The 69,639-nt window shown below is 37.8% G+C and overlaps 9 protein-coding genes and 2 pseudogenes across 22 annotated transcripts; 5 read left to right on the forward strand and 6 right to left on the reverse strand.

The window, feature by feature from the left end:
- Window positions 1-377: 377 nt before the first annotated feature.
- Window positions 378-4,061, reverse strand: LOC112180925 (digalactosyldiacylglycerol synthase 2, chloroplastic). Its single transcript, XM_024319502.2, has 5 exons — window positions 3,902-4,061; window positions 3,091-3,474; window positions 2,604-2,870; window positions 1,948-2,297; window positions 378-1,188 (listed from the first exon to the last, which is right to left on the reverse strand). Exons 2-5 carry the CDS (start codon window positions 3,370-3,372, stop codon window positions 678-680), a joined length of 1,410 nt encoding a protein of 469 aa, XP_024175270.1. The 5' UTR covers window positions 3,373-3,474; window positions 3,902-4,061; the 3' UTR covers window positions 378-677.
- Window positions 4,062-4,924: 863 nt separating this feature from the next.
- Window positions 4,925-8,429, forward strand: LOC112186296. 2 transcript variants are annotated; one of them, XM_024324658.2, is made up of 7 exons: window positions 4,925-5,107; window positions 6,212-6,548; window positions 6,682-6,775; window positions 7,369-7,490; window positions 7,613-7,759; window positions 7,903-8,001; window positions 8,092-8,429. In XM_024324658.2, the coding sequence occupies exons 2-7, from the start codon at window positions 6,228-6,230 to the stop codon at window positions 8,134-8,136; spliced, it is 828 nt and encodes a 275-aa protein (XP_024180426.1). In that variant the 5' UTR covers window positions 4,925-5,107; window positions 6,212-6,227; the 3' UTR covers window positions 8,137-8,429. The 2 variants fall into 2 exon arrangements, with proteins under 2 accessions (XP_024180426.1, XP_040368920.1); XM_040512986.1 differs by lacking the exon at window positions 4,925-5,107 and adding an exon at window positions 5,125-5,256.
- Window positions 8,430-8,805: 376 nt separating this feature from the next.
- Window positions 8,806-9,779, reverse strand: LOC112167894 (B3 domain-containing protein At2g31420-like). Its single transcript, XM_024304994.2, has one exon. The coding sequence runs from the start codon at window positions 9,777-9,779 to the stop codon at window positions 8,997-8,999; it is 783 nt and encodes a 260-aa protein (XP_024160762.2). The 3' UTR covers window positions 8,806-8,996.
- A 1,703-nt stretch (window positions 9,780-11,482) lies between these two features.
- On the forward strand, window positions 11,483-14,616 carry LOC112182816 (spore coat polysaccharide biosynthesis protein SpsK). The gene is made up of 6 exons (XM_024321362.2): window positions 11,483-11,888; window positions 12,511-12,670; window positions 13,034-13,221; window positions 13,363-13,486; window positions 13,643-13,773; window positions 14,219-14,616. The coding sequence occupies exons 1-6, from the start codon at window positions 11,661-11,663 to the stop codon at window positions 14,336-14,338; spliced, it is 951 nt and encodes a 316-aa protein (XP_024177130.1). The 5' UTR covers window positions 11,483-11,660; the 3' UTR covers window positions 14,339-14,616.
- A 6,256-nt stretch (window positions 14,617-20,872) lies between these two features.
- Window positions 20,873-24,097, reverse strand: LOC112167902 (receptor-like protein 35). The gene has a single exon (XM_024305005.2). The coding sequence runs from the start codon at window positions 24,095-24,097 to the stop codon at window positions 20,963-20,965; it is 3,135 nt and encodes a 1,044-aa protein (XP_024160773.1). The 3' UTR covers window positions 20,873-20,962.
- A 4,275-nt stretch (window positions 24,098-28,372) lies between these two features.
- Window positions 28,373-31,492, forward strand: LOC112182815 (annotated as a pseudogene).
- A 665-nt stretch (window positions 31,493-32,157) lies between these two features.
- LOC112167913 (receptor-like protein 33) lies at window positions 32,158-32,793 on the reverse strand. Its single transcript, XM_024305014.1, has one exon. It carries the CDS (start codon window positions 32,791-32,793, stop codon window positions 32,158-32,160), a length of 636 nt encoding a protein of 211 aa, XP_024160782.1.
- Window positions 32,794-32,881: 88 nt separating this feature from the next.
- On the reverse strand, window positions 32,882-35,185 carry LOC112167919 (receptor-like protein 7). Its single transcript, XM_024305026.1, has one exon. The coding sequence runs from the start codon at window positions 35,183-35,185 to the stop codon at window positions 32,882-32,884; it is 2,304 nt and encodes a 767-aa protein (XP_024160794.1).
- Window positions 35,186-49,354: 14,169 nt separating this feature from the next.
- LOC112181020 lies at window positions 49,355-52,573 on the forward strand. Of its 5 annotated transcripts, none has more exons than XM_040515925.1 (5): window positions 49,355-49,515; window positions 49,606-49,799; window positions 50,109-51,515; window positions 51,673-51,803; window positions 52,286-52,573. In XM_040515925.1, the coding sequence occupies exons 3-5, from the start codon at window positions 51,389-51,391 to the stop codon at window positions 52,403-52,405; spliced, it is 378 nt and encodes a 125-aa protein (XP_040371859.1). In that variant the 5' UTR covers window positions 49,355-49,515; window positions 49,606-49,799; window positions 50,109-51,388; the 3' UTR covers window positions 52,406-52,573. The 5 variants fall into 5 exon arrangements, with proteins under 5 accessions (XP_040371859.1, XP_040371856.1, XP_024175398.1 ...); XM_040515922.1 differs by having other exon boundaries at window positions 50,727-51,515; XM_024319630.2 differs by having other exon boundaries at window positions 51,345-51,515.
- Window positions 52,574-59,666: 7,093 nt separating this feature from the next.
- LOC112180991 lies at window positions 59,667-63,736 on the reverse strand. Of its 9 annotated transcripts, none has more exons than XM_024319624.2 (10): window positions 63,579-63,736; window positions 63,395-63,501; window positions 63,075-63,133; window positions 62,733-62,827; window positions 62,261-62,352; window positions 61,921-61,957; window positions 61,729-61,813; window positions 61,316-61,404; window positions 60,223-60,334; window positions 59,667-60,084 (listed from the first exon to the last, which is right to left on the reverse strand). In XM_024319624.2, the coding sequence occupies exons 3-10, from the start codon at window positions 63,082-63,084 to the stop codon at window positions 59,918-59,920; spliced, it is 687 nt and encodes a 228-aa protein (XP_024175392.1). In that variant the 5' UTR covers window positions 63,085-63,133; window positions 63,395-63,501; window positions 63,579-63,736; the 3' UTR covers window positions 59,667-59,917. The 9 variants fall into 9 exon arrangements, with proteins under 9 accessions (XP_024175392.1, XP_024175376.1, XP_024175389.1 ...); XM_024319608.2 differs by having other exon boundaries at window positions 63,075-63,312; XM_024319621.2 differs by having other exon boundaries at window positions 63,395-63,710.
- Window positions 63,737-67,978: 4,242 nt separating this feature from the next.
- LOC112180974 overlaps window positions 67,979-69,639 on the forward strand; it is a 3,151-nt pseudogene continuing 1,490 nt past the window's right edge.

A 69,639-nucleotide genomic window follows, 5' to 3' on the forward strand; every position in this document is an offset into this window, starting at 1 on the left:
TAGTTAACCCAGCCGTCACTCATTTGAATGAGGTCGGTGACTCCAACGACGTCGTTTGGTGGTGCCTTTAATTAATTAAATTTTTTTTTTTTTTGAGAAAATATATATCTTTGCATTTCAGTACCTAAAAATCTAAAATGAGTCTCTAATTTATTAAACCACATTTGGCATCAAGTAAGTGCCGAGCAAGAAGCTACTAGCTTTTTTTTCCTCTATCGTTCGCACCATCGTTGAGTTGAGTTTTATCCTCAAAGCTTAGAGCATGGCAGAAAAAGAGAGGCAGAGAGCTGAAGAAAAGCTTTCCAGTTCCGAGTCAGTTCCGAGTCAGAAATTTACAACATATCAGAACAAAGACACGATAATATATACATTAGGTGTTAATCCATAACAACAGTGTATATGACAATATGTACATTGCAATGATAATTACAAATTCCAATGACGTCCGTCGTTTAATTCTGTTCTACATCTGTGAGACAATATTAAATATTTGACTCGTCTCGATGGCATTAACAAATCATTCATTATATTTTTCCTATCCAATTGTCAATATCAGGAAATATATATCCTTTACAACATTTAATTGGAATACTCCAGTAGCCAAATAACGATGTCCTGCAATTGATGGTAAAGGACCACCCAAATATTTCACATTTTCACAAGAGAAGCTGACAACTTCATTTTCCGAAGCCTTGCTTGCCAGCAGGAACAGCCAGCCCAAGCTCCTTGCATTGCTCTTCATCTGGTTGCAAACTCCTTGGGATCGCACCAAAAATCCTCCGCGTTGCTTCAAAACCAGATGCCACATGGTGCACATATGCAGATGCAGTTTCCATCTTACCCCCCAAGTTCAATGACGTAGACATAAAGTTTTTTGAGGGAGATTCTGACAGTTTTGCTGTCGATGCCTTTTCTAGCTCAGCACACCTTAAAAACCGTTCGGTGGCAGCCGCCCATGAAAGCTCATACCTTTGTGCCTCAGTAAGCTGGGCAGGCTGTTCAGCCAGTGCTTGCTGTGTGAGCTTGACAAACCCATCTCCATTGTCATATGTTCGGCAATTTGGGAACTGCTTGAAGAAGTCATTCGAGGGGTGATTGGCGCACACAACAATTTTACCCATTGCCAATGCTTCTGCTGTGGTCGTGCAAACCACATCTGTGGTGCTTGGATTCAGGAACACTTTATAACTGAAAAAAATACAAGTAATATATGTAAACATTCCAACAAAGCTTAGTACGAAAAATGATAAATTCCAACAAAGCTGAACATCTATAAAGAAATCTCGATTTAATTGAGGTGTACTTGGAAGAAGACAGGTTTTACAATGATAACTAAACTGCCCTTGAACTAACTTGTAACCGTGAGATAAATTAGATTTCCATACCTATATTCACTTATATGGTAACAAACATGAGGGAGGATAAAAAGGAACAATAAGTACAAAGGTTAGCATCTGGTTTAATTGAGGGTTTTTTTTGTATGCTGTAAATTGTTGGTGGATGAGAGCAGTAGGGAATTAACAGAAACCTACTAGCATCAAACCAGTAGGTTTCTAGACATCACACCTAGGGTTAAGTTGCATCATAAGAACCTAGAGAAATGCATAAGCTGCCACTTTACAGAGTTACATTGATGTAAGTCATGTAAGCTTTTAGACACCTAGAAACCTTTAAGGTATAAAGGTCTTCTATCAAAATCTTTGAACTTAGTGATCTAATATGATTCCAAATCAAACAGTCAATTCCCATACGTGGCCCATCCTATAAAACTTCTATGCCCAACAAAAATGATAGTCAAGAGTCTCAAGACTAGCCTGCTTCTAGAAGAATCATTGCTGGTGCTAAGGCAATTCTTGGGAACTACATTTTTGTTATCTGAATGTTGTTAAATAATACAATATTAAAGTGATACCATGAGGAAGCAGAAGAGATAGGCAGAACGCTTACTCATGAAATTCAAGATCAGCATGATCACGCCCAGGATGGACTCTAACAGCCAGTTCCAATTTTTCAGCAGCTTCCCGAACTTGATCAGAGTCTTCCCCAGCTCCATATAAATCAACCTCAAGTCCAGCTAATTCCTTTTGATGGTCTTGAAGAAGTTTGAGCAGCTCCTTGTAGCCTTTACTCCACACCATTTTCCCAATGTAGTAGGCACCTTTGCTGAAGGCTTGGCTTCCATTTTGTTGCTGCTCTAGCTTTTTCTTGCCTATTTCCAGAAACTTGGGGTTGACACCATGAACATTGCAAATGATCGATTGAGGATACTCCTGGGTGGCAGCAGATAATCTGATTACCTACAGAAAACCATAGGCAGAATCTATTAGCAAATATATCAGGATAATGAAAACAATAGAAACCACTACCTATCTATCCAAATTTAGAAAAGCCATTGTAATAAATAATTGTAGCACATCAAATGGAAAAGCAGTACCCCACAATAGTACTGCTGTTATATAGTAACAACTCATACAGTAAGTACATCAAATCCTATAGCAAAATAAAGAAAAGGGTAGGTGACCTAGCAATTGAAGCAAAGCAAAAAGTAAATCACTGTCCGAAATAGTATATATCAGGAAAACATAACATTAATCAAGTTTTACCTTGTGACAGTATATACTGACAACCCAATTATTAACATATTTTAGAAGAAATGCTTGCATTCTTCCATTCTTCTCCCTCCTCACATATTCCAAATAATTGGTGTGGATAATTCCTATAACCAGCCCGAATTTAATTTTCCATCTCTTCCCATGATGATACCACGTGAGGTGCTCAGGCTCCTCAAGGATAGCAATATCTGCCTTTTCATCAGGAATTATCTCAGAAATATCTCCGACAGCAAGAATGCTCCTTTTGTCTAAGGAAAACTGCAACAGAAGTGAAGTCAAAGTTAGTCCTACTGCATATAAAAGGAATGTGAGGAAAACAGAAGCCATACTTCATGGTACCAAAGCAAGGAAAACGTGAATATTGCTTTGGGTACAGGGAAATATGGGACAACCTGGATGTCCATGACTCCAGTGCATTGATCATCTAGCAGTGAAGTTCATTTGTGCATCTACCATGGTAGTTCTAACATATATTTACCTTTCCAGGATAAAAAAGTATACTGAAATCAGATTGAAATCCAGTCCTCTCATGAAGCCAGTGACGGATATAAGCCTCTTGCCCTGCCGGTGAGCTAAATGTGATGTTGTTAGGATACACCAGTTTTTGATCTTTCAAAGATAACCAAGGAATGACCAAACTAACAATCCTCTCCCCATCTTTTGCAAGATACGCTGCACGGAACAAAGGGTTGACAGCAGTTCCGGTCATCCATGGAAGGCTTGCAGTGGTAAAAATCGCAATATGCCTCTTTTTATCCATCCAATCATCAGTTACGAACGCCACAACTAATCACCTTTATATCCTACTACAGTCTTAAACCCCGATCACACAGCTCAGGACCACAAAGAATCGTAATCTAAACTGCATTAAGAGATAAAAATGAACCATCACTCAACCTATGCATCAATGAACTATCCATGTTTGCAACCTATTGAGAAGCAGTCAAAGTAATCAAGCATGATAATTGTAGTAAATTAACACATCAATAGTATCAAAAAGAGGAAAATTAACTATGGAATAATAGTTCATGGTTCCTAATTGGATTACTAAATCATTTTCTACTATTATTCTTCTCTAACTTAACAAATTTCCCAAAAAAAAAAAAAAGCATGATCGCAATATAATGAGATCCAATAAGCGACATCAATACTCGGAATCCGGTTGCTTCATATATGAATTCATTGAAGAAATGTAATCGAAGCGACTTAAATTGATCGATAACACAGAAACTGGTATAATCAAAGGCTATATTACTACGCGAAAATCAAAGAGTTTGAGAAGAGTGTACCTTGTAAATTTGTGAGGTCCGTCGGAAGTGAAGCTCGGAATCGGAAGGAAATTCCGGCGAAGAGAGAGAGAGAGAGAGAGAGAGAGAGAAGAAGAAGTTGAAGATGGTTGGGTACTTGGGTTTGGCTTGCGTGAATGGAATACAGACTTACAGAAGGAATAAACGATACAGTCGTCTGTTTTGACACGGTAATTTGTTTGGGCGGACTGGTGTGATACGACGTCGTCGGGGGTTGTTTTACTGTAACTCTATTTACTGACCTCGTAGAACGTTTGGTGCCATTATTATATTTAAATCGCTACGAGCATGAAGGCCGTGTTTGTTTGCCCAAATGTGATTTCTTCTTGAATGAGTTGATTTTTTTTTTTCTTTCATCTTAAAATGAATTTCATTAAATAGAAGAAATTATTATAACAGTTTGAACAATATAGTTTGGAGCTATTGTCAGCTACTCATAACACAAATCCGACCAACATGTTTAAACACATCTTTCTATAAGAGCTAGACAATGTCTAATAAATTATGAGGCTGGAAAGATGGTTATGTGACATTGGAAACTCTAAATTCAACAAAAGGTCAGATTAATTGCGGAAGAGGACGTTGGCATACTAATTGGGTAAACGGCCTAGAAACCCTTAAATGAATTACATGTGCTCAATTGGACCCACTTCGCCTTCTGAGTATTGAATACACTTATATCCCCAATTTTTTCCATTGAAAACCGACATCAGCATTCAACAAACTGAATTTAACAAATCTTGTTTATCATGTCTTTTTTAAAGAAAAAAAAAATTGTTGCTGACGTCTTGGCTCTTCAAGGACAACAAATAGATGTTGGTAACTGGAGCTCCACTTTCCCACGTACAGTTTCTAAGGCTATTCAGTTTAATGATCTGTCTTTAAGTTGTTATTGGAGCTTTTCTTTGTGATGTTTTTTTTCCTGTCTATTAAAAAAAAAAAGAATAAAAAAAGGTTAAAAAAATAATAAGTCTAGTTACCACTCCAAAACACATTTCGAGCTCAAAAGGCAGGAAACAAACAGAGCGCAAGGACTGGTTGTTTCAGGTTGTTTTGATCCAATTTCACTGAACACACTCGGAACTCCGTCTCAAATTACCAAAACACCCCACACAGAATCCAGCACAACATTCGCTAATAAATCCCCAGATTTTCGTACCAGGCTCTGAAAACCGAAAGCTTTTCCAGGTATTAACCAACTCCCTTTTCCATTTCAATTCCAATCTCATCTTTCATTTCTCACTCTATGATTTCCAATCTGGGTTCTTCTTTGATTCGCTTAATGTTCATCTGGGTCATGCTTGTATGTTCAAATCCCTGTTTGCAATTGTTATTGAGTAAGCTTGATGGTTAATAAGTTCACAGTTTCAATTAAAGCTGATTACTTTGTAGTTAAAGCTAGAAACTTTGTTAGAAGAAGTGCATGTTTGATCTGGGTTTTTTTTTTTTTTTTGAAAATTTTAGTAGCTAGAGATTGCTTGGTTTTCTAATGTTGAAGAAATGAGAGAATGTTTATGCAATAGTAGAGTTCTGAATTTCTTTTTAGGAAAGTTGTTTCTGGAATTTGAAGTCATTAGTGAGCTGCTGAAAATGTAATTGATCTTTAAACTGTTCTACTTGGGTCCATCTCTACTTCTTTAATTAGAAGAAAGTTTTGAAATTTGTGATCAGAATTTATTTCGGGGCCATAGTTTAACTGTGTTAAGGGTGAAATGGTTGGATAGACATATGTTGTGGAGACTTATGTTCAATATTGGGTGGAAAATCAAGTTTTGGCATCAAAAATTTCTACTCTACTGCTTGTGCATTTGCCCAGATATGATGAAATGTTGGCACTTTGTAAGGCTTGTAGATTTCACTAGCACTGCATGGCTCTTGGGCACTTGGTATTTATAACAAGAAAAGAGCAAAGTTTGCACGAAATGCTGTTTCTTTTGGATGAAATGAACATACTATACTATGCAAGTCAACTAGGAAGCATTATTTGAAGGAAAAAATAGCAGTTAAGTTATTGAAATGACCATTTGAGGGTGCTTCAGGGTGGATAATTGTTCTGTCACTCTTTGTGCTTTGAGGGGTTATATATTTTTGAGGGTGTGTATGCTATATATTAAGTGTGCACTATTGCATTGCACATCATTTGCATCTAAATTCATAATCATGTCTCTACTCAGATTCACGTGAAATTTGTTGGGCCAATGCAATGGGTGTAAAGAAACAATGCATCAAAATAAAAAAGTTAGCATCTTGGACTTGAATCTAATGACTATTCTTTATATTTCCTATTGCTAGTTTTGAGCTTGGAGAGATGTTGATGGGTCATACAGATGGTCTTTCTGAATCTCGGTCATCGAGGGATCAGCTACTTCCTTATGCTGAATCTGACTTAGGGGATGATGACACTGCAGACTGTTCTGAGCCAATACTGTACTCAGCCTCCTTTGAAGAGCTTGCCAAAAATATCGTTAAGTATGACACCGTTATATGGTTCTCAATATCATTGATGCTGGTTTTAGCTTGGGGAGTTGGCATCATCATGCTGTTATATCTACCCTTTAAGAGATATATTCTCCAGAAGGACATCTCCTCCCGCAAGCTATATGTTACACCTAGTGAAATAGTCTACAAGGTGCATACACTATCTGATACTTCTTTCTTCTTCTTTTTTTCTTTTTTTTCTTCTCTTTTTTTTTTCCTTTTTTTTTTCATCTTACATAAATGTAACTCTTCTTTTTATTCTTCTTTTTCCCCTCTCCGCAAAGGTGTCAAGGCCTTCTTATGTACCCTTTTTGGGCATCACTACAATTGAGAGGCATGTGCCCCTTTCCCTGGTGATTGACATCATTATTGAACAAGGTACTCCAGCCTGTTAACCTTTTCTGATTGACTAATATATCTACAAGTAGTACTCTCTTACAACTACATTATCAGTCCTAGTCTTCCTTCATATATTGAATTCATGCTTTTATTTTTCCCCAAGTCAATATGGCTGAAGCACACGAACTATATTATCTGTTCAATTCTGCAGCTTCAAGCAGTTAAATGGGGGAGTAAATGGTCAAGAATCAGGTCACTGTAAAGCTTTTGCATGCAAAGCCAAATTGCAAATACAACTTTGCTTATAATTTTTTATTGTTTTTATGAGATAAGGAAATAGTGCAAGGAAAAAAAAAAAAAGCATCCTACTGAAGTTATACAGCCATGCAGAAGGGCCATGTCAAGCACCATAAAGTCTTGAACTATAATGGATGGAAATCTGTAATCCATTTGCAATAGTCCATAACAACATGAATGTGTTGGCTATAGATCTGATCTAAAAATTCTATTTCTAATGCAAAATTTCATCATGCAGAACAACTGTTTATTTTGAAGACTAAATGTATTTAGGTTTTCCATAATTTTATCTTTCGAAAAAAACAGTGATTCCATTTACATTGTGTCGAGTATAGGTTGTTTGCAGTCAAAATATGGACTTCATACCTTTCGAATTGAAAGTATAGCACGTGGAAAAGCTGCAGCTGTTGATGAACTACAGGTTCAAGGGGTTTCTAACCCTAGTGATTTGAGGAAGGTGAATAAAACTGTCTCTTATTTATTTATTTTTTTTTTCGTTTGAATCAGAAAGCATGCTCATTAAAGAAAATTTCTAACGTTAGATGCATATTGGTTGTTCATTTTTTAATTGGAGAGTAGGTCATCATCTCAGAAGCTTCAAAAGTTATACAAGATAGCAGTATAAGTTGGAAGCCTACTACTGTCACTGCAGAAGGGGAAAGCATAGCTGGTACTCCATCCGTGACTGAAGCACCAATTCTGAGATCACCAGCTAAAAGCGTAAAGGTATAAAAGATATTCATTATTTAGCACACTGGTTTCAATTTTTTTTTTCTTCCCTACAATGTGTTCTTGTCACTGGCCATCTCTGGCCAGCTTTGTAAGGTCCATTTTGGTGAATTGAACATCTGCTTGACAATATCATGCAGATGGCAGCTTCACCACGCTATGCTTCAATAGAACGCAGAAGCATACTACCCAGTGAATTGCTGCTTAATAGACTTGAAGAAGTCAATAAATCTGTAAAGGTATATTTCATCTTCTGCTTCTGCTTCTTCTTGTTCAACTTCCCTAATTCTAGATATTCACTCTGCCTCATTTTCTTATCTTTTTCACAGAAAATCGAGTTTTTAATAGAGAAGTCACATACTCAACCTGAGTAAGAGCGGCTGAATTGAAGTTGGATATAAGTTTGCAGTGGATTACTTTGACGAACCACAACCAAATGGTGGAAAGAACCAAAAAAAAGAAGAAAAAAGTAGATAATTCTGCATTTGTCTGTAAGTCTGTAACTAGTGATGAAGTAGGATACTAATATACCTTGGTTTCGCTTTAGTAGCTGTCTAGGATGTTGAAATGTTAAAAACTACATAATTCCCTTTTGTTTTCCTAGAGGTCGAAATGTCAAATTTCCAATGAAGTTTGCTATTGAGCGTGATATTGTTGAGGGACGAAACTGAGAGAATTTGAATTGGGAAATGGAAAAAGGAAAACCTCAAGATTTTGAATTGTCATATTGACATGGCCTTGTTACCATGACATCACAATTTGCTTGGGCAATTTGAAACTTCTTGACTTCCGGTGAATGTGTGAAAGATAATTCAAGGAAATAGCCTCAGCGAAAAAGATATCTCGTATTTCAAACTGGGTAAGTAAAATGTTCATATCAACAACCGAAGTAAAAAGAAAAATTGGGTAAATAAAGTCAATTAAGAACCAATAACAAAGCAAGTCATTGAAGCAAAATCAAACAACTAGATAAGTGGACATCATTATTAAAGCAGTCAATCAACTACCAACTGAAAATGTAATAACAGCCTGCATGGAACTGCAAGAGAATTGAAACAAACATCATCTACAGAATCAAAACCAAAGAGCCACCACAAACTCCAAAAGCAAGCTGCATTTACCAAATCCAGCATACCAAATGACTTTGTTTTCTCATTTACATTTAGCAAAGGCATTGTGGCAAGCCCACCAGGATCGGAGAGTATTCACAAATTACAAAAATGGGTTTCTTTCCTCATTGACTCAATAATTCACATGTACTAGTACTCTCACTCCTGCTAGCATTACATTTAAATCGGATTTTGAGACATTTTCTTCCACTGTGGCTTGCACTTGCACTGTCCTCACTGACATTGCTCACACTACTACTTCTTGCGGTGCTTCTCACTTCCTCACCACTTTTGCGTTTCTCGGCTCTCTTCACCACAACAAGTGCCAACTGAAGTTGATCGTTGCTATCCCGAAATGACCAGATTTGGATCAGATCACCTTCACCCAGATCGTTCTTCTTAACAATGTGATTCCATTCAGATTTGAACACAAGGGACCTTTCATTTGAGCTCGACAGCTTCCATAAACTCAGTGAAATCTCTTCCTTTCTGAGCTCTGGGTCTATAAATGGAACTTTAAGCAAAGCATCTTTGGGCTTAAGGATTTCTATCTCATTAGGTCTCAGCAACTCCTTGCACAAAATTTGTTTTGGTGGCAATGTCAGCCGGTTCAGGTCAGGGTTCACATCACTCGTAAACAACTGCTTTTGTATCACCAATGCCGCATTTGGCCCATTCACCATTTGCTTGTACTTTTCGGGCAAATCAGGAGGTGGTTGATAAACACCCATGTCCACCTTCATCATATATGTTCTCTTCTTCTTCTTCTTCTTCGCCGCGGCATCCAAGTCTTTATCATTATGACAATCAACACATGGCTTCCTTTTTCTTTTCAAACACTTATCATCAATTCTTCTATTTTCTTGATCAGAAGAACCAGAAGCAATATTAGGGATAGGGCTCGTCATTTTCGAACTTTCACCACGGGGTGGCGACCTTTGTTTCTTAGGGCATACCTGTTGACTCACCAAAGATAACACACACATACCCTTCCTTTCTTCTTCGCTAACATGGCAGGAAACCTCTACCAACATATGAAGCGCAGACCAGTCCTCGCATAATTTCTTGTCCTCGTGAATTTCTGCACTCAAAGATCCCATCTTTTCTTCTTGTTCTCGAAGATATGAGAGATTTGAAGAACTGACCAGTGTACCCATCAACCTAACAAAGTTGCAGAAGTTGAGAGTCTGGGTTTAACAGAGAAACAAATAAGGGGTTTTCAGAGAGCGAAAGGGCCAAGATGATGATCAAGAATTGAGGAAGTACCCAAGGAATTGAGGAACTGACCTAAGAAATTGGGGAAAGTAAGGTTATTATAGAATTGATTACAACATAACGAGTATTCCTAATCCAACTCAGGTAAGGAAAGGAAACTTGGGCTTACCTGCTCTGGCAACGGTAACCCACAGGGGCAAGAGAAGAGGAAATATAAAGAGGAGTCTGGGCTCCGATCGATTAATCCACTAGTAAACGACGTCGCTTATGGGTTTTTACAACCGAGCAATTGAAAATTGTGTTAAATATATATATATATTTTTTTTGAAAGGGGAAATTGTGTTAAATATAAGAACACGAGGTTTAATAAGTTGAATTATAATACAAAAAAAGAAGGAAAAATGGAAATAAAACATACATTTCTTCCAACCCCATAAAATGAAAAAAGTGAAATTCTAATGTCCAAATGTAGTGGAATCTCATTTCTATTTGACTCATCGGTCTCTCTAGAGTAAGTCCACATGTGGGTCTGGGTCTCTGAGTCAGGACATTGTTTACTGCTGTTTTGTTTTTATTTCTACCTATTGGGTCAGGTCTATAGGGAAGGATACTGTTAATTCAATATTTTATTAATTTATTTATTGTAAATGAGAAAAATATGATGTAAATAATTAGTAATGATGAAGATTTTAAAAAAAAAACTACTATCAAAGTAATTAAATATTTTAGGTTGTAAAAAAAAATGGCACCGAATCTTTTTTTTTTCCTGTTTAGAATGTAAAACATATGATAAAAATTTGTAAGAATTTACCAATTTTTAAGTTTTTAACCAAGCGTGGGGATGAGCCTCCCAGCTGAATTGGGTTCCAAACCCCTATTAAAAAAAAAAAAAGTTTTTAAATTAATTTCTTATTGTTAGGATCATTAGTTTCTCAATTATATTTTGATCGTCTATTTGAAATATCTGAACAAATCGTGGCCTAGATGTAATGACCGTTCGGATTCTCGTAGTCAGCCGGTGGTTGCACCTTTGCTCATTTTCTTACAATATGGGCCTCTTTTATGCATTTTTCTTCCTCTTGCATGAATTCCTAGTTTGACAAGCAAATAAAATAATGGTAGTAATTTTTGGATCACAATATTGGACATATCGAGTTAAATAAAGGTTTCATTTTCGAACCGTTCAAAAATTCTAAAGCGGAGACCTTTAGCATACACATGATTTTGTGAAATTTCAAAAGTTCAAATAAAAAGTAAATGCTTAACTGTAGGGCTTTTCTTTTCTTTTCTTTTTTTGGGTGAAATGAATTAACCGCATCATAAAAAATCTTCTAGAATAATAATAATAAAATTAAAAAAATCCTCAACGTTGTTATCTTTGGCTCTAAAACCAAATGCGTGGAACACACCGGAAACTAATGGATCTCTCAAACAAGTGACACTGACAGCAGAAATTTCCTCATAACCCCTAAACCCACTCGATCTGAACCTCTTCCTAATCCTACCTCACCAAACAAAACCCAGATCAGATTCACTCCCAAATCTCCTACATTTCCACATGCAGAGCAAGTAGGATGAGTAGGAAGAGAGTTTTGATAGTTGGAGGAACAGGTTACTTGGGACAGCATGTATTGCAAGGCTTTTCAGAGATTCAAGAAACCACTCCTTGTGATCTGGCATTTACCCACCACTCAAGTCCTCCTCCCCAAGCTTTGCTCAATGCATTTCCTAGTGTGCTGCCTTTCTCTGTGGATTTGAAGTCTGGCAATGGATTTGAAGCCATTTCTCATCAGTTTGGTCCGGTCAGTTCTCACCCCATTAAGCAATTTCTTGTATATGTTGATTGTGATTAGTGATTTTATAATGTTGGTGCTATGATTTGGAGTAATGGGATTTGTGGAAAGGTCAATTTTGTTTACTGGGTTTGAATTTTTTGAATGCCATACTGCCCTGTTCTGCTGTTGCGTTTGTACCTTAACTGCTATGTACTAGCTTTATGGGTTTTGTTTTGTCGTTGTATTAGATAATTACTTTTCTTTGGTTCCAATTTTCTGAGCTGAGACGTGTGCATTAGTATGGTTCTGTAATGTGCTTAGGGGAACTTAAAATCTCTGAACATTCTAAAACAATCAAGTAAGCAACTTTTAAGTGCTGAGAGGTTTATTCAGGTGAATTCACAACCTGATGTATGTACCTTAACTGCAATGATCTAGCTTGCATGGGGTTTGTTTTCTTCTTATATGGATGATTGCTATCCTTCTGTTCAATTTTGAGTTGAGATGTGCACAATACGCCATTAGTTGTTTAGGGAAACCTACAATATCTCAAGTGCTAAAGGTATTTTTCTTATGGTATGCGATTTGATATTGTTGTTCAAGTAAATAACTTTTAAGCGCTGAGAGGTGTATTGATTTGAATTCCCAGCCTGATGTGGTAGTAAACTGTGCTGCACTTTCGGTTCCTCGTGCCTGTGAAATGGATCCTGCTGCAGCTATGTCAGTTAATGTGCCATCTTCTCTTGTTAATTGGTTATCGAGCTTAGAAGAGAGTAATTATCTTCTGATCCATTTGTCAACTGATCAAGGTAAGTGACTCTTAATTGTTTCATATACTGTAATTTGTTCATATTCCTAGTTCAGTAACTCGGTAAAGATGGATCAATAAAAGCAAACAAGAGAAAGTGGTAAGAACTACAATGGCACATAGTTATTACTTAGCTTTTGCCATCAAATAAACTTTCTCAAGTACTTGAGATTGATATTTAGATTTTTAATTACATTATTTACTTTATATTGTTAAAGACCCCTGTTGGTCTACAGTTCAGGTAAATAAGATAAAGGAAAGGACGATACAAATTGTTGGATTAATTAACTTAAGTGTACATATTGTTGGATACAAATTGCTAAATAGCTATTTGTAGATGGGGACTGATGTGATTTTCCATCAGTTTATGAAGGGGTGAAGTCCTTTTACAAGGAAGATGATGAAGTTGTTCCAGTAAATGTTTATGGGAAATCAAAAGTGGCAGCTGAGCAGTTCATTACTGAGAAATGCTCAAACTTTGCAATTTTGAGAAGCAGTATCATCTTTGGGCCACAGACAATCTCACCGGTTTCAAAATCTCTTCCGATTCAGGTTTGCAAAAGAGATAACAGACATTAAAATTGTACTATTGCCACTTTGTTGGCAGATTAGCTTGGAGACCATATGAAAAATTGAAATTGGATCTAGGCTACTTTACTTTGTTCAAATTAGTGATACTTGCAATTGATGTAGTGGGTTGATGGTGTCCTCTCCAAAGGAAATACAACTGAATTCTTTCATGATGAGTTTCGGTGCCCTGTGTATGTAAAGGATGTCGTAGCAATCATACTTGCTTTGTCCAAGACATGGATATCAGGTATGAAGTTTGTAAACTAATGCCTGCAATATGTTTCTTTTTGGTTAAATGTGTTTGTCGTGGGCTATCACGAGACTACTGTTATTTTCTACTTCCTATTGAGAAGTACTTTCACTTGTGTTTTCATCGTACTAATATTCAAGGAAATTTTTGCAGAGGCTAAGCAAAGAAAATTGGTATTGAATGTTGGTGGACCGGACCGGGTATCCCGTGTTCAAATGGCTGAGACAGTTGCTGATATAAGGGGATACAACCTCTCATTAATTAAATCTGTATCTTCATCATCGGTATGATACTTTGCTACATTTCTAGTGTTCTATTATGTTTGAGATACTGGCGTTCAACTTCATCACCTTTACATGACCTATATTTTCAAGTTGCATTCTGACTTGGTTTTCACTTTGCCATTATCTGGACATCTCCTATATGATCGAAACATGCAACAAAAATGTCCAGCCATATGTTTTCTCCTCTTTCTACCAATTAATAGGATAATGATCAATTGTGTATGCTCACCAACGAAAGCCTATCATTTTTTAAGCTCCTTGGAGTGGAGTTGGAATAAGGGTTAGGATTAGGATAGTTGAATGTTCTTAGGGTAAATATATAAAATAAGGTTTTGGCTTTTGTCGATTAAAGAACCTTGTTCTTTATGTTGCCTCAGTAGTCAATTTATTTATTTATACAGTATTCGTGTACCTGACAATATTTCACTGTCATGTTCATCTTCAGCTTGATCGTGGAGTTATGTCTCCTGCTGACATATCCATGGATATAACTAAGTTAGTTCAGACGCTTGGTATTTCTCCTATTTCATTTCGAGATGGTGTCAGATTGACGCTTGAACTGTGACCAGTGACCAAGTCTTGATGCCATGACGGTCTTGTAAATTGCTTCCTCATTGTAATACTGAGGAGTACTCATCAATTTCACCCATACTTGATTGGGGTAAAAGTGTTGTTAAGGTGTTCTAGAGAAACTGTCTTTTATCCCTAGAAGCTTCAATTTGTTGAAGGATGTCGACATAATGTGTGTCTCTACAAACTAGGGTTTAGAGTTGTAATAGAAAAGTGTTCTAGGTATTCAATTGTATTTGGATTCTATTACCTATTGTGTACCTTGTAACTCCCTATATAAAGAGCTCATATTATCAATAATAAACACAATTATAATTCTCCTATAACACGTTATCAGCACGAGTTCTAACCCTAGCCCAAAAGAAAAAAACCTAAAAACTCTCTCTCACAAAAATCTGCCGCATCCCTCCTTACCCACAAAAACCCTACCTGCAGCCCAGCCTCCTGCTGCAAGCTTCCTACTGCACGACCTGCAGTCCTTGCCTGCTACCTCTCCTCCTGCAACCTGCCGCTGCTGCTGGAAACTGCTGTTGCTAAAAACTGTTGCTCGAAACTGCTGTTGTTGCTGAAAATTGTTGTTGCTGCTGCCCTGCGCACCTACTGTTGCTGCCATTTATTGCTGTTGCCCCAAAACACGCCTGCTCCAACACACGCGTGTCCTCAAGCCAAGAACAATCACGTAAGTTTTTGTGAATTAAAGTTGTTGCTTTCAAGTATTTTAAATTCTTTTAGTTTCTGCAGAATATTAGAATATATGTTGCCAAATGGTTTTGAGTATTTAACAAAGCGGAATTGTGGGGATTCATGCTTAACGAACTAAGAGTGTTCGTATGAACTAAGAGTGTTCATAATTAAACGAATTAAGAGTGTTCGTATGAACTAAGAGTGTTCATAATGTTTGGACTAAGAGCGTCCGCAAGCATTAAATTGTGACCATATTAAAACATCATTGTTTGGTCTAATCCAAAAGAGAGATTCTTGGAAATTGATTTCTTGGTAGCATAGCTCGGAAATCTTATTATTTTAGCTTTCGTGGAAGTTTAACTCCGAAACTAATATACCTTCCCTTCTTATTTTCAGGATGTCGAATGAACCTAGACTCGACTTTCCCATGCTTGACTCAACAGGCTCAGATTACCACAATTGGGTAACCGATGTTGAGAACCATCTCACTTCAAAGGGAATATTACCCATAATCCAGGCACCTAACCCGGATCTTGTGTTCGTGTGAACACCTACAAAGCATTCTCAAGCAGTTATCTTGATGCGACGCCATATGGACAAGGCATTCAGATTGGAGTATATGTCGATCAAGAATGCAAGAGAGCTATGGGTAGCGCCAGAAGAGCGCTTTGGCAATGTCTAAGATTCCCTCCTCCCTGACTTGAAGGTTCAATGGAACAATCTGCGCTTTGTTGATTTAAAGTTTGTTGCTGAATATAATTCAGAAGCTCTTCGCATACAGTCCATGTTGAGGTTTTGTGGACAACTTGTCACAGAGCAAGAGCTAATTGTAATTGAGAAAACTCTCTCCACCTTCCCCGTTTCAGCCATTGTGGTATCAAAGAAAAACCATATTGAAGTCAATGCTGGACGGATCACGAGGTTTCATTAGCTTATCAATGTTATATCTGTAGCTGAGAAACATGATAACATACTCGTGAGGAATTATAATTCAAGGCTCATTGGAACTAAGAGTGTTCATGAGGCGAATTATAATGCACCCAAAGGAGGGCGCAAGGAGCGGTACCCTAAGAATGAGGGACATGAGGGACGTATGGGCCCATATAACCGCCCTAACCAGGAAGGAAACTACAAGTTTGGTGTGGATACACGTGATGGTAATGCCACACGTGGGAGAGAGGGTCGTGGTATCCCTAGCCGTGGTGGGGGCGCCATGGGTCGTGGTGGTGGCACCAACCCTCCTAGGGAACGCCGGCAACGTGCACCTCAATTAAAGGGAGGCAACCACAATGATGTATGTCATCGATGTGGATCAATTGAGCATTGGTTCAAGCAATGCAAAGCAAGCGAGCAACTAGTAGCAAGATACATGGCATACAGGGACCTGAGGGAGCAAGAAGTGTACCTTGCAGAAGAAGAAGAAGATAGTGGAGATGTCAATCTCACCATAGAGGACTTCAAAGCTGAAGATGAAGTGCACAAGGATGCAGCAGACTTTGATTAGATTAGTCCTTTTATTTTTCCAAGAACTTTTGTAATGGCAATATGCCTTAGTCAATAAATGACAATTGTATTAACTCTTTCTTATGTGGCGGAACCACTAAAATGTGATGTCTAGGAAAGTCATTGAGATAATTGGTATTTAAGAGAGCCTCGCTCCACCAACATCTCTTTCTACTTTTCTGGTCATATTTGATTAGAGTTACCAAACGGATAGAGTGACTACAATGTGTCTTAGTTTGATTTTATTTTGGATTAGATTTTTGGAAACTTTGATGTAATCATCGGCTATTAATAAAGTGTCAATTCTTTTACTTAATGTCTTGGACATACCTTAATTTGAACTTTATTATATAAGAGCCAATGGTTTTCATGTAGAAACACATTATGAGAATGGACAGAGTTCCTTTGCATCACCTCTAATGACTACGGACATAAACGAGTATTAGAGAAACTTATGTGTTGCTCTAGTGGGTTGTATGCAGCCACTATTTGAGATATTGAATCCAACAATGTCATGAGAGACGACTTATGGGATTCTGACACATATAGGCTTTGGCATGATGATCCGTGTATTAAAGACTTTACACGGACATCCATTTTTAGAACGAAGAAAAGTAAGAACCAAGAATTGGTTAGAGGAGCTGCACATGCGCCTCATGGCGCCATGATTGTGCAAAGACCGGCCACACATGGTCAGCGCCGCCTACCCCCTGCGGCAAATGCATGGCATTGACGCCATAAACCCTTATTCAACTCCTCTCCCTACTTCTCAAGTCCATTGTGACATTGTGGCTTAACCAAAACCTTCATTAGTTGATTATAATGCCTATGTTTCGTTCGGTAAAGCCTGTTATTTAGGATTGAGACCATCCTATGCAAAGGAGTTTGAGGAAATAATTCCATTCTCACAAAGAATCTAAGAGAATTATGTGGATTTGATCAACCAACTTGCGAACCGTATAGATGTTTTATGGTGTTGGTTGATACGCAAACACGCCAGTCACTTGTTGTGCCATTATCCACTCATAATGCTGCTTATACTACACTCCTAGCACATAACATATGGCTACGGGCTCACTACCCAGATAATCTCATTCAGTCCATTTGACTTGATAATGCTAGAGAGTTTACATCGAAAATTTTTGATGACTATCGCATATCATTGGGTATTGATATCAAGTATCATATTCCCATGTACATACCCAATTGGTCTGACGGAAAAGCCACCATTAAAAGACTACGATGGTAGCACGGAATTTGGTAATGCGCACAATATCGCCTGCAGCTATGCTCATTCGTCTACGACTCATAGCATCCACTCAACTTTTATTTGCGTTATACCTAGTGACTGGGTTCGAGTCTAAATATCTCGTACTTATGCATATTTGAGTGCGCGGTTTATGTGCCAATTGCGCCGCCATAGCGCATCAACATGAGTCATTGCAAATTGCAATGAATGCATATATATATATATATATATATATATATATTTGTGTTGGCCATAGGCCTCCAACCATAAGTCTGCTATGTAAAACCCTTGATAGGCGATCTTTATTTAGCTGGATTTGTGAATTGTCACTTTGATGAGACGGTTTTCCCGTCGTTAGGGGGAGATTAGAACATCAATGTTCAACAAGAACGACAAGAATTTTTGTGGTCTGTCCCCACTATGTCTCATCTTGATCCCCTAAAAGTGACGAGATCACATATACCTGCTGCAAACATGCCTGCAAGGATTGATGTCCCCACAAGAGGACATGGTGCCACCCAGAGAAGATGGGTACGGCAACACCACTATGGATGGTGGTATGGTGACGCCACAGAGGTGGCATAATGGCGTCACAGGCCATGGGTTCCGCTAGAGAGAATAGGAGACTCATAGGTTCGATGGATTCTCGCCTTAAGAAGAGAGTGAGTATGGCACAACTTGATCCATTGATCATTGATACTCAAAATTCATCTCATGAGAATATTTTGGATTGTGGTTATATCCAAGAGACATCGTTGGGGGACGCCTCAATGTTAGAACCAATTCCTGAGAATATAGAGATCTCTACGAACTACACTAGTGTACATGAGGACGTGGAATTGTTGAGACCAATGACATCGAACCTTACTCCGTTGAAGAATGCCAACATAGAGAAAATTGGCCTAAATGGAAAGATGCGATCCAGGTTGAATTGGATTCACTAACGAAGAGGAAGGATTTCAGGCCTGAGATGCCAACACCTCCTAATAGGTCTTCGTTAGATAGCGTGATGAGAAAAAGAGATGGTAATCTCGCCTTATGACTCAAGATTTCTCACAACGCCCTGGAATCGACTACGAGAAGACATATTCTCTCGTAATGGATGTCATTGCACTCCACTACCTTGTCAGTTTGGTAGTTTTCAAATAACTGAACATGCAGCTTACGAATGTGGTCACTACGTATCTCTATGGGGATCTAGATACGGAATATAATGACGGTTCTTGTGGACTTCATTTACCCAAGTCAAGTAGCTCTAGACCACGAAGCATATTTGCAATGAGGTTGAAATGGTCACTAAAATGACTACTTGATTGGGAAGGGATATGATGAACTATGTCCACGCGTTTCCATGACAAGTTCCGGATTTGCAATTGTCGCGGTTTATGTTGATAAACATAATTGGAACCCTTGAGAGTTAAGGGAAACCGCTGAACACCTGAAATCCGAGTTTGAGAGGAAAGACCTTGGGAGAACACGGTTTTGTCTAGATTCAGAACTTGTATACCGTGTCAATAGATGCTTAGGAATTTTTGATAAAGTCAAAGAAGCACCATGGTCGTCCGTAGTCTTGGCCTTAAAAGGGATCCGTTTCGTCCCAGGAATGATGACGAAAACGTGTTAATAGCAGAAGTGCTTACTTATATACAATAGGCGCATTATTGTACTTAGCACAATACAAGACCGGACACCTCAATTATTATGAACTTGTTGGCTAGATATAGCCCCGCGCCAATGCAATGCCATTAGATTGGTATAAAGACAACATTTCGATATTTGAGAGGTACGATTGATATGAGCTTGTTCTATCCCTACAGAGAGAAAAGAAATGACGGAAGTGTGGGATCGGACCCCACAAGGCAAAATGCCACCTTCCGTGCTCCTCCTCCCCTCCATCAAAATTACAACAAGCACTTCTAAATATTGAAGTGAACCAAATCCGATCAAAGGATAATGTAGCGGACTTATTTACTAAGTCGTTACCAAAATCCACCTTCGAGAAACACATGAAGAGCATCAGATTGAGAAAGTTATCCGAACTTTCATGATTGTGGCAACTAGGGGGAGATATTGACATTAGAGGGAGGCATGATGTCTACATGTTCGATCTCGAAGAGTGAATGACGTGTTGTGCTCTTTTTGTCCTTCGACCAGGGTTTTTTTTTTGTCCCACAGGGTTTTTGTTACTTGGCAAGGTTTTTAACGAGGTAACAATCAAAGCATCATCACCAAGTTTGAGCGGCACAAGGGGGAGTGTTGAAGGATGTCGACATAATGTGTGCCTCTACAAACTAGGGTTTAGAGTTGTAATAGGAAAGTGTTCTAGATATTCAATTGTATTCAGATTCTATTACCTATTGTGTACCTTGTAACTCCCTATATAAAGGGCTCCTATTATCAATAATAAACACAATTACAATTCTCCTACAACACAATTGTATTATTATGAATTTCATTTCCACTAGTTTCAGAATGAAAATGCTCATGACCCAAATCTTAGACAATTACTGATTGTCTCATTAGCCTCATAGTCTGTCTCTACGACTCCAGGCCAATTATAAGGATAAACAATTTTAAACAATATTTTGAAGCAAAAAGATATTTGCTTGTTACTAATCAAGAGGGGCGTATTACTAAAATTCTTTAGTAATTTTTCAAAAGTAATTAACTGAATAATGTGGTGGGAACGAGAAATAGACATTCAATACTTATATAGTTCGACATTAAAGCTTGCTTTCAATGCTAGATACAAGTTTTCACAAACTATAATAAGAGAGCTTTGTATATTGTTAAATGCATGATTGAATATCAGTTCATACAATTTTGACGTCTGCAAAAGCTCTCTTGGCCCCAGATCTCAATGTCATTCCGTCAGTTCTTCTTCACCATGCCAGCTTTTTTAGAATTAGAATATCTATTAAATATGGAGTTCATTGTAATTCAGTACAACTTCAAAACACACATAGGAAAACAAGTTACAAATATGACAGTTCGAGCACATTCTCTTCACACATCACAGGCAAATATTGAGCAAGTTTGCCACAAATTTATTTATTATGTATTACGAATTTAAAGAGTGAGTCCAACTTACAGGAAAATACACAGAAACAAAGCACAGATCTTAGTCCTTATTAGCAAAATGAGGCCGACAACAAGTCAGGTGCATTGATCTTCACAACCATTTCAACGTCTCCAGTATCTCTGATGTACATAAACATGTCTCCAGTGATGACCAAATCTTTCTTCCAGCTGAGGGAATATCTTTAGAAGCATGTTATACATAGCTCTGTAATACCATTTCCTCCATCTCTTGCAGAACAAAAGTGACCCGATGGAAATCCCAAACCCACATGTAAATCCAATTTCAGGACAGATAATATCCCAATCAATCTCATGTCCAGGATTTGAATGGTTTGCTTCCAACTTTGGTGAGAACCCTGTTCTATTATATGTTGTTAAAGGAGGCCCCCACAATCCTTTGTTACCTTCGAAGGAAGCTGCATCAAATGTTGAAAATTGAGCACCGCTTGGTATCCTCCCGACCAATTGATTATATGAGAGATTCAAGAATTCAAGGAAAGTGAGTTTTGTAAGCTCCAGTGGGATTTGACCGCTCAGTTTGTTTTTCGAGAGGTCCAAAGACTCTAGCTCACTCAAGTTACTTAATGATGATGGAACTGCACCTGTGAAAGCATTGTTGGACAAGTTGAGGGCATATAATGATTTGAGTTCTCCAATTTCCTCCGGTATTGATCCGTTGAACTTGTTGCATGAGAAGTCAATGGAGGTGAAGATTGTTAAAATATTGTCCAGCTCCATCTCTAAACCTTTGTTGCTAACATTGACTGTATCTTCTTGATAATAAAGGTCGTCATCGTAATTAAGTCCAATGTTACTGATCTTCCATGGGCCATTATCTTTGGTATTCCTCATGGCCTGCCAAGTTGTCAAAGCTGTTCCAGGTACTTCACCACTAAAATTGTTGTGAGCTAAGTCTATGATTTGAAGTACTGGCCAAGTGCCATTAGTCTTGCGACATCCAATGCGCCCATAGAATTTATTGGATCGCAAGACAAGGACACGCAAGGTGGATGTGTTACTCAAAAAGCATGGAAATGGTTCTGTTATAAGATTGTTTCCAAGATTTAAAACCTTTAACTGGGTGCAGTTGACAAGAGATCTTAAAAACTGGCCTTGAATTTGATTTCCACTGATGTCCAGCATTTCTAAACTGCAATTATGAGAGAATTCATTAACATTTGTAAGATTGTTTCTCCTTAAATTGAGTACTAGAAGCGTGCTCATTGTAGTCAAGCACCGGGGAACTGTGCCACTCAAAGAATTATTGGACAGATCAAGAATACGAAGATTTCTTGAATTGCATAATGATTCTGGTATGATCCCACTGAGGTTATTGCTCGAAAGCGACAAGAACACAGTGCTACCAAGCACATCTCCAATGGTACTCGGTATGGAAGAGCTGAAATAATTCCTCGAGAAATCTAGACTTAGTAAATTACTGTGATTGATTGAAGGAACTTCTACGGAATCTAGGGAGTTGCAAGAAAGATTTAGGTTCTCAAGATCACTAAAACCCCAAATCCAGTTGGGTACCTTGCCATTTATCTGGTTATCCGAAAGGTCCAATATTCTCAAGTTAGATTGATTTCTCAAGAAATTAGGAAATGTTATCAATTTCAATGACACCAACCTCAAAGTAGATAGTTGAGAAAATGAGGAATATGAGAAATTGGTATGATCAGGGCTAAGAAACAAGTTATTGTGTGAAAGATCAAGTGCAGAAAGATTTCTCAGCTGGTGTAGACCATCAAGAGGAAACGAGCCACTGAAATTATTTGAAGAAAGATCTAGAGCCCTAAGACCTCGCAAGCTAAAGATAGACATAGGTATTGGCCCTTCGAGATTGTTGCTACCCAAATAAATTGCAAGACCAGGAGCATTCAGCAAGGAGGAGGACACATTAGAAATTTCAGGGAATGGACCAGAGAATTGATTGTTGGAAAGATCAATTCTGGGAAGAGAAAACAGAGATGCTGGGATATTTCCATCGAGCTTATTGGAATTCAAACAGAGAGAGGATAGCTTAGTAAGGTTTCTCCAGTGGGTGGAATTAATAGTACCTGTTAGACGATTGTTGGAAAGTTCTATGGTGTGAACATTCTTGGCCCCACTGAATGACGGAATTGAACCTTCCAACTTGTTATCAGGCATCGACAAAGAAACCAATTGTGTAAGGTTTGTCATTGACTTGGGGATCGGTCCGGTGAAATTGCAATAATCAATATCTATGGTGGACAGCATCTTGAGATTGCCAATAGAATTTGGCAATAACCCTGAAAAATTTGTCCAGCCTAGATCCAAGTGCTGAAGAGATCCGTTCCTTGAGAATTCTGGCAAGGAACCATCAAGTTGGTAATTACCTAAAAGGCCAATACTTTGTAGAGAAGGTAACTGAAAGATCTCTTTGGGAAATGTTCCATGCAACCCGCAGTCTCCGAGACTCAAGACAGTCAAGTTTGAAAAGTTGGCAAAGAATCCTGGAACTGGCGCAGAGATATGGTTCCCGTCCAACCTAATCACGGATAGAGACCGAAGCTTAGCAAGGGACTGGAGAACAGGGCCTGAGAGATCACACGCGGACATGCTCAAGACCCTGAGGTTAGGAAGGGAATCTGATATGGCTCGGCACCACTCCCTCCCCTGTTCTGATATTTGGACCCAATCAAGATACAACTCTCTAAGCTCTGTGAGGTTTTGAACAAACGTGTGTAAATTTGGACTTCCAAGTTTTATGTGGAATGCTCCATTCTTAGAAAAATCAACAACTGCCAACCTCGTCAATCGTGAAATTTCCATGGGAATTTGCCCTGAATAATCATTAAGAGATAAATTCAGATACCTCAAGTTCAGGAGATTTCCGATTGCGGATGGAATTGATTGAGAGTTACTGCCAAGTCGGTTGTCGGCCAGATTGAGGCTTTGAAGATAATGAAGATGGAAGAGACTGCTGGAATTGTCAATTCCAGCTGAGATCTGTTCGCTGCTTATATCAAGACCCCGAACACGCCCATTACGGCTGCAAGTGATGCCCACCCAAGAACAACAATCAGTACTTGCATTCCAAGAAATAAGCCTGGTACGTGGACGGATGAAAATATCATCATAGAACACGAGGCTTTTCTTGAATTGGAGCAATGATAGTTGCTGGTCTTTAATACACTGGCTGTGAACTGCTGGAATGATGATACTGACCCAAAGTGTGATCAAGAGAAGGAAGAAATGTAGCAAAGTTTTCATTTTGGCTGATGTTAAGTGAAAAACACTTAATGGTTATGGTGGCTTTTATAAAGTGGAATTGGCAAAATCCTCCATGAGATTTGTGGTCGTTTTGAAGTGTTCTGTACTGTGGCCTAAGTCGACGAAGACTTGGGCCGACAATGACCCTGAGAGTCAATCTTGCAGTGAAGCATGCTTCGGGCAAAGTGGACGAAGACCTGGGCTGACGAAGACCCGGCCCTGAGAATCAAATTCACACTGACGAAGACCCTGACACTTGCTTCTCTGGGCGCCAACTTGAACTGCAAAGTCTAATTGAAGTCGAAAAATTTTAAATCACACAATTAAAAGATAAAATTCCACTATCAGAGGAACCTACAGAAGAATCTATAAGAAAAATAGTTTTTAATCATTCGATCTTATGCAAAGAAACGTAAAAAGGTATAGCCAATTGTACTCTACTGCTTTGCCAAAAAAAAAAAAAAAAATTGTACTCTACTGTGGGAAAGCTTGAGCATTAAATTGTGTAACATCTTGAAATTGGTTCAGAGGTTGTTTTCGGTAAACTGCTATATATGTTACGTCAATTGCCCGGACTTTGTTTGAAGTGAATATTATGTTGAAAGTTTTAGGGGATGCCAAAAGCCTTGCTAATTGTGGAAAAGCTAATGCCTTTATGATTGTAGTGTATGCTCCTTGAAATTGATTCGTTAGGTGATTCTGCAATTAATATTGCTTGCTTCATTTTATCATGTAAAGTTTTGCATGAAATTTGTGCTTGATTTTTTGATGTGAAGTTTTTCCACATTATCATCTCATTTTTCACTGATGATAGCTTATGATCCAGTTGTTTAATTTTTTAGAAACATAGTCAGTTCAATACGACCTCTTTACCTTCTATTACTGGATCCAGTTTATTACCACCATTTGATCTTCTAGCATATGTGTTCTACTGCTTGTTACAGGCTACAATTGTCAGCTACTTTAATAATTCCTACTGAAGATATGGCTTAAATTGTTTGCGATGCTTGTGATGATATCGTGATCTTTGCAGAACACAGAGAAATATCCAGGGTAATTTCGAATTCTCTTACCCTTGACTTATATTTATTAGTCTTATATTAAGAAGATTTTCATTAAGTAAAATCTGACAAAACTCGAATGAGACGAAGAAATTGCAAAGAACTATTCCAAAGAAATATATTGCAATTAGTGTAAAAGAAAAGAGAATCGGACTGCGTTTGGAGCAAAAATATGAGGGCTTGTTTCTCCAAATGCTACCTCATGTAATTGATTCATCACTAGAAGTCTGCCAAATTGGATTAATGACAGTTGGATTCAGTACAAGTCTGTCATGTCGGAGCACACAAAACAATCGACAAAAAGCTAACTTTCATAAGGAGGATGCCACTTATGGGTAAGTGAAAGATTATGGTTTAAGCTTGAAGGACCAAAATCCGCTCCACTGAGGGTAATAATAGACACAAGTATGATTTTTGGACGACTAATCAAATTTCTAAAAGCCATATGGTTCCTTCCCTTCAATGAGCCACAGCCAAATATAACTTCTTTGTAATTTTTGAGATGTGTTTGCCCTCCATCGGTCAGCTATCCACTCTAAAAAGTTAGCCCATGGTTGCCTAAGCTAATGTAGTCCATGCTGATATAAGACTAATCTTGCAGTCTATGAACAAATATGAGTATATAGGGGATACTGTTGTCACTAAAAAATTTCCATACAAAGTATGAGGGATGTTGAGGACATATTCAACCTTATGAATATGATACAGCAGCCCAACTATCCAATACACATGACAAGTAGTCATTAGGCATCATGAAGGATAATGTATTTGTTCCATTGAGAATATTATAATATCAGATGTTATAATCTGAAGTTCTGAACTTACAGGAGTATAGGGATAAGTAAAGATTCAAACCAAATTAGGGTCATGCCAAGTTTAAAGTAACGAAAGGCCTTAGGATTTGCCATCATGCAAGACATCATGCATCTACACGCACCTATAATCAGCATACCAATGCGCAACATGCTTATGTGAAAACTGAAAATTCATAACGATGCAGCATCAGAAGGAATTATGAGAAAAAATGAACAAAGGAAAAAGGAGAAGATTAATGGGAAGAGTTTCTCAAGTTTACTCAGTAGTCTGGCAACATGGACCAATGTCCGTATCTCTATAGCGTCCAATAGAACTAGATCAAACTTTTGTAAATAGTTTGACATAACTACGCCAGAAAACAAAAGATAACAGCTACATATTTAGGGGGGAGAGAGAGAGAGATACCACATAAGAGATGAGAGCTGGAGGGGCACTCATAAGAATGGCTTTAAGGCCAAACTCTACAGTAGCAAAAATCTGTTATTAAAGTCACATCAGTCGCAAGAAATTTGAAGAGATGAGATGTGAACTCCATGAGCTGCTCGAGGGCATTGTTCTGCAACCATTCACTAATGTTTCTTTAAGAAATAACATCATTGACCACCTAAATCCAAGAATACAGGAAATTAAGCATCCAGGAGAAACACAAGATACATTTATTCTTTCAGAAACCCTCTCCGGGATTAAGAGAAGTAATCCAGGAGCCAAGTTCAGATTGTAACAAATAAGTCCATCCATATCCTAATCACCATGCAATTAAGAGATTGTCCTGCACTATGTAAGCAATGTAATTCCCAAATACATATTCAGTTTGATGTCATTTGAGTTCTCTTTGCCATTGATAAGCTACTAGTGAAATGTGAAGCTTGGGTTGACTTCAAGCGATTCCAAGAGAAAAAAGGATGCTTCTAGTTACAAACTTTGTTGGTACAGCTAACAATTACAGATTTCTAGGTGAAACCCAGATGTAGAACAAAAAGAAATTAACCCCAGATTCAGCTAAAAGAAAGAACAATAATATGAAACCCAAAATGCAGAAAGAGGAAGAACACGTAGTACCTGAGAGAGCGCAGAAGTGCAATCAGTACACAAAACTTGCGAATTTCAGAAGAAATTGAACATTTCAAAAATCCTTAACAATACTAAAATAGAAAACGTGAGAAACAGAGATGTATTACAAGAGAAAGAGTAGCCCAAAACTGATAGAAGTGAAATTGCTTCGAGTTTTCCTAGAAAAATGGTTCCTCTTCTCTGGGTCAGATAAGATGCTATACGAAAACGCAACTCCTTAAGCTTCCCAAAGCGTAATACTATCCTCATATACTAACTAGCAGCAAAACCCGACAAGAAATCACACAAAGCAAACAAGATAATTACCTAGAACAATGAAATGGGTGAATTTCGAAGACGAAAATAAGAGCCGAAATTGAACTCACTTGAGAGCGAGTTTCCAGTTCGCCGTTTTAATTTCCTAATCAGTTGAATGACTTAGTGTACGGGTTGCCGTATCGGCGGAGCTGACGTGCCTTCCAATTTCGAACCCGAACCCATCTATCTTGAATTTTTGAAGTTACAAGAAAATCGAAAAAATTGAACCAGTATGGATTTTAATACTATTAAGGCAACATAAATAAAGTTATATGTTGTCTGAACTGTGAAGACGTTGAAAAAGTTAAGACAACAGAGAATAAGAATTTTGTTGTCTGAAACCTGTAGTCTGAAGCGTTTTTTGGTGAAGTGAAAATTATAGAATTTTATCTAAATTGCATATTCATGTAAGTTTTGGTTGTGACGACGTATTAGTTTGTCATATGATTTTTCAAGTATCAACAAACATGTGGTTAGCCAGTGGTTGCACTGTTGCTGTGGTGGGTCGTTCAGTTTTGTCTCATGATCAGCCGGTGGTTGCATCCTTGCTTTATCCCTTATAATCGGGGCCTCTTTTTATTCAATCTCCTTCTTCTTGCATGAATTCCTATTTTGACAAGAAAATAAATTAATGGTAGACAATTTTGAATAACGACAAACTAAATTGTAAATTTTAGGGTATGGTTTCTAAACCAAACTAGTATGTCGGTTTAATTGAATTTTCATTGCACTTTTTTGAATGGAAAATCAAAATCATTGATTCAGTTTGTGGTTAGTAATTAAAAATTGAATGGATATAATCAAATTCAACCTTACTATCTTATGTAGAGAGACTACTATCAGACTAGTAATTTTTAAACCACAGTGAAAATCAATGCATCAAAAGATTGGGCATACCGGATCAATTAAATTGAATCAGAGTAAGTATACCAAATTCTAAATAAAGTGTTTATATTCCAAACACTCAAAAATTCTAAAACGGAGCTCTTTAGCATTCACATGATTTTTTGTTATCTTTGGCTCTAAAATCAAACGCGTGGAACACACCGGAAAGTCGGAAACCAAGTGACACTGACAACAGAAATTTCCTCATTTCCTCATAACCCCTAAACCCATTCGATCTGAACCTCTCTCCCAACCACACCAAACAAAACCCAGATCAGATTCACTCCCGAATCTCCTACACTTCCACAAGCAGAGCAAATAGGATGAGTAGGAAGAGAGTTTTGATAGTTGGAGGCACAGGTTACTTGGGACAGCATGTATTGCAAGGCTTTGCAGAGATTCAAGAAACCACTCCTTGTGATCTGGCATTTACCCACCACTCAATTCCTCCTCCCCAGGCTTTGCTCAATGCATTTCCTAGTGTGCTGCCTTTCTCTGTGGATTGAAGTCTGGCAATGGAATTGAAGTCATTTCTCATCTGTTTGGTCCGGTCAGTTCTCACCCCATTAAGCAATTTCTTGTATATGTTGATTGTGATTAGTGATTTTGTAATGTTGGTGCTATGATTTGGAGTAATGGGTTTTGTGGAAAGATCAATTTTGTTTACTGGGTTTGAATTTTTTTTGAATGCCATACTGCCCTGTTCTGCTGTTGGGTTTGTACCTTAACTGCTATGTACTAGCTTTATGGGTTTTGTTTTGTTGTTGTATTAGATAATTGCTATTATTTGGTCTTTTTCGGAGTTGAGACCTCGGCATTAGTATGGTTCTGTAATGTGCTTAGGGGAACTTAAAATCTCTGAACATGCTAAAACAATCAAGCAAGCAACTTTTAAGTGCTGAGAGGTGTATTCAGTTGAATTCCCTACCTGGTTTATGTACCTAACTGCAATGATCTAGCTTGAATGGGTTTGTTTTCTTTTTATATGGACGATTGCTATCCTTTTGTTCAATTTTGAGTTGACATGTGTACAAATGCCATTAGTTGTTTAGGGGAAACCTACACTATCTTAAGTGCTAAAAGAACTTCCCTTCTGGTATGCGATTTGATATTGTTGTTCAAGTAAACAACTTTAAGCACTGAGAGTTGTATTGATTTGAATTCCCAGCCTGATGTGGTAGTAAACTGTGCTGCACTTTCGGTTCCTCGTGCCTGTGAAATGGATCCTGCTGCAGCTATGTCAGTTAATGTGCCATCTTCTCTTGTTAATTGGTTATCGAGCTTAGAAGAGACTCAAGAGAGTAATTACCTTCTGATCCATTTGTCAACTGATCAAGGTAAGTGACTCTTAATTGTTTCATATACTGTAATTTGTTCATATTCCTAGTTCAGTAACTCGGTGAAGATGGATCAATAAAAGAAAACATGAGAAAGTGGTAAGAACTACAATGGCACATAGTTATTACTTAGCTTTTGCCATCAAATAAACTTTCTCAAGTACTTGAGATAGATATTTAGATTTTTAATTACATTATTTACTTTATATTGTTAAAGACCCCTGTTGCTCTACAGTTCAGGTAAATAAGAAAAAAGGAAAGGACGATACAAATTGTTGGATAAATTAACTTAAGTGTACATATTGTTGGATACAAATTGCTAAATAGCTATTTGTAGATGGGGACTGATGTGATTTTCCATCAGTTTATGAAGGGGTGAAGTCCTTTTACAAGGAAGATGGTGAAGTTGTTCCAGTAAATGTTTATGGGAAATCAAAAGTGGCAGCTGAGCAGTTCATTTCCGAGAAATGCTCAAACTTTGCAATTTTGAGAAGCAGTATCATCTTTGGGCCACAAACAATCTCACCGGTTTCAAAATCTCTTCCGATTCAGGTTTGCAAAAGAGAAAACAGACATTAAAATTGTACTATTACCACTTTGTTGGCAGATTAGTTTGGAGGCCATATGAAAGATTGAACTTGGATCTAGGCTACTTTACTTTGTTCAAATTAGTGATACCTGCAATTGATGTAGTGGGTTGATGGTGTCCTCTCCAAAGGAAATACAACGGAATTCTTTCATGATGAGTTTCGATGCCCTGTGTATGTAAAGGATGTCGTAGCAATCATACTTGCTTTGTCCAAGACATGGATATCAGGTATGAAGTTTGTAAACTCATGCCTGCAATATGTTTCTTTTTGGTTAAATGTGTTTTTCGTGGGCTATCACTACACTACTGTTATTTTCTACTTCCTATTGAGAAGTACTTTCACTTGTGTCTTCATTGTACTGATAGTCATGGAGATTTTTTGCAGAGGCTAAGCAAAGAAAATTGCTACTGAATGTTGGTGGACCAGACAGGGTATCCCGTGTACAAATGGCTGAGACGGTTGCTGATATAAGGGGACACAACCTCTCATTAATTAAATCTGTATCTGCATCATCGGTATGATACTTTGCTACATTTTCTAGTGTTCAATTATGTTTGAGATACTGGCATTCAACTTCAACACCTTTATATCAGAATTACTAATACATGACCCATCAGTTTCAAGTTGCATTCTGACTTGTTTTCACTTTGCCCTTGTCTGGACTTCCATCTCCTATATGATCAAAACATGCAACTACAATGTCCAGCCATATGCTTTCTCCTCTTTCTACCAATTAATAGGATAATGATCTGTTGTGTATGCTCACCAACAAAAGCCTGTCATTTTTTAAGCTCCTTTGTTGTGGTTTTTTTTTTTTTTGGGGGGGGGGGGTAAGTGTTCGAATAAGGGTTAGGATTACGATAGGTTTGGCTCAATATCATTGAATGTTATAAATAAAGCTTTTGTCGATTAAAGAACCTTGTTCTTTATGTTGCCTTAGTAGCCAGTTTAATACAGTATCTCTGTACCTGACAATATTTCACTGTCATGTTCATCTTCAGGTTGATCGTGGAGTTATGTCTCCTGCTGACATATCCATGGATATAACTAAGCTAGTTCAGACGCTTGGTATTTCTCCTATTTCATTTCGAGATGGTGTCAGATTGACGCTTGAACTGTGACCAGTGACCGAGTCTTGATGCCATGAAGGTCTTGTAAATTGCTTCATTATTGTAATACTGAGAGTACTCATCAATTTCACCCATACTTGATTGGGGTAAAAGTGTTGTTAAAGTGTTCTATAGAGACTATCTTTTATCCCAAGAAGCTTCAATTGTATTACTATGAATTTCATTTCTACTTGATTGAGAATGAAAATGCTCATGACCCCTCGCATTAGCCTCAAGTCTGTCTCTACGACTCCAGGCCAATTATAAGGATAAACAATTTTAAACAATAATTTGAAGCAAAATGATATTTGCTTGTTTCTAATCGAGAGGGGCGTATTACTAAAAGTTTTTAGTAATTTTTCAAAAGTAATTAACTGGATAATGTGGTGGGAACGAGAAATAGACATTCAATACTTGTATAGTTCGACATTAAAGCCTGCTTTCTAAATCTGTTTATGCTAGACGCAATTTTTCAGAGACTATAACAAGAGAGCTATGTATATTGTTAAATGGATGATTGAATATCAGTTCATACAATTTTGACATCTGCAACAGCTCTCTTAGCCCCAGATCTCAATGTCATTCCGCCAGTTCTTCTTCACCAGCTTTTTCAGAATTAGAATATCTATTAAGTCTGGAATTCACCGTAATTCAATACAACTTCAAAACACACATGGGAAAACAAGTTACAAATATGACAGTTCGAGCACATTCTTTTCACACATCATAGGCAAATATTGAGCAAGTTTGCCACAAATTTATTTATTATGTGTTACAAATTGAAAGAGTGAGTCCAACTTACAGGAAAATACACAGAAACAGAGCACAGACCTCAGTGCTTATTAGAAAACCGAGGCCAACAAGAAGTCAGGTGCATTGCTCTTCACAACCATTTCAACGTCTCCAGTATCTCTGATGTACATAAACATGTCTCCTGTGATGACCAAATCTTTGATCCAGCTGAGGGAATATCTTCAGAAGCATGTTATACATAGCTCTGTAATACCATTTCCTCCATCTCTTGCAAAACAAAAGTGACCCAATGACAATTCCAAACCCACATGTAAATCCAATTTCAGGACAGATAATATCCCAATCAATCTCATGTCCAGGATTTGAATGGTTTCCTTCCAGCTTTGGGGGCGAAAACCCTGTTCTATCATTTGTTAATGGAGGCCCCCATAATCCTTTATTCCCTTTAAAGGAAGCTGCATCAAATGTTGAAAATTGAGCACCGCTTGGTATCCTCCCGACCAATTGATTATATGAGAGATTCAAGAATGCAAGGAAAGTGAGTTTTGTAAGCGCCGGTGGGATTTGACCGCTCAGTTTGTTTTTCGAGAGGTCCAAGGACTCTAGCTGACTCAAGTTACATAGTGATGACGGAACAACACCAGTGAGAGCATTGTTGGACAAGTTGAGGGCATGCAATGATTTGAGTTCTCCAATTTTCTCAGGTATTGATCCGTTGAACCTGTTGCACGAGAAGTCAATAGAGGTGAAGATATTTAAAACAGTCACCAGCTCCATCTCTAAACCTTTGTTGGTAACCGTGATTGCTTCTTGATAATAAGCTTGCCCAACCTCAAATTGAAGGTTATTGATCTTCCTTGTGGAATTATCTTCTAGTCCTCATGGCTTGCCAAGTTGTCAAAGTTGTTCCAGCTGGTACTTCACCACTAAAATTGTTGTGAGCTAGATCTATGATCTGAAGTACAGGCCAAGTGCCATTAGTTTTCTGACATGCAATGCGCCCATAAAATTTATTGGATCGCAAGATAAGGACTCTCAAGGTGGATGTCTTCCTCAAAAAGCATGGAAATTGTTCTGTTATCAGATTGTTTCCAAGGTTTAAAATCTCTAACTGGGTGCAGTTGACAAGAGATTTTAAAAACTGGCCTTGAATCTGATTTCCGCTGATGTCTAGCGTTTCTAAACCGCAATTTTCAGAGAATTCATCAACATATGTAAGATTGTTTCTCCTTACATTGAGTACTACAAGCATGCTCAAGCACCGGGGAACCGTGCCACTCAAAGAATTATTGGACAGATCAAGAATCTTAAGACTTTGTGGATTGCATAATGATTCTGGAATGATCCCATTGAGGTTATTGCTCGAAAGCAACAAGAATTCAACGTTAAGAAACACATCTCCAATGGTACTCGGTATGATAGAGCTGTAATAATTCTTTGAGAAATCTAGATAATGGACATTGCAAGGTGGTTCAAAAATTGGGATTTGGCCATGAAACCGATTGGAATGAAGGTCAAGGTAATATAGATTAGTGAGATTGATTGAATGAAATTCTAGAGAATCTAGGGAGTTGCAAGAAAGATCTAGGTACCTAAGATTACTAAAACTCCAAATCCAGTTGGGTACCTTGCCATTTATCTGGGTATCTGAAAGGTCCAATGTTTGCAAGTTAGATTGATTTCTCAGCTGGTGTAGATCATCAAGAGGAAACGAGCCACTTAAATTATTTGAAGAAAGATTTAGAGTCTTAAGACCTCGCAAGCTAAAGATAGACATAGGCAGTGGCCCTTCGAGATTGTTGCTACTCAAATCAAGTTCAAGATCAGGACCATTCAGCAAGTAGGAAGACACATTTAAAATTTCAGGGACTGGACCAGAAAATTGATTGCTAGAAAGATCTAGATCACACAATAGGGGAAGAGAAAACAAAGATGCTGGGACATCCCCATCGAGCTTATTAGAGCTCAAACTGAGACGAGATAGCTTAGTAAGGTTTCTCCAGTGGGTGGAATCTATAGTACCTGTTAAACCATTGTAGGAAATGTCTATGTTGATAGCATTCTTGGCCATACTGAATGACGGAACCGAACCTTCCAACTTGTTGTTAGCCATTCTCAAATAAACCAATTGTGTAAGGTTTGTCATTGACTTGGGGACCGGTCCGTTGAAATTGCAATCTTGAATAGAGATGGTGGACAACATTTTGAGGTTGCCGATAGAATTTGGTAATAACCCTGAAAATTTTGTCCCGCTCAGGTCCAAGTACTGAAGAGATCCATTGTTTGGGAATTGTGGCAAGGAGCCCTTAAGTTGGCCATTAGTTGAAAGGTCAATACGTAGTAGAGAAGGTAATTGAAAGATATCTTTGGGAAATGTTCCATGCAACGAGCAACCAAAGAGATCCAAGACAGTTAAATTTGAAAAGTCGGCAAAGAATCCTGGAACTGGCGCAGAGATATAGTTCCATTTCAACCTAATTACAGATAGAGACTGAAGCTTAGCAAGGGACTCGTGAAAAGGGCCTGAAAGATCACAAGCGGACATGCTCAAGACCCTGAGGTTGGGAAGGGAAGACGATATGGCTCGGCACCACTCATTCCCCTGTTCTGATATTTGGACAGCATCAAGATATAACTCTCTAAGCTCTGTGAAGTTGTGAACCAACCTGTGTAAATTTGGACTTCCAAGTTTTAAGTACTCATAATCACTGGAAAGATCAAGAACTACCAACCTCCTTAAGCGAGAAATCTCCATGGGAATTTGCCCTGAATAAAAATTAAGAGATAAATTCAGATACCTCAAGTTCAAGAGCTTTCCGATCGCAGTTGGAATGGATGCACCAAGTTGGTTGTCCGCCAGATTGAGGCTCTGAAGGAAATGGAGCTGGAAGAGACTGCTGGAACTGTCAATTCCAGCTGAGATCTGTTCGCTGCTTATATCAAGAACCAGAACACGCCCATTACGGCTGCAAGTGACGCCGACCCACGAACAACAATCAGTACTTGCATTCCAAGAAACAAGCTTGGTGGAATGATTGAACACGAGGCTTTTCTTGAATTGGAGCAATGATAATTGCTCGTCTTTAATACACTGACTCTGAACTGCTGGGATGATGATACTGACCCAGAGTGTGATGAAGAAAAGGAAGAAATGTAGCGAAGTTTGCATTTTGGATTAACTCTTTTTAGATACTGAGGTCAATTGAATAACTCTTAATGGTTCATGGTGGCTTTTGTAAGGTGGAATTGGCAAACTCCTCCATGAGATTTGTGGTCGCTTTTAAAGTGTTCTGCACTGTGCCAAAGTCGACGGCGACTTGAGCCGACAATGACCCTGAGAGTCAATCTCGCAGTGACTCCCGCTTCGGCCAAAGGGGACAAAGAACTGGGCTGACGAAGACCCTGAAAATCAAATTCACACTGAGGTATGCTTTGAACCAAATTCACACTGACGGAGACCCTGACACTTAGGCTTAGTTTGGGATTGATTCCTGGAGTGCTTTTGGGACTGCTTCTGCTTTTGGGCCAAGAGCATGGTGTTTGGTAAAATCTTTGAAAGTGGAATTGCTTCTCCGTAAAGCCAAAGTTGGGAAGCTACAATTTGTAGCTTTTAAAAGTTGCTTTGGGAAAACACGGAGGAACCCTCTACTGTTGTTTAATGAAATTGGACTTCCTGCCAATTATGTCCTCCTCATCTCTCTTTGCCGTCATTATCATTATCATTCCACGTCTCCTCCTTCCTCTTCTTCGGTGCTTGGTTCTCCATCCTCTTCTCTCAGATCGCCTTCTTCTTAAGTCCCCAGAAGTCTAGGATGTTTGCTTCTCCGTAACTAGTTCTTCTCCGGCGAAAACCGAACAGAGAGTAGTCCTTCTGAGATTGTTGCAGAGCAACGAAGCTATGGAGAATGGCTCCAAAAGACGAAGCGAAGGAGAAATCGGAGTTCTTGACAAGGTCGGAGAAGTCACTACAAAAAAGAATTGCATTGGCTTCACTACTTTGAGTCAGCAAGCAGTTGCCGTCGCCAATAGTTGCCTATTTGCATCGGCAAAATTGGGCCGTCTCGAAAATATGGGAGGTCTGCCACTGCGTTAATGTGCCGTGGTAATAGCTGTCGCAAAACAATGATCTATGCTTCTGTAAAACTTTGTCGACGCAAAGCATTTTGTAAATTGAGCTGCATGGAGGTGCCGTCGCGTTAATACTTATTTTGAGAAGCCCACTTATTCGAGTAGAAAAACAGAGTCTTTGTTTCTCTCTCTCTTCCTCCATTTGAAGCCTTCAGCTTTGTTTCTATTCTCTCTGGATCTGACTCGTAGCCGATTAATCTCCAGGCCTCGACCAATCGTTAATTGAGGTTAGAAGTTGCTCGGATTTTGGTCAAATTGAAAACCCAAGCTTGAGCCCTTCGATCTCTCTCTTCGTCAAACCCTAAAATTTCATTCCCAGATGCCAAGTTTTCTGCCAGTCTAGTCCCTGTCGAATCTATGCCTTATCTCCAGGCCTCCACCAAGGTAGTCTTTATTCCAACTTTTCCTTGTTCTCATTGATGTTGTTTCTGAATTTGATCTATTTTGATTTGGGTTTTTTGGTGCAAAATGGACCCAGATGGCTTTGGAATCCCATACATTTGGATCATACAAAATCGACAGCAGGGAAGTGTTTTACGACACTAATCTATCGTATGCCTTGGTTAATTTGCGCTCTGTTGTTTCTGGTACCGTTCTTACTCTCTTATACTTATTAGAAATTTAGAATGTAGAAATAAGTATAAAAGTTGCAAACTTGATGACCAATTTCCCTCTTTTCTCTGCATGTCAAATCCTTTTGTTTTTGGTTTGAATTGAAATGGTGTTTTGGGTTAAGTCAAGACATTGTTTTGCTTATGAAAGTTGGAAAATTTCTTTCTTCTAGTGACTTTTTGTTGCTTGTAAAGAATGGTATATATGTGTTGAACTACTTGATTGACTGGATTTCATTTTTGAGTATGCATATCCATTATAGAAGAAAAGTGTTCCTCAATATGCTTGAATTTGGGTTTCTTTTGACACTGGAATGAAAGCAAATAATGGCCTAGTAGTTACAATACTAATTAAGCACATACTGGGTGGACCCTGTTGAACATTCTACATGTGTGTACATCTGCGTATTAGAAACATGATCGTGCAGTGTATGTGTTTGTATGCTTGCACTAGCATGCCTATCCATTCCAGAGTATTTGGATGAAGCCTCTTTTGCATGCAACTATATGAGTAGCAATTTTCTGTGGAATCATATACTTAATTTGGTAAGTTGTTCAATTTGTTTGATTTGACATCATGTACATGTGCTTGTCTGCCCAAAGCATGAAGTAAAGCGCTTTGTTGATCTCACTGTTGATGATACCAGTGATCTTTGGATAATAGCCAAAAGGTTGGCAGTCGGCTTGAGAGCTACCACAAAGCAACATCTCTAACACTGATGATTCAAGTAAGTAGCCAAGGCCTTTTGATTAATAAATTCGATTTTTTTTTTCTTCTGTTTGATCTGGTATTTAGTCAATTATTTTGCTCTGGATATCTGTTACTGAAATCACTTGTTGACTAAGAGAACACTTAGTACATTATATACAAATGCATTTGACACTTAATTAATAGGACAAGTTCAAATGCTCAATCGGATTCATTGTGCCATGAATGCAAGCTGCTTAAATAGGATAACTAACTTATCCTTTAGCATATGAAGCTTCGAATTTGGGGTACAACTAATGTTTTTTATTTTTTGTCAAATGCAAATGTATTTTCTAATCAAAATTTTGTCATGCTTATAGTAACCAAGAACTCTCTTTGAGTCTAGAGTTTCTCTTTTTCTATTATTACAAGGGAGGCAAGGAGTTTAGAAACTGTCCACGGACTTTCTGGTCTTACTTTGGTTTGTATTGCAGTCTCCTATTGGTTTTCTTTCTTCTCTTTTAGTCGTTTATGCTTAGCAGGTAACACAACTGTTTGATTAGCAAAATTTCTTTTATTGTGCACCTTCTGGAATATGCTATTCACAGATGTGTGGTGTTCTCCTGACCTAGATTTCATCATAACTGTGTCATCTTATGAAGCAGTTTTGAAGTCTTGGTAGTCTATATTGTCCCTATATGGTCTTCTTCTTCTTCTTTTTTTTTATTTTTATTTTTTAATTTTTCTATAATTTAAATATTGTTGAAGGATATCGACATAATGTGTGCCTCTACAAACTAGGGTTAGAGTTGTAATAGGAAAGTACCCTAGGTATACTAATTGTATTCCGATTCTGTTACCTTTTGTGTACTCTGTAAACTCCCTATATAAAGGGCTCCTATTATCAATAATAAACACAATTCTATTCTCCTACAACACATTATCAGCACGAGTTCTAACCCTAGCTTCAAGAAAAAAAACTTTTCTCTCTGCCGCCAACCCAAAACTTTTCTCTCTGCCGCCAACCCAAAAACAAAAAAAGGAGAGACCGACTAACAGCAGCGCCCCCGTGCCCACGTCGACGCCTTCCAGCCATCCCAGCAGCCCCAGCAACTTGCCGCGCACCACTGCTGCCCCGCAACACTGGCTGCCAGCAGCCCCGCGCCTTGCCAAACCCAGCAGCCCGACCTGCAGCCATCCCAGCAGCCGCGCAGACCTGCAGCCATCCCAGCAGCCGTGCCGACCTGCAGCCGAGCAGCCCAAAAGCCCTGCTGCCGAAGCTGCCTGCCTACGCCCCTGCAAAGCCCGCCCACCTGCTTGTCTTGCGATAGAAAGAAAGAAAAACCAGAAAAACCCAGAAGAAGAGAGAAGAAAACGTGGAAGAAGAAGAAAGAGAATAAGAAAAGCAAAAGTGGGCCCAGAAGAAAGAAGAGAAAGAAAAGAAAAAAAAATAAAAGAAAAGAAAGAAGAAAGAGAAGAAATCGCGGAAGAAGAAGAAAGAGAATAAGAAAAGGAAAAGTGGGCCCAGAAGAAAGAAAAGAAAGAAAAGAAAAAAAAAGAGAAGAAAGAAGAAGACCCGGCCGGCCAGAAAAAGAAGAAAAAGAAAAAAAAAAGAAAGAAGAAAACAAGGGAAAGAGGAAAGCCCAAAGAACAACAGCCCAGAAAAAAAAAAAAAAACACGCCTGCTCCAACACGCGAGTGTCCTCAAGCCAAGAACAATCACGTAAGTTTTTATAATTAAGGTGGCTGCTTTCTTGTATTTAAATTCCTTTTATTTTATGCAAATATTGGAATATATGTTGCCAAATGAGTTTGATATTTAACAAAGCGGAATTGTGGGGATTCACGCTTAACGAACTAAGAGTGTTCGTATGAACTAAGAGTGTTCATAATTAAACGAACTAAGAGTGTTCGTGTGAACTAAGAGCGTTCACAATGCTTGGACTAAGAGAGTCCGTAAGCGTCAAATTGTGACCATGTTAAAACATCATTGTTGGTCTAATCCAAAAGAGATTCTTGGAAATTGATTTCTTGGTAGCATAGCTCGGAAATCTTATTATTTTAGTTTTCGTGGAAGTTTAGCTCCGAAACTAATATATCTTCTCTTCTTATTTTCAGGATGTCGAATGAACCTAGACTCGATTTTCCCATGCTTGACTCAACAGGCTCGGATTACCACAGTTGGGTAACCGATGTTGAGAATCATCTCACTTCCAAGGGAATATTACCCATAATCCAGGCACCTAACCCAGATATTGAGTTCAACCGAACATCTACAAAGCATGCTCAAGCAATTATCTTGATGCGACGCCATATGGACAAGGCACTCAGATTGGAGTATATGTCGATCAAGGATGCAAGAGAGCTATGGGTAGCGTTAGAAGAGCGCTTTGGCAATGTCCAAGATTCCCTCCTCCCTGACTTGAAGGTTCAATGGAACAATCTGCGCTTTGCTGACTTCAAGTCTATTGCTGAATATAATTCAGAGGCTCTTCGCTTACAATCCATGTTGAGATTCTGTGGACAACCTGTCACAGAGCAAGAGCTAATTGAGAAAACTCTCTCCACCTTCCCCGTTTCAGCCATTGTGGTATCAAAGCAATACCGTACTGAAGTCAATGCTGGACAGATCACGAGGTTCCATCAGCTTATTAATATTATATCTGTAGCTGAGAAACATGATAACATACTCGTGAGGAATTATAATTCAAGGCCCATTGGAACTAAGAGCGTTCATGAGGCGAATTATAATGCACCCAGAGGAGGGCGCAAGGAGCGGAACCCTAATAAGGGATATGAGGGACGTATGAGTCCATATAACCGCCCTAACAAGGAAGGAAACCGCAAGTTTGGTGCGGATACACGTGGTGGTAATGCCACACATGGGAGAGGTGGTCGTGGTATCCCTGGTCGTGGTGGTGACACCAACCTTCCTAGGGAACGCCCACAACGTGCACCTCAATTAAAGGGAGGCAACCGCAATGATGAGTGTCATCGATGTGGATCAATTGAGCATTGGTTCAAGCAATGCAAGGCAAGTGAGGAACTAGCTGAAAGATACAGGGCATATAGGGACCTGAGAGAGCAAGAAGTGTACCTTGCAGAAGAAGAAGAAGATGGTGGAGATGTCAATCTCACCATAGAGGACTTCAAAGCTGAAGATGAAGTGCACATGGATGCAACAGACTTTGATTAGATTAGTCCTTTTTATTTTTCCAAGAACATTTGTAATGGCAATTTGCCTTAGTCAATAAATGACAATTGTATTAACTCTTTCTTATGTGGCAGACCCAATAAAATGTGATGTCTAGGAAAGTCATTGAGATTCTTGGTACTTAAGAGAGCCTCGCTCCACCAACATCTCTCTCTACTTTCCTGGTCATATTTGATTGGAGTTACTAAACGGATAGAGTGACTACAATGTGTCTTACTTTGATTTTATTTTGGATTAGACTTTGGAAACTTTGATGTAATCATTGGCTATTAATAAAATGTCAATTCTTTTACTTAATGTCTTGGACATACCTTAATTCGAACTTTATTATATAAGAGCCAATGGTTTTCATGTGGAAACACATTATGAGAATGGACAGAGTTCCTTTGCATCACCTCTAATGACTACGGACATAAACGAGTATTAGAGAAACTTATGTGTCGCTCTAGTGGGTTGTATGCAACCACTATTTGAGTTATTGAATCCAACTATGTCATGAGAGACGACTTATGGGATTTTGACACATATAGGCTTTGACATGATGATCCGTGTATTAAAGACTTACACGGACATCCATTTTCAGAATGAAGAAAAGTAAGAACCAAGAATTGGTTTGAGGAGCTGCACATGTGCCTCATGGCGCCATGATTGTGCAAAGACAGGCCATACATGGCCAGTGCCGCCTACCCCCTGTGGCAAATACATGGCATTGACGCCATAAACTCCTCTCTCTACTTTTCAAGTCTATTGTGACACTATGGCTTCACCAAAACCTTTATTGGTTGATTATAAAGCCCATGTTTCGTTCTGTAAAGCCTGTTATTTAGGATTGAGACCATCCTATGCAAAGGAGATTGAGGAAATAATTCCATTCTCACAAAGAATCTAAGGGAATTCTATGGATTTGATCAACCAACTTACGGACCATATAGATGTTTTATGGTTGATACGCAAACACGCTGGTCACGTGTTGTGCCATTATCCACTCGTAATGCTGCTTATACTACACTCCTAGCACATAACATATGGCTACGGGCTCACTGCCCAGATCATCCCATTCAGTCAATTTGACTTGATAATGCTAGAGAGTTTACATCGACAGTTTTCGATGACTATTGCATATCATTGGGTATTGATATCAAGTATCATATTCCCATGTACACACCCAATTGGTCTCGCGGAAAAGCCACCATTAAACGACTACAATGGTAGCCCGGACATTGGTAATGCGCACCAATATTTCCGCTTGGGTTATGCAATAACGCATGCAGCTATGCTAATTCGTCTACGACTCATAGCAGCCACTCAACTTTTATTTGCGTTACAGCTAGTGACTGGGTTCGAGTTTAATATCTCGTATTTAAGCATATTTGAGTGTGCGGTTCATGTGCCAATTGCGTCGCCATAGCGCATCAACATGAGTCATTGCAACGAATGCATATATATATTTGTTGGACATGCGTCTCCAACTATAAGTCCGCTATGTAGAACCCTTGACAGGCGATCTCTATTTCGCTGGATTTGCGAATTGTCACTTTGATGAGACAGTCTTCCCGTCGTTAGGGGGAGATTAGAACGTCAATGTTCAACAGGAACGACAGGAATTGTCGTGGTCTGTCCCCACTATGTCTCATCTTGATCCCCTAAAAGTGACGAGATCACATATACCTGCTGCAAACATGCCTGCAAGGATTGATGTACCCACAAGAGGACATGGTGCCACCCAGAGAAGATGGGTATTGCACCACTACCATGGATGGTAGAATGGTGACGCCACAAAGGTGGCATTATGGCGTCACAGGCCATGGGTTCCGCTAGAGAGAGTAGGAGACCCATAGGTTCGATGGATTCTCGCCCTAAGAAGAGAGCGAGTTTGGCACAACTTGATCCATTGATCATTGATACTCATAATCCGTCTCATGAGAATATTTTGGATTGTGGTTATGTCCAAGAGACATCGTTGGGGGACGCCTCAATGTTAGAACCAATTCCTAAGAATATAGAGATCTCTACGAACTACACTAGTATACATGAGGACGTGGAATTATTGAGACCAATGACATCGAACCTTACTCCGTTGAAGAATGCCAACGTAGAGAAAATTGGTCTAAATGGAAAGATGCGATCCAGGTTGAATTGGATTCACTAACGAAGAGGAAGGATTTCGGGCCTGAGATGCCAACACCTCCTAACATAAAACCTATTGACGTTAACAGGTCTTCGTTAGATAGCGTGATGAGAAAAGGAGATGGTAATCTCGCCTTATTGCGCAAGGTTTCTCACAACGCCCTGGAATCGACTACGAGAAGACATATTCTCTCGTAATGGATGTCATTGCACTCCACTACCTTATCAGTTTGGTAGTTTCCAAATAACTGAACATGCAGCTTACGAATGTGGTCACTATGTATCTCTATGGGGATCTAGATACATAATATAATGAAGGTTCTTGTGGACTTTATTTACCCAAGTCAAGTGGCTCTAGACCACGGAGCGCATTTACAACGAGGTTGAAATGCTCACTAAAATGACTACTTGATTGGGAAGAGATATGATGAACTATGCCCACAAGTTTCCATGACAAGTTCCGGATTTGCAATTGTCGCGGTTTATGTTGATAAACATAATTGGAACCCTTGAGAGTTAAGGGAAACCGCTGAACACTTGAAATCCGAGTTTGAGAGGAAGGACCTTGGGAGAACACGGTTTTGTCTAAATTCAGAACTTGTATACCGTGTTAAGAGACATTTTGATAAAGTCAAAGATGCACCATGGTCGTCCGTAGTCTTGGCCCTAAAAGGGATCCGTTTCGTCCCAGGGATGATGACGAAGACGTGTTAATAGCGAAAGTGCTTACTTATGTACAATAGGCGCATTATTGTACTTATAGCACAACACAAGACCGGACATCTCAATTATTATGAACTTGTTGGCTAGATATAGCCCCGCGCCAACGCAACACCATTAGATTGGTATAAAGACAATCTTTCGATATTTGAGAGGTACGATTGATATGGGCTTGTTCTATCTCTACAGAGAAAAGAGATGACGGAAGTGTGGGATCGGACCCCACGAGGCAAAATGCCACCTTCCGTGCTCCTCCTCCCCTCCATCAAAATGACAACAAGCATTTCTAAATATTGAAATGAACCAAATCCGATCAGAGGATAATGTAGCGGACTTATTTACTAAGTCGTTAGCAAAATCTACCTTCGAGAAACATGTGAAGAGCATCGGATTGAGAAAGTTATCCGAACTCCCATGATTGTAGCAATCAGGGGGAGATATTGACATCAGGGGGAGGCATGATGTCTACATGTTCGATCTCAAAGAGTGAAGGACGTGTTGTGCTCTTTTTGTCCTTCGACCAGGGTTATTTTTGTCCCACAGGGTTTTTGTTACCTGGCAAGGTTTTTAACGAGGCAACAATCAAAGCGTCATCACCAAGTTTGAGCGGCACAAGGGGGAGTGTTGAAGGATATCGACATAATGTGTGCCTCTACAAACTAGGGTTAGAGTTGTAATAGGAAAGTACCCTAGGTATACTAATTGTATTCCGATTCTGTTACCTTTTGTGTACTCTGTAAACTCCTTATATAAAGGGCTCCTATTATCAATAATAAACACAATTCTATTCTCCTACAACAAATATCCTGTATTGTTAACTTTCTATGTACCTGGGCTAACAGAACCTTATTTCCTTGCCTATATTATTATATTGCAGGTGTATGGATGGGGCCGAGGGGAACATGGTAGACTTGGTTTCGGCGATAATGATAAGAGCAGTAAAATGGTCCCGCAAAAGGTTCATCTTTTAGCTGGGGAGGATATTGTTCAGGTACCAATTATATTGTTTTCCTTGCAAATCCTCTGATAGCTTTGCTTAGTTGGAACTTAGAATACATGGAAACCTATTTGAGTATATAAAGTCAGTGCAGTGACTGACACGTCAGGGGAGGTGGGTTCTGGACTAGTTCTAAGTTCTAACAATGCTTTTGTGGTCGATGGTGATAGACAGCAAATGATGTTAGGATTTCAGATATATTTTCTAACAAAGTTCTTATTCTGTTTTTTCGTAAGACCAAAAAGGGGTTTCATGTATTCTGATTTGGGAATTCCAAATCGACTAATTAAAGATGTTAGCTGTTTCTCCATATCAGTTTTGGTAGAATGGGTGAAAAAGAGGAAAGAGATCATCTTAGTGTGCTAGCCTAAGACATTATTTCATGATTTGAATCTCATTTTTGGCACTATGCCTTATAGTCTGAGTCAGAACATCTGTCAACGTTTCCTACCATTTGAAATAGACAATGATGCACTTGGCTTCTTCATCATTTGAAATCATTCTTCCTTCCAATAGTACGTGTTTCCATTTAACAAAAGAGGAACCAGTTCTGTTCTCTTACTAGTTCAGCATTAAACTGATTTATAGATTACTTGTGTAGGATGCTTTTATGTGACGAAAGTTTTTAATGCTCTTTAAACACAGATGTGCTTTTAAGTGAAATAATCCCAAGGATTCTTAGACATGTCTGGTGTTTGTCATCGCCAACAATGGACTCACTAGGTTCAGATGTTCTGGAATCAGACCCGGGTTCCATATTTTGGTTTAATCTTATTCAAGCAATCAAAGATTCATATGCTGTGGAAAGAATGTCTGAGCAACTTTTACATCAGCTTGCAACTGAACAAGTGGGTGATATTGAAGCTTACTGGGTTCTTTGGCTATTATTTCTTCCGGGTTTTTCAAATGCCAAATATCAGCGAGGTTAGTGAATTGCTCTCTCTCTCTCTCTCTCTCTCTCTCTCTCTCTCTCTCTCTCACACACACACACACACACAAACAAACAGACACAAACAACTTTGCAAATGATAGGTTCTGCAAAGTTGTGTATGTGTGTGAGAGATTCTTATGGAAGAACACATTGTTTTTATTATTGTTTGATTTCACTTGATCAGTTTTTTGCTCTTCCAATTTTTTGATACTCAGCTTCCACTTTATCAGATCCATGTTTACTGACAAGTTTTTAGTCTAGAAAGTATTTCCTGTTTGTTGCATTCGATGGATCCTTCAATTTTCCGTTCTTGAATGCGCACCAGATTCAAATTCACTTGCTAAAGGTCATAATAGCCGCAATTTCTTAGACACTTTACAGCATCTGGTAGCGGTATGGTCTGAAAGGGAGTTCCCCAGTCGAGCAGCAAATATGTATCCTTCTTCATTCCTTCTCCTAGCATCTCAAAGTAGTCTGCAATGCAATGATTCTTAATACCTGATCTTCACAACAGAAAATGTTGTAGGACAAGCTGGTATTTTGCAGAGCTAAAATAACCAGATTTGTGCCTGAAGATGCATGGTTCTATGTAGCCGTCCTTCAAAGGAAATGAAGAAAAAGCCAGAGTCAACTACTAATCTGCCCAGATCATAAAATGCAGCAGCCACTTTACATGTAAAACGCAATCCAAAATTTAGATTAGCGTCTTCAATTTTAAAACTATCATGAAAGATGGAATATGATAGCCTAAGCAAACTGTGTAACATTGTTCCTTTACAGTTTGTTTCAACATCTATATCAATAAATAAGCAAAATGTATTTCCAGTCTGTTTGCTTTTTTTAGTTATGTTTTACGATACCATGAGGGAATCCTGTAACTACATAGACCATGAATTTTGATACCTCAGAGTACAATTCATTGAGCTCTTTTAGGTCTCAATGGTTTAGTTGCAATGCTGCATAGAAAATTGGAGGTACATTCTAATTCATGGTTTTGTAATAACCATCTTACATTGAAAGTATATAGGAATTGAAGTTGATGGTTCCATATGGTTTTGTAATAACCATCGGTCGGGATTCTTTTTCTCATCGATTTTTGCCCGATGTCTGAGGGCATAATTCTAGTAGCATCTACTAGTTCCATTTAGTTGCAAATTTCAAGTGACTTTAATTTATTTTGTGTAATGGTTCTCGTTGAACTATGGTCGAGAAATTAATCCAAATATTCTATATTTATTTTGTGTAATAGTAAAACATAATATACATATTGAAGGGTTTAATTTATTCGGTCCAACCAAGAGTAGAAGAATAATACATGAGAAATTTTTTCATTTGGTATGGTTACATAATCAAAAAACAAAATTATGTATTTTAGTAGCATATCTTACTATGTATGCCCATTTTGGTAATTATACACTGCCAAAGCACTTTTGCCTTGCAACTTACCAAACACTTAAAAATTGCTTTTCATTCTCACAACACTTTTCAAAACAGTTTACCAAACACCTCAGCTGCTTCTTCTCACAGCAAGTTCGGAAGTGCTTCCTCTCACAGCAAGTTCGAAAGTGTTTCCTCTCACAGCACAGCAATCCCAAACTAAGCCTTAGCTTCTCTGGGTGCCAACTTAAATGCAATATCTAATTGTAGTTGAAAAATTCTAAATCACACAATTAAAAGATAAAATTCCATTATGAGATGAAACCTACTGAAGAATCTATAAGAAAAATAGTTTTTAATCATTTGATCTTATGCAAAGAAACGTATAAAGGTATAGCCAATCGTACTCAACTGTGGGAAAGCTTGAGCATTAAATTGTGTGACATCTTGAAATTGGTTCAGATGTCGTTTTCGGAAAACTGCTATATGTGTTACGTTAATTGCTTGGGCTCTGTATTTGAAGTGAATATCATGTGAAATTTTTAGGGGATTCTCATAACTTAATTTCTTAAAATGGTTTATGCCAAAAGTGTTGCTAATTGTGGAAAAGCTAATGCCTTTATGATTGTACGTAGTGCTGAAAATGTTAATGTTGTTCCACATGTGCGAATGACTGATCCAGTTGTGTACATATGTGAGACATGAAAACGAAAAAGTTTCAAAGGTATTCCAGAATCGGAGATGTTAACATGGAAGTTCAAATTGGTATGAAGAAACTTCCGGCATGAGCACGGTCGAACAATGGTTCCACCCCAATCCTTGCATTGGGTTATTCTGCCATATGCAAAGACATCGACTTTCCCGAATTGGGTTTTGACAAGATCAGAGGAGTAATTATCAAGGCTAATAGGGTCTGTACATCGAGCTGATGATAAGTCATAAGGTCAAAGGGTCTTTTAGCATTTCAATAGCCTCAAGACCTCTTTTCTCATCCACAGCAGTTAGCACAACGGTGACCCCTTATGAAGCCAATAGCTTAACTGTTCCAAATCCAATCCCCTGATTTGAGCCTGAAACAACTGCATACCTGATAATAAAGAACACAAAAAGTAAATGGAAATATATGGTGGTGGTTGTGGAAAGTGTTCTTACAGATACTAATTAAGTTAAAAATCATAAAAGAAGAAGTAGGTGCTGCTACCTCTTTGCTCCTATGGGATTTCAGCTTTCTGTTCTGATTGTTGTATACTATATATAACATAGACTTGCAAGTAAAAAAGTATAGATATATATAACATGACTTCGTTTCTCTGGTCATTTTTTATTGGTAGTTTCTTTCAAAATACTCCTGTTTTGTTATTACTTTGCTTAGATGTGCTTCCTTAATCTTAACTAAGCAAAGCCTGATCGAGTACTACACTGTCATATCCGTCCCTTCCATAACATTTGTGCTATACTACGTTGTTTTATACTTGCATTCAAACTTGAAACCCAAAATATTTAGGGTACTAGATCATTTCAACTAACATAAATCAATCATAACAACACTATATAGTATATACAGTGCAGCTGATGTATTCAGGTCGGTTGAACCATCTTTTGGTATAAAGTATAATCAGATACCAAATGCACAAAATGCTTTCCTGCCTTCCCATTAGATTTTCATTTCCTTTGGCACCTGTTCACAAACTTACAATGCTACAGAATTTCAATAAATGATAAATTAGGACAAGCCATCACAGTTAATTAAACCTGCAGTAAAACGAGAAACACAGAGAAAATGAACATGACAAATACATTTCCGTATCAAACAAAGTAAGATGTACATTTAGTTGAGATCTTCTTTTGTCAAGCTATTGAAATTGATACATGCTTAAGTACCTGTAACCGAAAAGAGCCCGGATGTTTGGTAAGACTTCTAAACAAGGTAGAAGGAATCCGAATAACGACTCTGTATTGATGTTATAAGAATATAAGTTGGGTACATACAGCTGACCAGGCGACTGATCAATGCCATATTTTAGGTTTGGGTGTGGCCAGTTTATGAGGATACATGCATCAGAATTGTTGTAGTTATGATCAGTGAAAAATGGAACTAAGATAGGGATCGATTAGATATACATGAACAAGTTCAAATCTAAACTCAACGCCAGCTAACCTGCCTAACCAAAGGTGTAACAAATGAATGGACCACCGCGCTTTTGACTCCTATGAGTTCAAACCTTGAAAATCATACCCAAATTTGAGAACAGCTTGTGCTTCAAATTTCCATGAGTAAAGATGGTTGATTGGTATGAAGTATGAACTATAAATGGCTATCCCAGTCAATTTTTAAAGCTCAACTAGCCTAAAAGTTAGGACGAACTTCAAAGGTTCTCTAAGACAAGCTACGATTTGAAATGGTAACATGAGTTTTCAAAGTGGTAGTAATATATCAAATAGAATCAGGCATGAGAAATTTTAACATAACATAGTCTTTCCTGCTGCGCGAGAAGAGTTTTTGCTAACTATAAAAAACTACGTCGATAAAATTGAAAAATTTTGGACAAACAAACACTTAGGCCGTTAAGACTCCACAGGCCGACCCGAAACTCCGTTCCCGACCCGAATAGACAAACAGTACCCAGAGTACGCTAAATCCAAAGCAAAAGCCCCAAGAAAAAGCTCATTGTCATCTTCATTCAGCTCTATAATCCCCTCAGTCAGGTTGAGCTCACCTCCATCCCAAACCCTCCTCTCCTTCAATTAGGGTTTCACTGTTTTTGATTTTTGATTTTTGATTTTCTGATGTGACAGAGAAAGAGAGTTGGTGATCGGAGCAAATGGGAGGAGGCGAGCATGCGCACGGCGGAGACTTCAGGGCGAAGGTGTGGAGCATGAGCGGTGGGCCCTACTGCAGGCCCAAGCACTGGAAGCGCAACACGGCCTTCGCCATGTTCGGAGTCTTCCTCATCTGCATTCCTATCGCCATGAAATCTGCCGAGCTCGAGGTTCGTTCACCTCACCTCAATTCATCTCCTTTCTCTTTTGGTTTCGACTTTGGATTTCTGTTTTAGAAATGTAGGAACCTAAGAGATGGTAAAGTTTGGATCTTGGGTTGTAGGTGAAGATTGGGTTTTGGATTGTGAAATTAGGACCCAGATGAGCTCTAAGCTTGACTGAAACTGAGGCTGTTAGATATTGTTTTGCTTTAGTTGAGGTGTAGGTTTTTGATTTGTGGAAATGAGTGCATAACTAGTTAAGTATATGTATCGAGAATTGTTACGTGGTTTCTGAATAGTACTTGGTGTGATAGTCAGGTTCCGTTGTGATTTGTGGGGAATGGAGTGCTGATCTGGAGTTGTCAGTATTTTATCATTGTCATCTTGTTCTGGGGCTTTAGGCTTGTCAACTTGTTACTGACAGGGTCTTGCTCTACAATATACTGTAGCATCGAGCAAACAGATGAGTTTTTGTTAATGTAGTGACTGAAATCTTGAAATAGATGAACAACTAAAATTTGGTGGTAGCAGCCAATCAAAAATTGGAATTTGAATAATGTTTTGAAATAGAATTTAGAAGATGCTGGTATATAGAATTCCCATGAAGTGATGATGCTCTAACCTGGAGGTCGTACCCATTATACCCTGCGGTTAAGATCATCTGGAGGACGGACTTTGCTCCCTAGTTGTTGTACTTTTCATTTGAAGATAAAATCTTTTGCCATCTCAAATGCTTTCAATATCTACAACAAGCTACCAGTGTCAGAAACTTTAATACTAGAAATGGTTTTACTTTTGGGTAGTGCTTTTCGCATTCTCTATTACTCCTCACACTCCCTTTCATTTTTACTAATTTGCAATGTTGTGTATGTTTTTCATTCTTTTCATTTCAAAACTACACGGACCCCTTACTATCATCACTACTGCTTTCCCAAGGTTTGAAGTCCAGAACCATCTACCTCTCCACCTAAGCTGGTGTACTCCACAACGCCCTGTTACCCAAACCCTCAAAGCAGCGGAGTCTTCTCCTTCCCACCCTGCTCACAGACCCCAGCACTGATAACGACTAATGTTAACAGTTACGGTGCTCTTGCAGCTCCTTAGCGGCCATCCGTCCGACCTGAATTGGGTGGCTCACACATAACCCCATTCAGCGGCCGCAGGTGCATAAAAGGAACCATGCCAGGCATTGTGGTGGAATGTCATGGATGAATGGGCAACTTTGAAAGACATTATTGACAATTGAAATATCGATTAGGCAACTAGTCTGTGTCCATGATTTCCAGAAAGACTTGGAATTGGGTTTTTTTGGGACCTTATCTGTTTGAAAAGTTACTTTTGGTTTTGCGAGTTTGGTGTAGGATGATTGATTTTTAAGGATTGGAGTGGGACTGTTTTGAGCTGGTAATGCTGTATGACTTATCAGACTGAGAATTTTGGATGTCAAAAGATGAAACACTTTGGAGCTAAAACTGAGTATGTGCAAAATCAAAAATATAATTTAGGGCTTTTAGGCTGCAAGTAAATTTCTCTGAAGGGGTGGTTGAATTTCAGATCTCAACTCATTCAGGGGTGAGGTGTGAAGAGATATTTTAAGGATGAGCTTTAGAAACCCATATGATCAAATAAGAAACCATTTATCAATTCATGATGAGTTTCGATGCCCTGTTTATGTAAAGGACGTCGTACCAATCATCCTTGCTTTGTCCAAGACATGGATATCAGGTATGAAGTTTCTATAATCATAACTGCAATATATTTCTTTTTGGTTGAATGTTTTTGTTTGTGGGCTATCAGGAGACTACTGTTATTTTCTACTTCCTATTGAGAAGTACTTTCACTTGTATTTTCATAGTACTGATATTCATGGAAATTTTTGCAGAGGCTAAGCATAGAAAATCGCTACTGAATGTTGGTGGACCAGACAGGTTATCCCGTGTTCAAATGGCTGAGACGGTTGCTGATATAAGGGGATACAACCTCTCATTAATTAAATCTGTATCTGCATCATCGGTATGTATACTTTGCTACATTTTCTAGTATTCTATTATGTTTGAGATAGTGGCGTTCAACTTCAACACCTTTATGTCAGAATTACTAATACATGACCCATCAGTTTCAAGTTGCATTCTGACTTGGTTTTCACATTTCCCTTGTCTGGACATCTCCTATATGATCGAAACACGCAACTAGAATGTCCAGCCATATGCTTTCTTCTCTTTCTACCAATTAATAGGATAATGATCTGTTGTGTATGCTCGCCAATGAAAGCCTATCATTTTTAAGCTCCTTGGGGGAGAGTTGGAATAAGGGTTAGGATTAGTATAGTCATGGCTCAATATCATTGAATGTTCCAAAAATGTAAAAAAGTAAAATAAGGTTTTGGGTTTTGTCGATTAAAAAACTCCGTTCTTTATGTTGCTGTAGTAGCCAATTTATATATTTATACAGTATTTCTCTACCTTACAATATTTCACTGTCATGTTCATCTTCAGGTTGATCACGGAGTTGTGTCTCCTGCTGACATATCCATGGATATATCTAAGCTAGTTCAGACGCCTGGTATTTCTCCAATTTCATTTGGAAATGGTGTCAGATTGACGCTTGAATTGTGACCGGTGACCAAGTCTTGATGCCATGAAGGTCTTGTAAATTGCTTCATTATTGTAATACCGAGGAATACTCATCATTTTCACCGATACTTATTGATTGGCGTAAAAATGTTGTTAAAAAGTGTGTTCTAGAGAGACTTATCTTTTATCCCAAGAAGCATGAAATTTCTACTTGTTTGAGAATGAAATGCTCATGACCCAAATCTTAGACAGTTAGTCTCATTAGCCTCATGTCTGTCAAAACGATCAATATAAAGATAAACAATTTTAAACAATAATCTGTTTGCTTGTTTCTAATTGAGAGGGCCGGATTCTTTAGTAATTAACTGGATAAGGGTTAATTACATATAAGTGCATCTTTAAATGTTTTTTTAGTCATAAGGTCACCAATTAATTTTTTTTCCTCCCACTTGATTAAAAAAGATGTTATATTTTAGATATAAAAATTAACATATTTACAGAAATGTCACTATAGTAAAAAGTCAACAATCATTTTCTCTCTCCTCCGGCGAGGTATTAGGTCAACTTCGGCGGGTCTCCGGCCAACTTCCAGCGAACTTCGGCGACCACAAAAGCTACTGTGGCTAGCAATAAAAGCTACTCTGATGAGATTTCCAGCAACCTCCGGCGAGGTCACAAAAGTTACTATCACTAGCAACAAAAGGTACTGTCACTAGCAACAAAAGTTACTCTGGTGAGATTTTCGGTGACCTCCAGAGAGGTCACAAAAACTACTGTCACCAGCAACAAAAACTACTCTTGAGATTTTCGACAGCTTCGGTGAGATAATAAAATCTACTGTCACCAACACCAAAAGTTATTCTCACCAGCAACAAAAACTACTCCAGTGAGATTTCCGACGAGGTAAGAAAAGCTACTGTCATCAATAGTATAAGCTAGTCTCACTAACCACAAAAGATACTCTTAACAACAACAAAAGCTACTCCAATGAGAGTTTCAACGAGATAAGAATAAAAGCTATTGTCATCAACACTAAAAACTACTCTCATCAACAACAAAAGATACTCTTACCAAGAATAAAAGCTACGCTTACCAACAACAAAAACTATTATCACCAACATCAGAAAGCTGCTCTCACAAATAACAAAATCTACTCTCAACAACTACTAAAACTACTCTTACCAACACCAAAAACTACTCTTACCAACAACAAAAACTACGATCACCACCAACAAAAGCTATTCTAATCAACAACAAAAGTTACTCATAATAATGTCAAAAGCTACTCAAACAAACAACAAAATCTATTCTCACCGATAACAAAATCTACTACCAAGTAACACAAAAGCTAATCCCTTAAATTAAGACTAATAACGCTACTCACAATGACTAAGAAATCTGTTCCCAACCAATACAGAAGCTACTATGAAACATCAAACAAATATAAATTGAAAATGTCCACTACTTGAATCAAATTACTCTGATTTCAACTTCAAACAAACACAACTCAAGAACTTGATAAAGTAATCATCACATTCATCCATCTATACCAGAACAAAATGACAATCCTTCTTAACAGAAACTTCAACAATTCTCATTCTATCCTACAATTATGAAACAATTTCAAACTGGAACAATTTCAATCAAAATGGAACAATTTCAATCACAACATGACTAATCTGGTGATTTGTTAATATGAAATCAAGGATAACAGTGCCAGAATTCACCGAATCAAGTTACAGAGTGGAGACTGGAGGTTCTAGGCTTCTGGTCGTCGAAGGTCATCGTCCGGATCCACGATCTCAGATCGCTGAAGCTTCTCAACTACGGCTACTCTACGCTTTAGACTCGCTGGCGTTCAACCGCGTTCGACCACGAGTACAACAGACCTCGTTCTTGCCGTTAACCGAAACAACGGATCTCCCGACCTCAATCTGAGCTCAATCCACTGCAGCCGCGATCCAAGATCCGAAAGTTTACCTGCTTGTGGAGAACCAGATGTTTTAGGTTAGGCTCGAATTGCTTGCTGTTGACGATAAGATGTTTTGCCGGCGAGCTTGTGAGGTCGGAGGTTTGCAACGGTGTCGTGTGGGTTTGGGAAGGGGAGAGAGAGAGACAACGGTGTTGTGTGGGTTTGTGAAGGATTGAAGGGGAGCAAGCGAGCGAGAGAGAGAGAGAGAGAGAGAGAGAGAGAGAGAGAGAGAGAGAGTGTGTGTGTGTGTGTGTGTGTGTGTGTGGAGCAGAACATTTCAGCTCGCTTAGATAAGGTGGAAGGGCAAATTTGTCAACTGGAGGAAAAATTGAAGCATTAGGTGGCCTTATGAAGACAAAAAATATAAGATGGCCTTGTGACTAATTAAAGTTTCAAAAGAATACTTGTGTGTAATTTTTTTTTTTTTTTTTGAATTCGGGCAAGCAACACCCGTTAGGTTGGAGTGGTGGTGCTCCTCCCTCAACTTTCATTATTCATAGAAGGATAGTACACCGAGGGGACATATAGCCTGAACCTCGATTTAACATACAATCATCCTCAATAAAGACGTCCTGAATAATATCAGGAGTTTCCTCCACCCAAAACTCATTCAAGCACATTGTTACAAACAGGAAAGTTCGAGCACATTCTTTTCACTCATCACTACAAAATTGACTAAGTTTGCCACAAATTTATTTATTATGTGTTACAAATTGAAAGAGCGTGAGTCCAACGTACAGAAAATTGCACAGAAACAAAGCATAGATCTAGTCTTCATTAGCAAAACGAGGCCAACAAAAAGTTAGGTGCATTGATCTTCACAACCATTTTCAACGTCTCCACTATCTTTGATGGACATAAACATGTCTCCTGCAGTCCTGCGATGACCAAATCTTTGTTCCAGCAGGGGGAATATGTTTCGAAGCATGTCATACATAGCTCTGTAATACCATTTCCTCCATCTCTTGCAAAACAAAAGTGACCCGATAACAATCCCAAACCCACATGTAAAACCAATTTCGGGACAGATAATATCCCAATCAATGTCATGTTTAGGATTTGAATGGCTTCCTTCCAGCTTTGGTGATGAAAACCCTGTCTCATTGTCTGCTATTAAAGGAGGCCCCCACAATCCTTTATTACCTCCGAATGAAACTGCATCAAATGTTGAAAATTGAGCACCACTTGGTATCCTCCCGACCAATTGATTATATGAGAGATTCAAGAATGAAAGGAAAGTGAGTTTTGTAAGCTCCAATGGGATTTGACCGCTTAGTTTGTTACTTGAGAGGTCCAAAGACTCTAGCTGACTCGAATTACTTAATGATGATGGAACTGCACCTGTGAAAGCATTGTTGGACAAGTTGAGGGCATATAATGATTTGAGTTCTCCAATTTCCTCGGGTATTGATCCATTGAGCTTGTTGCACGAGAAGTCAATGGAGGTGAAGATAGGTTAAACACTCACCAACTCCATCTCTAAACCTTTGTTTGTTACCGTGATAGTATCTTCTTGATAATAAACTCCATCCTCCTCATATTGAAGTTTACCGATCTTCCATGGGGCATTATCTTTGCTAGTGCTCATGGCCTGCCAAGTTGTCAAAGTTGTTCCAGGTACTTCACCACTAAAATTGTTGTGAGCTAGATCTATGATTTGAAGTACTGGCCAAGTGCCATTAGTCTTGCGACATCTAATGCGCCCATAAAATTTATTGGATCGCAAGACAAGGACACGCAAGGTGGATATGTTCCTCAAAAAGCATGGAAATAGTTCTGTTATCAGATTGTTTCCAAGGTTTAAAACCTCTAATTTAGTGCAGTTGACAAGAGATTTTAGGAATTGGCCTTGAATCTGATTTCCACTAATGTCTAGCGTTCTTAAATTGTTATTATGAGAGAATTCATCAACATTTGTAAGATTGTTTCTCCTCAAATTGAGGGATCCGGCTCCTCTAAAGTTACATAGTGTGAAGTTACGTGAATTTCATAAAATCACAATCCTTCGTTTAATCTAACAGATAGAACAGTGGCCACCTAAATCAATACGTACATATCTAAAAAGGATTTTTATTTTATTTTTTCCTACAAACTGAAGTTAATAGTCACAGCCAAAAAATAATAATAACTGACGTTAACTTCGGTTATTGTTTCAGACTTTTGCATCTCATAACTCTTTGGTTTTGTTCTTCATGGTACTTGCACCAGCAAGGATAAATCAAACAAAACTTTTACATTTAGTTCATTTGCAGTTGTCATACATAAGCATATCAATTATTAAACATAGATCAAGTTGAGGAAATTCCACATACAGTGCTGGATAAATTATCAAGCACTCCGACATCCCATAGATGATTAATCCAAATGCATATATGATTACAAAAGGTTAATTAGGCACCCATCATCTCCAAAATGAAGTGTGATACAAATCAAAGAATTAATAGAGGCACAGGTCATGGGCAAAATCCCTTTGCAATTGAAGGGATATTGGCCAAATTGAATTCATCCATCCGGCAGCAATGAAAACTCAGATCAAACATAATAAGTACCCCTTTGATCTTGAGAAACAGAGGAAAAAGTTCAAAAACTGAGAGAGATTAAAATTTACACAATAGTTGGATCGTATAGGATTGTAGAGAACCCATATTAGATCTTAATGTTTGTTAACAGAGGTAAAGCCTAATGCCAACGTAGGTTAAAGCTAATTTGGTACCCAAAAAAAAAAAAAAACTCTAATTTTTATTAGTTAAGGTTGGCACTCTTCTATCCGTTAGATTAGATAAATGATTGTGATTTTATGAAATTCGTGTAACTTCACACTATCTAAATTTAGAGGAGCTGGATCCGTTGAGTACTACAAGTGTGCTCATTGTAGTCAAGCACCGGGGAACCATGCCACTCAAAGAATTATTGGACAGATCAAGAAACTCAATATATTGTATATTGCATAATGATTCTGAAATGATCCCCTTGAGGTTATTACTCGAAAGCGACAAGAATCCAGTGTAAAGAAGCACATCTCCAATGGTACTTGGCATGATAGAACTGAAATAATTCTTTGGGAAATCTAGATAATAAACAGAGCAATGTGGTCGAAAAATTGGGATCTGCCCATGAAATTGATTGGAATGCAGGTCAAGGTACTCTAAACCATTGAGATTGATTGAAGGAACTTTTAGAGAATCTAAGGAGTTGCAAGAAAGATTTAGGTAGTTAAGATTACTAAAACTCCAAATCCAGTTGGGTACCTTGCCATTTATCTGGTTATCTGAAATGTCCAATCTTTGCAAGTTAGATTGATTTCTCAAGAAATTAGGAAATGTTCTCAATTTCAGTGACACCAAGCTCAAAATAGATAGATGAGAAAATGAGAAATTAGTATGATCATGGCTAAGAAACAAGTTATTGTGTGAAAGATCAAGTTCAAAAAGATATCTCAGCTGGTGTAGACCATCAAGAGGAAACGAGCCACTTAAATTAATCACCCGAATGTTAAGTGAATATTATGTGGAAGTTTCAGGGGATTCTCGTACATTAATTTCTTAAAATAGTTGATGCCAAAAGTCTTGCTAATTGTGGAAAAGCTAATGCCTTTTTGGTTGTAGTGTATATGCTCCTTGAAATTGATTCGTTAGGTGATTCTCCAATTAATATTGCTTGCTTCATGTTATCATGTAAAGTTTTGCATGGAATTTGTGCTTGATCTTGTGATGTGAAGTTTTTCCACATTATCATCTCATTTTCACTGATGATAGCATATGATCCAGTTGTTGAAATTTTTAGAACATAGTCGGTTCAATACGACCTCTTTACCTTCCATTTCTGGATCCAGTTTACTACGACTATTTGATCTTCAAGCATATGTGTTCCACTGCTTGTTACAGGCTACAATTGTCAGCTACTTTAATAATTCCTACTGAAGATATGGCTTGAATTGTTTGCGATGCTTGTGATGATATCGTGATCTTTGCAGAACACACAGAAATATCCAGGGTAATTTCGAATTCTCTTACCCTTGACTTATATTAAAACTGTCCCATTGTCATGCTGTCCACTTTCCTTCGCATCGTCTTCTTTAATTAGCTAAGCTTCTAATAGTTTCTATCGATCATTTTCTTTTGACTAATGTAGGAGGCCATAATCTAGGGGCTGTATTTTTTTAAATCACACACCTTGCCAATAATTTAAGAGCTCCACAATACATCATTCAAATTCTGATATTTCATTCTGCCATATATTTATAGAAATGCCAAGGAATAAGCTACTACTGCTGTTGCTGAAACTGCAATTGCTGCAAATATTAATGGTGTTCCACATGTGCGAATGACTGATCCAGTTGTGAACATATGTGAGACCTGAAAACGGAAAGGTTTCAAAGGTATTCCTGAATCGGAGATGTCAACATGAGAGAAGTTCAAATTGGTATGAAAAAACTTTTGGCATGAGCATTCGAACAATCACACCCACCAAGCATATTCCTTCTCCATCAGCAGCTCTAGTTCTTCGACATTCTTGATTTTGCAGTGCAACTGCATCTACAGTGATGACCAAAAAAAAAAGAAGCAGGATTAGGTTGTTATGCATCATAGATGGCTCGAATTGCAACAGATAGCAATAGAAAACAGATGGCTACACTACTAGAATTATGGCCCCAGACATCGGCCAAAAACCGATGAGAAACAAAAACCCAACCGATGTCTTTGTGGGTGATGAGAAAGATCCGGAAAATGCAGACATCGGTTTTTAGCCGATGTCTAGTATTCGTGTAGACATCGGTTCCTAATTATAAATCGATGTAAATATGTTTAAATGATAACAAACTTACATGTTTTACTATTGTTAAACCCACATTTTATTGTATTTAATGCTTAAAGACATATAGATTACACAACACAAGTTTGCGTTTTAACATCGTTATTGATTTAAGAACCGATGACTGATACTGTTACAGACATCGGTTCCCATTTTGGAACTGATGTCTGGTACTGTTACAGACATCGGTTCCCATTTTGAAACTGATGTCTGGTACTCTGTAACATATCGTTTTCGACAAAAAATCGATGTCTGTATATTTTAGTAACATCGATTTCCATTTTGGAACTGATGTCTGGTACTCAGTAACATATCGTTTTCGACAAAAAATCGATGTCTGTATATTTCAGTAACATCGATTTTCATTTTGAAACTGATGTATCTGTATTACTAGACATCAGTTTTAATGGTTAAAACTGATTTCAACTTTATATCTAGACATCACATTCTATAAAGAGGATGATGTCCACAAAATATATAGCTGCTGTTATAAATTGCAATTTCGATAGTTGACAAGAGTGATTTGAATATTGAGCTATTATATCTGAAATCATCATCCTTAACAGTTTACAAAATGGTCAAAATAAAACCCCAATTCACCTACTACAAGGCTAGCCTAGCAATTAGTATTCATGTTTGTTCATAATTGCTACAAAAATGTTAATTAAAAGCTAGCCTAACTCAAAAAAGAGGCTGGCTTTCCCAACTTCTTGAATACAAGCAACCCCCATTACACCTGACAATCCTGCACATCACAGCACAATACTCAATCAAGATTGGTGTTCTTGGTGTGCGGTGCAGATAACTAATGGCTTGACAGATGACCGAAGAGACTCTGGTCCTTCTGCGGATATTCTCTTGCACACTGCATCACAGTTGCTAATAACCTCCGTCAACCTTCCTTTAAGTTCCCCAATCTCTACCTGCAGTGCATGAACTGTGTCCATGTTTCAATGTATAGGTTAATTTTACAAAGGTGTACAACTCATTTATCCATACAGTAGGTCCATCAACATCTGTTAAAGCAAAAGATCCTACGCAGAACTTATATTGCATATATGATGAGAATAATTACCTCCACATAAATGTTGCGAGAATGTCTTCATTGCTGTCACTGAATAATTAAAACGTTGCTTAAGTTTAACAGACAACGCGTCCGCAATTTCTATCTTGTTCTCTATCTCTTCCTGCCACAATTATCATCAAATCATGGTTAGATATTTCTCGTTGGGAGAAAGGAAGGCAGAGCAAGTCAATTTCCCAATATGCAGTCTTCCCAAATCTTAATTCCTAGGAAATACAATATGCAGTCTTTCCCAAATCTTAATTTCTAGGAAATACAGGCGCTCTTTATCAGATAGAGCAAACGACAAAACTCATTCCAAAGTCCAAACCATAAGATTTCTAATTTTCAAGACATGAGAATAACAGGGTATAATTCTGTCAATTTTGAGCAACTATTAAATGAATGCACAGATTGCAGAACCTGTTCAGCAAACCCGCTGGCTATATTATTAAAAGATAAAAGGAGCACGAGCTTAAGTTTAAATTGTAACATTTCCCTCAACGAGGTCAATCACTTCCAATTACTTTTTATAACTGATTTTAGTATTAACCATGATCCCCTTGCTTCAGTTCCGTTGTTAACTAGAGCATCTAAATGGATCTCTAAGACAGTTAAACAAGCATTCAGGATGAATAATACTAAAAGATAGCTATATCAGCTCATCAACGAAACTAAAGAACTAGACGAGTTCATAATATGCCACCTATTATAGATGTGATAAAACAAAAACAATGATCTCAGCTAACCCCGAGTCTTTTTGGGAAATTAGGACCTTCACCAAACTAATTGCATGTTAATAGTTTACGATCTAAAGTGAACCCAGATCAACCTAAAAGTTGGCCTGATGGAGGAGCATAAAGCCACACTGAAGAACAACCTAACGCTTATACTCACGAATCATCACACTGAAGATCAATATAAATCACGCTCCTAAAATCTTCCCTAAATTCTAAAATTAATCAATGTTCTTCCTGGACTTTGAGTTTTGCATTTGCGAAACCCTTCCAATAATCTTAAATAATAAATTGAAGTGCTGCAACATCTGTTCTATGTGTTGAAACTCAAAATTCAAAAGGCACTGATGCAACTTATTACAACAAACCTGTTTTTGGCTCAGCTTTTTGACATTCTCCTCCTGCCACTCACGGTACATCGAGAAGAGTTCCAGTAACACTTTTGGATCCACAATACCTATATAGACAATTCAGAGCAGACTCATGAGTAACCAGCCTCATCACCAAACAATTTCCACTTCGAGTCAACGAAATTCTTGAAACAATGTTGCAAAGACAAATACATAGGACCTATTCAATTTCAACCGCTGTGCTTATAGCTCAAGAATTAAAAATACTGAAGCATAGAATATGCTGTAGACCCCAGGCATTTAGCTAGTCAGTAAAAATTTCATACATTTATACTGCTCTAATCCTTAATAGCTTAATTTTACTCTTTTTGCAGGAAATTAATAAGAAGAAGAAAAAACCCATAACCACAAAATGTCAACAAGAAGCTTACTGGGAGCTGAAGAAGACGAAGGTTTCCTCACTAAAATGTCAGTCAAGCTACCCTCACTTGGGGGTGAAGTCAGTAATGGCGTCGACTGCAATCAACAATTTACTGCCATCAATAATATGAAAAGTTATCTCTTACAAGCAACTTCTCATGTCCTATCAATCCAAGATAATTTGCTGAAGCAAAGTTCACTACTTCTTTGCCATTGACTATTGTATGTGGCCCTGCAGCACTGAATAAATTCTACTCATTAGCAAAATCCCTTAGAACAAGGAATATACTGTTCTATATTTACCCATAGGCAACATCATTTTAACTCCAAGATATAACACTGAAGAAAATTGCAATAACCAATTATTTATTCTTCCAAAAAAAATAACGTACTGCTAATGGTCTCTCTCTCTCTCTCTCTCTCTCTCTCCCTCCCTCTCTCTCTCCCTCCCTCCCTGATAAAATTCAAAAAGAGGAACATCTAATTAAAGCATAGCTGAACTATGGATTGGTCTATGAAGAGCTAGGGACTAAGCTCACTCACCTTTCCAACACTGGGGGTTCATACTGCATATCTTCTGTGATAGGAGGAATGAGAGGTTCAGGAACCCATTCCTCACATAGATCATCTATTTCCTACATGTACCAATACACTAGCAAAGTTCAGTTAAGAATCCAGGATACATGTCATATCAGAAAGCAGAAGAATCAGAAGCATATAATCAAACTAGACATTTAGCAAGTTCATATGTGGTGATATGCAAATAGTAGCATACCTAAAAACTTTATTCATTGAGACAAAAGTTGACAACTAAATTGGTCACACAGACCTTTTCTTTCAAATCCCACGAGGAAGTATAATCAAATTACAATTTACAACAATGCCTCAACACTTCTGACTCCTTGTTTTGTTAAGTTACGAATATAAAAAGCAGTTCAATGAATTAAAGGAGGTGCGCAAGCAGAGTGTATTGTTCCACAAGAAAAAAGTACTGGCATAAAACTTTCACACAAACCTTCTCTGTTAAAGGCTTCTTAGGGGGCTTGTAACTTTTCTGGGAGAATAGAAAAACAATGACTGCAAAAAGAAGTACTTCTACATAAAGATGTCCTGCAAGAAAAAGGCCAAACAAGAGAGATTTGTTGATCAGAAGCTATCCCAGACATTCAAGAGAGATTTTTTCAAGCAAACAAAATTGAAAAACCAGAAACAACCCATAGGGGATATTCAATAAGTCAATGAGAATTTCCATTCAAGTCAATTATCCCAATAATCCCAATTTCAGCAAAATAAAGATTAAACAAGTTAACACTCCACACCCATACCAAAAGAAAAACCAGATCTAGAGTGGTATTACCGTAGCCCATCGCCCTGAACCAAATATTCTGCAGCCACCAGAAACAAATACCCAAATCCCTGCCAAAACATCAAAATCATGCTATAAACAAAGTCTAGACCCATTTACCTGCCACCATATATAATCCGTAGACTCATTCTGAAAAGCTTGAAACAAATCGAGACATGATCCCTAATTTCTTTTTCAGTTTTCTCCAGCCACCAGAAATGAAATTAACCCATATATCTGAGCTTGAGCACTAATTGGAAGAATATGTGAGATGATAAGAGCCGTATCAAAAGTTCATAAATTTAAGATTGGGTAATCAGGTCGGGTCTTACTATTTCGAGCAATAACGAGCTCTTGGAGCTCTGAGATCTGACTGTTGAACCCGGTGATCAACGAATCCAACGACGCCTCTGCTTTCTCCGCTCCCATCTCACTCTCTCTTCACAAGAAAAAAGACGATGAAACGCCGGATAGAAAATCAGTATTGGTGGTGGGGAGAAGAGAGAGAGGACCTACGTTGGTGGTGGTCGGAGAACGAGCTCAAGGCCTCTCAGGTCTGAGAACGAGCTCGGGGCGGGTCAGGTTGGAGATCGAGGTCGACGCGAAGAAGGAGGGCGCGCGCTGGAGTCCAAAGTGAGAGTTAGTAATTAGGGTTTGTAAGTTTTAAACAAAGTGAAAAAATTCTAAGTGTTGGGGAAATGAATATTTTGGTCCCCCGCGTATCTGAAAATTTCAACTTAGTCCCTCCACGTTTTTTAAAATTTTTCCAATGAAACTTTTCTCATCGTTTCAGTTGGTGACTGATGTCTACAATAACAATAGAAATCGGTTTTTTCACAAACTGATGTTAGCACGATTTTTAACATCAGGTGCAATCCTGACCGATTTAATAGTGGCGATGTCTAATGACATTATTCTAGTAGTGCTAGCGACCATTTGAGCACAAAGAGCATCAAAAGGACAGACTATTGGACAATTTCATTATCATGCAAGAAATCTGAACCAGAAAATCATGAAGAGTGTCAAGTGTAAATCTAGTTGTCATGCACGTGCAGTGTGTGCGTGTAAAACATTCAGTGAAGACAAATCTTGGAATAGTAGTGAAACATTGATGAGATTCATTGGAATGAAGCATAGTTGGAGAGTCTACTTCTACAGCACTGGAAATTGCCCGCATGATAAAACTTGACAGCTTTTCACCACTCTGGAACATTTTCAGAGAAAATTTTCACTTTTCTTAGTATGATCAAAGAACCAGTGAAGACTAATCTTGCAGTCTATGAACAAATATGCGTAAATATGGGATACTGTTGTCACTAAAAAATTTCCATACAAAGTATGAGGCATGTTGAGGACATATTCAACCTTATGAATATGATACAGCAGCCCAACTATCCAATACACATGACAAGTAGTCATTCGGCATCATGAAGGATAATGTATTTGTTCCATTGAGAATATTATTATATCAGATGTTATAATCTGAAGTTCTGAACTTACAGGAGTATAGGGATAAGTAAAGATTCAAACCAAATTAGGGTCATGCCAAGTTTAAAGTAACGAAAGGCCATAGGATTTGCCAACATGGAAGACATCGTGCATCTACACGCACCTATAATCAGCATACCAATGCGCAACATGCTTATGTGAAAACTGAAAATTCATAGTGATGCAGCACCAGAAGGAATTATGAGAACAATTGAACAAAGCTAAGAGAAACAGAAAAAGGAGGATATTAATGGGAAGAGTTTCTCAAGTTTACTCAGTAGTCTGGCAACATGGAGTAAGAAAGCCTTAGTAGTAGTGTGCTCTTTCCTTTCTGTCTAGTGTGGAAGTACTTTCTTTCCAAGTACCTGTAAATCAGGCTCATGGATAGCTAAACAGCTTTTTACCTAAGCATGAGGCTCTGAGTTTTAGTCTGTAATTATGTTTGAATAAATAATTTCGGATTGCTCATCCAGCTTGTCAATATTTCTGCAATATTTAAAATGTTTGTTCATAACTGTTGTTGGCCTTACTCTTGTACTATTTTTAGGTTTAAACTTTCTGTTTTTTTTTTTTTTTAAGAAATTTTGCCTTAGCTTAAGGTAGAAATAAGCAGCAGTGATTCCGCCTGTTATAGTAACCGCTAGGCAAGTGGCCGTTAGGTGAAAAACTTGGGCATGTTGAAGGCTAGTTTTGTTTCTGTCAAAAGTATGAACAGGTTTTCTTAAGAAAAGGTAAAGGTAGACTCAAAAGTCAGCATAGGATCTCTTAGGCATTATTTTAGAAAAGACTACCCTTATAGGTCTTTTCCTCTAAGATTTGTGTCAATTGACACAATACAAACTTCTTGGTGCAAGTGGGCACAATACAAGTGATTTCTGGATAAAAATGAATTATCCCAAAAAAAAAAAAAAAAAAAAATTGGGCATTAAATTGAATGAGAGTAAGTCTACCAATTCTAAATAAAGTGTGTCTATATTCCAAATACTCAAAAATTCCAAAACAGAGCTCTTTTAGAGAAATTTTAAATACACACCCCAAACTACTTAATACACATCCCTATTATTTTATATTTCAAATAAGATTTTATAGGTAGATTAAATGACCAAAATAGACATCTATATATTAGGAGAAAAATAATAATAATAATAATCATATCTTCCTTATATGATTCTATAATTATAAACACAATAAATTTCTATACATGCATCCTCATTTAAAACAAGAATAAAGTTAGAAACCATCTAATTTAAATTTTCCTTAAATAAATTGTAATTAAATGGGGTGAGAAACCATATCATTTAGAAATTTCAAAATCAATGGCATTAAATATTTTTAAAACAAATCGCTTGACTCCCATTTTTAGTTTTTTTTTTTTTTAAGTTATGATTAGTCAATTTATTATCTAATATAAAAAATCACAGGTATAAAAGTTTGTAATTGTTAATTTGTTTGACCATCCAATGACAATTTCATAGTTCCGCCATTGTGGAGAAACTAGTGATACAGTCTTGGTTGAATGTTCGACTCAAAATTTTATACTTGATCAATATGGTATTTGGTGGATGAGAACTTAAATAATACAAAACCTATTTCTAAGCATCTATTTGGAGGGAACAATAATAATTCTTTATGGATTTCTCAATAACTAACACAAGTAATTAATATGGTCAATTATAAAATACTAATATGTTAATATATACTAATCAAATTAAATAGTAGCCTTAATGTAGTTAAATAATAGTGTATTTCATGGTTTTTTAGATTATGGATATTTTAGGTAATTTGGGTTATGTATTTAGTAAAATATTAGAATGAGTAATTAAATGGTAGGTGTATTGAGTAAGGAGTGTGTATTAAATAATTCGCTCTTTTATTCTCAAAAAAAAAAAAAAAAAAAAAAGGGAGCTCTTTAGCATACACATGATTTTTTGTTATCTTTGGCTCTAAAACCAAATGCGTGAAACACACCGGAAACTAATGGGTCTCTCAAACAAGTGACACTGCCAACATAAATTTCCTCATAACCCCTAAACCCATCGATCTGAACCTCTTCCTACCACCCCAAACAAAACCCAAATCAGATTGGGAAAACATCACAAACAGTACCCCAACTTAAAGTCATTCTACACTTTGGTACCTCATCTTCTAAATATATCACTTTGATACCTCAACTTATTATTTATGCATAAGATTCATACACGCCGTTAATAACACCGTTAACTCAAGTGACATGTGGCTTTCTATCGTGGGTATTTTCGTCAATTTATATTTTCCCACCAAAAATCTCATGTTATTTGCCATCTAATAAAAACTCACTCCATTAATTCATATTTATTTTTATTAAAAAACAAAAACACAACAAAAACAATTACTACATCTTTCTTCATTGCCAATGAAACCAAATAACCATGGATCTATATTTAAAGAGTAAGCAAATAACTACAACAACCATAAATACTAAAAGTTTCAAGCAATTTCTACAACTCTATTGGAGACAATCTGCTATGATTGGTATTGAAATTGATTATGTATAATGAATTGAACAAGCATTTTTCCTTCTTTGTCTGAAGAGTTCTTCAATTAAAAGGGGAAAGACTCAAACCCTAAACTTGAAAGAAAACTAGTATCTACCCAACAAATTACATTTGAAGAGCTAAAATAAGATGACATAGAATCAACAATTAATAAAGCTAGTAGACAATTTGCTCTTATCCAAATCAATCTCTATTTGTGAGTTAGCAGGCTGAAAATGATAAATCCCTCACCTCTTCTCATTTTAATTATTATGTTTCTTGGGATCATAACAATAAGTCAAAATTTCCAGTACAATAACCTAAATTGATCTTCCATAAACCCAAATATAATATTTTCCTTGATGACAGATTTATTTTCAGCAAAAAGAAAGGAATTTTAGATCATCTCCCATGGAATTTTTGGTGGAAAAACATAAATTGACGAAATACTCATAGCAAAAAGCTACATAACACTTTTGTACAAAAAAAAGCTACATAACACTTTTGTACAAAAAAAAGCTACATAACACTTGAGTTAACGGTGTTATTAACGGCATGTATGAATCTTATGCATAAATAATAAGTTGAGGTATCAAAGTGATATATTTAGAAGATGAGGTACCAAAGTGTAGAATGACTTTAAATTGGGGTACCAAAGTGTTAATATATACTAATCAAATTAAATAGTAGCCTTAATGTAGTTAAATAATAGTGTATTTCATGGTTTTTTAGATTATGGATATTTTAGGTAATTTGGGTTGTGTATTTAGTAAAATATTAGAATAAGTAATTAAATGGTATGTGTATTGAGTAAGGAGTGTGTATTAAATAATTAAGGGTGTGTATTTAAAACTTCTCGCACTTTTATTCTAAAAAAAAAATAAGGGAGCTAAAGATTTTTTGTTATGTTTGGCTCTAAAACCAAATGCGTGAAACACACCGGAAACTAATGGGTCTCTCAAACAAGTGACACTGCCAACAGAAATTTCCTCATAACCCCTAAACCCATCGATCTGAACCTCTTCCTACCACCCCAAACAAAACCCAAATCAGATTCACTCCTAAATCTCCCACAGTTCCACACACAAAGCAAATAGGATGAGTAGGAAGAGAGTTTTGATAGTTGGAGGCACAGGTTACTTGGGACAGCATGTATTGCAAGGCTTTTCAGAGATTCAAGAAACCACTCCTTGAGATCTGGCATTTACCCACCACTCAAGTCCTCCTCCCCAAGCTTTGCTCAATGCATTTCCTAGTGTGCTGCCTTTCTCTGTGGATTTGAAGTCTGGCAATGGATTTGAAGCCATTTCTCATCAGTTTGGTCCGGTCAGTTCTCACCCTATTAAGCAATTTCTTGTATATGTTGATTGTGATTAGTGATTTTATAATGTTGGTGCTATGATTTGGAGTAATGGGTTTTGTGGAAAGATCAATTTTGTTTACTGGGTTTGAGTTTTTTGAATGCCATACTGCCCTGTTCTGCTGTTGGGTTTGTACCTTAACTGCAATGTAGTAGCTTTAATGGGTTTTGTTTTGTTGTTGTATTAGATAATTGCTATTCTTTAGTTCCGTTTTTCGGAGTTGAGACGTGTGCATTAGTATGGTTCTGTAATGTGGTTAGGGGAACTTAAAATCTCTGAACATGCTAAAACAATCAAGTAAGCAACTTTTAAGTGCTGAGAGGTTTATTCAGTTGAATTCCCAACCTGATGTATGTAACTTAACTGCAATGATCTAGCTTGCATGGGTTTGTTTTCTTTTTATATGGATGAATGGATGATTGCTATCCTTTTGTTCAATTTTGAGTTGAGATGTGTACAAATGCCATTAGTTGTTTAGGGAAACCTACAATATCTTAAGTGCTAAAAGAACTTGTCTTCTGGTATGCGATTTGATATTGTTGTTCAAGTAAACAACTTTAAGCGCTGAGAGGTGTGATTTGAATTCCCAGCCTGATGTGGTAGTAAACTGTGCTGCACTATCGGTTCATCGTGCCTGTGAAATGGATCCTGCAGCAGCTATGTCAGTTAATGTGCCATCTTCTCTTGTTAATTGGTTATCAAGCTTAGAAGAGAGTAATTATCTACTGATCCATTTGTCAACTGATCAAGGTAACTGACTCTTAATTGTTTCGTATACTGTAATTTGTTCATATTCCTAGTTCAGTTACTGAGTAAAGATGGATCAATAAAAGCAAACAAGAGAAACTGATAAGAACTACAACAGCACATAGTTATTACTTGGCTATTGCCATCCAATAAACTTTCTCAAGTACTTGAGATAGAGATTTAGACTTTTAATTACATTATTTACTATTAATTGTTAAAGACCCCTGTTGGTCTACAGTTGAGGTAAATAAGATAAAGGAAAGGACGATACAAATTGTTGTATGAATTAACTTGAGCGTACAAATTGTTGGATACAAATTGCTAAATAGCTATTTGTAGACGGGGACTGATGTGAATTCCCATCAGTTTATGAAGGGGTGAAGTCTTTTTACAAGGAAGATGATGAAGTTGTACCAGTAAATGTTTATGGGAAATCAAAAGTGGCAGCTGAGCAGTTCATTACTGAGA

This window comes from Rosa chinensis, chromosome 1, assembly GCF_002994745.2.
Source record: "Rosa chinensis cultivar Old Blush chromosome 1, RchiOBHm-V2, whole genome shotgun sequence".
NCBI classification, from domain to species: domain Eukaryota; kingdom Viridiplantae; phylum Streptophyta; class Magnoliopsida; order Rosales; family Rosaceae; genus Rosa; species Rosa chinensis.

Coding starts and splice junctions, on each gene's coding strand:
- LOC112180925 (XM_024319502.2), bottom strand. CDS start 3,372: ATGGATAAAAAGAGGCATATTGCGATTTTTACCACTGCAAGCCTTCCA. Junction 2,871..3,090: donor TACTTTTTTATCCTGGAAAG/GTAAATATATGT, acceptor CTTCTGTTGCAG/TTTTCCTTAGACAAAAGGAG. Junction 1,189..1,947: donor GCTGATCTTGAATTTCATGA/GTAAGCGTTCTG, acceptor TATTTTTTTCAG/TTATAAAGTGTTCCTGAATC.
- LOC112186296 (XM_040512986.1), top strand. CDS start 5,225: ATGTTCAAATCCCTGTTTGCAATTGTTATTGA. Junction 5,257..6,211: donor CTGTTTGCAATTGTTATTGA/GTAAGCTTGATG, acceptor TCCTATTGCTAG/TTTTGAGCTTGGAGAGATGT. Junction 7,760..7,902: donor CACCAGCTAAAAGCGTAAAG/GTATAAAAGATA, acceptor AATATCATGCAG/ATGGCAGCTTCACCACGCTA.
- LOC112167894 (XM_024304994.2), bottom strand. CDS start 9,779: ATGACGAGCCCTATCCCTAATATTGCTTCTGGTTCTTCTGATCAAGAA.
- LOC112182816 (XM_024321362.2), top strand. CDS start 11,661: ATGAGTAGGAAGAGAGTTTTGATAGTTGGAGGAACAGGTTACTTGGGA. Junction 12,671..13,033: donor CCATTTGTCAACTGATCAAG/GTAAGTGACTCT, acceptor ATTTTCCATCAG/TTTATGAAGGGGTGAAGTCC. Junction 13,487..13,642: donor GTCCAAGACATGGATATCAG/GTATGAAGTTTG, acceptor AAATTTTTGCAG/AGGCTAAGCAAAGAAAATTG.
- LOC112167902 (XM_024305005.2), bottom strand. CDS start 24,097: ATGAAAACTTTGCTACATTTCTTCCTTCTCTTGATCACACTTTGGGTC.
- LOC112167913 (XM_024305014.1), bottom strand. CDS start 32,793: ATGGAGCTGGTGACTGTTTTAAATATCTTCACCTCTATTGACTTCTCG.
- LOC112167919 (XM_024305026.1), bottom strand. CDS start 35,185: ATGCAAACTTCGCTACATTTCTTCCTTTTCTTCATCACACTCTGGGTC.
- LOC112181020 (XM_024319629.2), top strand. CDS start 49,632: ATGGGAGGAGGCGAGCATGCGCACGGCGGAGACTTCAGGGCGAAGGTG. Junction 49,800..51,469: donor TGAAATCTGCCGAGCTCGAG/GTTCGTTCACCT, acceptor GTTTATGTAAAG/GACGTCGTACCAATCATCCT. Junction 51,516..51,672: donor GTCCAAGACATGGATATCAG/GTATGAAGTTTC, acceptor AAATTTTTGCAG/AGGCTAAGCATAGAAAATCG.
- LOC112180991 (XM_024319624.2), bottom strand. Junction 61,814..61,920: donor CAATAGTCAATGGCAAAGAA/GTAGTGAACTTT, acceptor TGTTGATTGCAG/TCGACGCCATTACTGACTTC. Junction 61,405..61,728: donor TTCGTCTTCTTCAGCTCCCA/GTAAGCTTCTTG, acceptor TTGTCTATATAG/GTATTGTGGATCCAAAAGTG.